This window comes from Coenobita brevimanus, chromosome 35 (assembly GCF_032717465.1).
Source record: "Coenobita brevimanus isolate Jiangsu-jjx chromosome 35, ASM3271746v2, whole genome shotgun sequence".
NCBI lineage: Eukaryota > Metazoa > Arthropoda > Malacostraca > Decapoda > Coenobitidae > Coenobita > Coenobita brevimanus.
The window spans coordinates 10,941,739-11,013,827 of record NC_136988.1 but is presented as its reverse complement, the minus strand read 5'-3'; positions in this window follow the sequence as shown (position 1 = coordinate 11,013,827).

The window sequence follows — 72,089 nt, the reverse complement described above, 5'->3', positions numbered from 1 at the left end:
CCTTTCAGACTCCTGGTCATCCTCCTTCGGGACTTTGGCTAAAGCTTTGCCATTGCACTTGACATCTCCAAGGCTTTCGATCGAGTCTGGCATAAATCTTTAATATCCAAACTGCCCTTTTATGGTTTCTATCTTTCTATCTGTGCCTTTCTGGTCGTTCTATAGCTGCTGTTGTAGACGGCCATCATTCTTCTCATAGATCTATCAGCAGTGATGTTCCTCAGGGCTCTGTTCTATCACCAACCCTCTTTCTTTTATTCATCAATGATCTCCTAGGCTGTACATCTAACCCTATCCACTACACTGATGATTCCACCCTTCACCTTTCCATTTGGTTTCCGCAAAATCCATCTCAGCAGTTATTTCAACAAACAAGGGATGAGGCTATGGCACACCTAATGTCTGACTTGGCTCGTATCTCTGACTGGGGTAAAAATAATCTTGTTGTTTTTCATGCATCAAAGACTCAGTTTTTACACCTATCAACCCGTCAAAATCTTCCACAGGAGTACCCACTAATATTTAATAATATCCAGTTTAATCCTGCATCATCTTTGAACATGCATGAGGTTTCATTCACTTGGAACTTGTCGTGGAAAGATCATACTGCATCTCTTGTAAAATCTGCTCCCAAGAGATGAGGTGTGATAAGCTGACTCCGTGCCTTCTTTACCCATGCACAGTTGTTGACTTTATACACGGGTTTTATTCGCCCCTGTTTAGAGGAAGGATGAGATGTCATATGAAAGGTATAAGGAAAAGAGGAATAGGGTGAGAAGGGGTGTGCGTGATGCTAAAGTGGCAGCAGATGAGAGATGGGGTAGGTGGCTGACAGAGAATTTTCAACAGAATAAGAAAATGTTTTGGAAGGAGGTGAAAAGGGTGCGAAAGGGAGAGTCTGGCAAGGAAGAACGAGTAAAAGCAGATGATGGAAGGATGTTAATTGAGATGGATGCAGTAAGGAAGAGATGGGCAGAGTATTTTGAAAGATGGTTAAATGTAGAGGAGGAAAGGGTGGCTGAGGTTGTGGCGGATGGAAGGGTGCAAGGAATAAATGTGTTGGGAGAGTTGAATGATTCTTTGATCACGAAGGAGGAAGTGGAGAAGGCAGTAAAGGAGATGAAAGCAGGGAAAGCTGCAGGTACGGATGGGTGTGCTGTGGAATGCCTGAAGGGTGGTGGAGTGACTATTGTTGACTGGTTAGTAAGATTGTTGAATGTGTGCTTTGTGAATGGTATGGTGTCAGTTGACTGGGCAAGTGCCTGTGTGGTCCCATTGTATAAAGGCAAGGGTGATAAGTATGAATGTACTAGCTTTAGGGGTATAAGTCTGTTGAGTGTTGTAGGTGAGGTTTATGGCAGTGTTAATTATGAGAGAGAGGGTACAGAGTGAGTGATTGGTGATGAGCAGCGTGGCTTTAGGAGAGGGATGGGATGCGTGGATCAGGTGTTTGCTGTGAGACAAGTGTGTGAAAAGTATTTAGCAAAAGGCAAGGATGTGTTTTGGGCATTTATGGATTTAGAGAAAGTGTATGATAGAATTGATAGGGAGGCTTTGTGGACTGTTTTAAGATTGTATGGACTTGATGGTAGGTTACTAAAAGGGGTGAAAAGTTTTTATGTAAATAGTAGAGCGTGTGTAAGAGTGGGAAATGCTGTGAGTGATTGGTTTCCTGTGAGAGTGGGGCTGCGACAGGGATGTGTGATGTCGCCTTGGTTGTTTAATATTTACATGGATAGCGTTGTAAGGGAGGTGAAAGCAAAAGTTTTAGGTGGAGGTCTGAGTCTGGTGAATGTTGATGGTGGAGAGTGGAATTTGAAGCAGCTGCTGTTTGCAGATGATACTGCACTGGTGGCTGATTCAGAGGAGAGATTGAGACTTTTGGTAGAGGAGTTTGGAAGGGTGTGTGAAAGGAGGAAATTGAAAGTAAATGAGAATAAGAGTAAAGTGATGAAGTGTATGAGGTTGGTAGATGGTAGGGGGATGAATATAGTTTTGAATGGCGGGTTGCTTGAGGAGGTAGAGTGTTTTAAATATCTAGGGTCACATGTTGCTGTGGATGGAAGAATAGATGCAGATGTGAAGTTTAGAATAAATGAAGTAGGAAAGGTGCTGGGAGGAATGAAAAAAGTGTTTAGATGTCGTTCGCTTAGAATGGATGTAAAGAGAAGGCTGTATGAGGGTGTTGTGGTACTGACTGCATTATATGGGGCTGAAACATGGAATATGGGTGTAGCAGAGAGGAAAAGTTTGAATGTAATGGAGATGAGGTGTCTGAGGAGTATGTGTGGAGTGATGCGTATGGATCGAGTGCGAAATGATGAAGTGCGAAGGAGAACTGGAGTTGTTCGGGAGATGCCTGGTAGAGTTGAGCAGAGGGTGTTGCGATGGTTTGTGCATATGGAGAGAATGGATAATGAGCGATTGGTGAAAAAAATAACTAGATCTGATGTGAGAGGTGTAAGGCTGAGAGGAAGACCACAAATAGGATGGATGGACAGTGTGAAGAGAGTGCTGGATGCCAGAGGGGTGTCTGTTGAGCATGGAAGAGTGGCTGTGCGTGACAGAAATAAATGGAGAGAAATTTTGAATGAATAAGTGATGATGCAGCCCTGAGGGGATATTCTCCCGCATTTGGTCTGATCAGCTAGTCAGGTCAGGTGCGGGTAAGGGGATGAGTCTGTTATGATGTGGCAAGGGTAAACCAGCTCTGCTGTCAGGCCCTGCTGCAGATGTCACTGATTGCATTGCGCAGTTGACCCTTGTGCGATATGGTGCGGTGAGGATCTGTCCGTTCTCCCCTTTGGGGCTAAGATGCGAATGAATGTGTTTGAATGGATGAGAAAATGGGGAGTGTGTCGTCCTGTCACTGTTACCTCCCTTTCCTTGGGGGAAGCAGCCTAGGTATATATAATAGAATGGAATAGTTTAGAGTATAACTTTCATGTGTTGGGAGGCTCCCCATATACAGCTCTTCTCAATAGGGTGGAGTCAAAGGTTTTTGTCTCATGAACTCTCTTCCTTTAGTGGCTCCCTTCAACCTCTGTCTCTTCGCCGCACAGTTGCCTCTTTATCTCTTTTCTATCGCTACTCCTCTGAACTGTCTGCTTGCATCCCTCCACCTGTGCAATGAGTGCGTAGCACCCGTCTAGCAACAAACTCTCATCCCTTTTCTGTCCAACTCTCTAATGCAAGAGTTAACCGTTACTCCCAGTCCTTCATTAATGCAACAAGTCAACTCTGGAACTGCCTCCCTCTGCCTGTATTTCCTACTTCCTATGATCTCCAGTCTTTCAAACGCAGTATCTCCAGGCATCTCGAAATGAAGAGATCTCGATTTTGGCTTCTTTTTTTTTTAAGGAACTGTTATTGTGGGCTCAGCCTTTGGTTCCTTGTTCCTCGGATAAAGAAGACCACAGAGGGACTGTGCACTGACAACTACGGATAACATCTTGGGTTAGAGTGGTGTGGGGAGCTTCATTTGGTTGACATGGTGAGACTGCTGCAGTTACATGGCATAAGAGCATCTACAGCTGCATGTACTCATAGGTTGGGATGAAGTCTTGGATAATAACTGACCATCGTGCTAGATATCCGGTAAGATTTCTCATTTTGAATTTAATAACAAAGTGGGTGATCATTGGTCTGGATATGTACTTGATATCCGTAGATCATTATCCCTGAAATGTTTGAGAGACCAAACTGTTAGTAAAACCTCCTAATCAGTAACTCTGTAGTTACGTTCTGCGGTATTAACCTGAGGCATCCCGTCGACGTATGGGTACGTTGCAACATTTTGTCACAGCTAGATCCGTCAACGTACCGGTACGTCGCACAATTGCAAGGTTCATAATTTGCACAATTTTCAATTTTCACGTGTGATTTTTGGTACGTATACACCAGACACCTTCCTCTATTCCTCCACAAGATGCCAGGCAGGGACAATGCCTTACCCCACATGACCTCCCCCCCCCCACAGGCCATTGTCTCGGCAATTCACCTGTTACCAGTGACCTAGCCAATAAAGGCATTCAGGGCCAGAGTGATTCCCACAATTGATGATAATGTGGAGGACAAAGTTTATGTAACATTAGAGGAAGAAACAGTCAGAAATGATGATCAGGTAATGTCGTCAAAAAAGGTCAGGTATGTTGATGTGTTAGTGAGTGAAACAATGCTTATATTGCCTATATTACTGTTTGAAAACCAATATACTTTCGTACCACATATAATTTCGTACCAAATAAATAAATAAATACCGTTTATGAGTGGTGTGGAATAGTTACCCTCCCACAGAATTCGTTTTCTTTGGAGCCAGCCTGATAGAAAACCCAGTAAGGTAAGGAGTACTGCTATCTGTATCGAGTATTTTAAACCTCAAGTGAGCAATTTGTCTATGAATTTTCGATATTTCTCACTAAAAGTAAAAAAAAAAAATTTTCCCAAAATTGGTCAGGACTCGGAGGAGTCAGTGGTGGAAAATCGGTCGGGACGTGATGGGTTAAAGGCAGGACTAGCATACATCATTACACATTTCCTCTTGGCTTGACCAGTTTGCATCAGTACCGCTCCAGTTCCCACTCCAGATGCATCTGTACAAATGAATGCCTGGACTGGGGTATTAAATGTTGTCTTCAGTGTTTCAAAAACATAAGACTGATCATTTAGTCCAAACAAAAGGTTCATCTAACTTAAGTATTATAGGCAGAGGAGTGGCGATTTGTGCATAACCATTAACCTCTAAAAGACGGGTGTCTGCATATGCTGTCCAAGGATACTAGGGCCAAAAAAACGGGTGTCTGCATATGCTGTCCCACCCCCACCCCCCCTACCACCACACCCATAGACCACCCCCATGCTCCCCACCCCCACCCTTGCCACCCCTAGCCCCCCATCCCGACCCTCACGCCACCCCCACCATCCCCTACCATCCCTAACGCCCACCCTCCTACCACCCTCAACCTCCCCACCTCAAGCCCCCACCACCCACCCCTACATCCCCACAAACCCCCCATCGCCCCAAGCATCCCCCACTCCCCCACAATCGCCCCCATCACCCCCACCGCCTTTCCCCCACCTCCTGCCCCTCACCACCCTAACCCCCTACCCACTAGCCCCCTTCCACCCACCCCCACCCCCAAGCCACCCCCAATACCACCCCACCTCTCCAACCTCCACTACCACCCCCACCCATCACCCTCCACCTCCACCCTACCACCCATACCCACCCACCATCTCCCCTAACCACCCAGCCCACCCCACAAACCACCCACCACTCCCTCCATCTCTCACCACCACCCACCACAAACCTCCCACTATATCACACCCACCGATTATGCCCGTCCTGAACGTATGTCAAAACATTCCGACGCCTGTCTTTTAGAGGTTTAGAAATTACCGAAAGTAGTCACTCATTCCAAGGAAACACCTCACATCATCAGTACTGGTGGGTTCTGGGACGTTAGAAACAACCTTAACATTCTTATCTGTCGTATGAATTCCTTCAGCATCAACCACTTGTCGAAGAAATTTAATTCTCTTACGTAGAAAGTTGCATTTACTGAGCTTAACTTTTAGACCTGCCATTTGGAGACGATAAAAAAAAACTTGCTGTACCTTGGCAAAATGTTTAAGGATTGACTTACTACAATGATGTCATCTATATAAGAAAAGAGAAAGACTGATCATACAGTACCACTGAATACAGAATGGATAAGCCTCATGAATACTGATGGAGCATTTCTAAAACCAAAGGGGAGCCTTTAAAAAAATGATAGTGGTCAGAATGGGTACTGAATGCAGTAATGGGGTGAGACGACTCTTCCATTTCTACTTGCCAATGGCCACGGAACAAGTAAAGCGAGGTGAAAACAACGTTATTTTCTCCAAGAGGTTTCAGTAAATCTGTTAAGACTGGTAATGGAAATAGATTGGGTATAATGACAGAGTATACATTACGACTGTCAACTACGGGTCTAAATTTAGGTGAACCATTCCACGCTCTGACAGCGTGTTCAGTGATGGCCTGATTAATATATCCTGCACTGTCTCGTCCATTTCTCTTCATAAGTTAGAATATGCTGACAGTCACGATCGAAGATAGATGTAGTTAGAGCCCTATTTTTGTCTTATTCTACCAGTGAGCTAAGTGAAAAAAAAAAACTATAAAAGGCAGGCTATGTTAATGAGGCATTTAATTTACACTCTCCAGAACCCCATATACAGCAGAGAGGAACGTAATAACATATATATATATATATATATATATATATATATATATATATATATATATATATATATATATATATATATATATATATATATATATATATATATATATATATATATTGTTACGTACCTGTCCCCACACTGCCACAGGCTCCAACAGCAGTAGTACAGTACAGGAAGGACGTTGCCCAGTGAGTTGTTCTTCTTATGGTCAGCCTTTAGGTGTGCAGTACACAAGATCAGCTGAGGCGAAAATAAACACTGGTTCATTAAAGTTCACTGTCTTTATTTTCCAAATAATTCCACTTAATTCTTTCCAACTTCAATGTTCTCACAAGCACTGGAGCTATAAACACTTTACTAACTGTTATTACACTTAATGCTCAACACTTCACTGTTTTCTCAACTTCCAGTGATATACAAACTTCAATAACCCGTCACTGTTTGCCACTGTTTTCACAAGTACCAAAAATATACAATCTTCACAGACAGTAATTACACTTAATGCTTGCTAACACTTCACTCATTACACAAGTACTGAATATAATCTTCACTGACACCACACTGACACTGCACTACACCCACACTGAACTGAAACCCAACTAAAGACTCAAAACAGTCTCTTCCCTATCCTTATATAAGCTTGCATTACTCTCGAAATTTCTACATTTTACGAGAACAACGGTTGCCAACTTGGATATCAAAACATGTTAACAGTTGTCTCACATTACATAACACTCTAAATCATTTGCCATATGAACTTAAACCGCATGATTTAACAAGCAATCACTTAAATAAAACATTATAAAGAAAAGGAGTACAAACACTGATGCATAACTTACGAAATTACTAAGCTCACAAACAGCAGGCTAACTGGCAACTCCGACTCGTGCAGGAACTTACGGTACCAGAAACGTCTCGAAGGTACGAGACTTCCTAACTAGCAAATCCCCCTTCATAACACTACCCCTCCCTAGTTCTTTGTCGTCTCGACAAAACTGCACAATACATACAAACATAAACCTTAATCCTAATGAAGCATCGAACTGTACACAGAATAATCTTTCAACTTGTCAGGTCTTCTTCTATGCTGCTTCCGACGATGTCCTTGCTCCTCCACACAGTCCACTCCTCTTGAAAGGTCTTGGTCCTCTTCTTGACACAGCACACATCACAGTTTCGACACCACTCTTCAACATCCTGACGCATGCCAATCCAGTAGAACTTGTGTTGCAGCTGGCTTAGAATTGTCTTCACTCCCAGGTGCCCACTAGCAATCTGGTTATGGGACTTATCCAAGATCTCAGACCTCATCTTCTTCGGAACCACCAGTTGCCAACACTCACTGAGGCCATTGGGCGTCTCCCACTGACGCTCCAGTAGTCCGTTGCAAAGGTCCCACTGAATCCAGCAGCTCCCGGTCGCAGGGCCCAACCTGCAAACTCCTCCCCATGATGGTCGCACTGCACTCCACTGCAGCCACTCCACCACCGGTTGCAAATCTGCACCCTCCATCTGCATCCTCCCCAGGTCTTCTCCGTCTGACACCGGCCCCATTATTACAGTATAGCTGCATTTCTTCCTATGATTCCCATTCCTACTACACTCCTTGCTGTCTGTTTCTCTGTCTTCTCGCACGCTATTCATCAAGGTTCTCCTGCATTTCTTCGGTGGTGGGGCTACTTGGGAAGAGCTGGCTGGTGTTTGCCTCTTCACACAAGCCTCCACTAGTTTCCCGCTTGTTTCTGGTCTTCTGCAACCTTCTTCATATCATCCTTTTTTTTCTTCGGACACTCGGAACTGAAGTGTCCCACTTCACTACATGTCCAACATGCATTTGTTACAGCTGAAGATTTCCTTACACTGCTCTCTTCTTGTTCCTTCTTCCATTTGCGACAACCTTCCTTCTTGTGTCCTGACTTCCCGCAGAACCAGCAGCCTCCCTCGGTCTTCTCCCATTCCCTTTTCCACTTGTAGCAGTCCTCTTTTCTGTGTCCTGGTTTTTCACAGTACCAGCAACTTCCCTTAAATTTTTCCTTTTCACATACCTCCCCCTTTCTTGCTTTGAATCCTGCACTATGACCTACCTGAAAGGTGAATGTACTGGACCTGACATAGGACTCAAATGCTAGAGCCCTGGGTAGTGCTTCTTGCATGCTTCTTGGTTGTGCCTGCTTCACTTGCACTTTCAACTCTGCATTGTCGAGAGCATCAATGAACTGGTCCCTCAGTAGAATAGCCAACAGGTTACGTGCTGCTCCAGGGTATGCCTTGTATGCCATACTCTCTAGGTCATAAGCAAGCTGCTGTAGGGATTCTCCTTGAGCCCATACACTGCCCTGGAATCTTGCTCTGTACACCTCAGTCTGGTACATGGTCCCATATCTGCGCTCCAGCACATCTGTTAGGGACTGGTAGCTGTTCCTCTCCATCACTGACATCTGACCCAGAATTTCCATTGCGGCACCCTTAAGGCTAGTAGCAAGCTGCACTGCCCTCTGCCTATCATCCCAACAATTCTGATCCGCAAGTAACTCAAACTGTGCACGTTAAGCTTCCCAAGATACTCTTCCATCAAATTCCTGAGGTTTCTTTTTAACTGGACCCCCATTATAGCCATGCACTTCACTGGTTTGGGGCCTAAAAACTGGGGCATCATAACTAAGGCCAGGACTTAAATGTCCTACATTCTGATTATTCAACCCTGCAATGCTACCTTTAGATGCTTGGGATCCGTCAAAATTCACCATACACTGTCCATTCCTTTCATACGCTCCCTGTACACTAACCTGAGGCTCAGCAGTGCAATATTTCTCTACAGCCTCCATATTCTCACTATTTAACTTCTCATGATCAACAACATGCTTCAACTGGCTATCTACATGCTGTCTGACCTCTATCATAATTCCCTCACTAATCTTTAACTGGTTGTCTACATGCTGTTTGCACTCCGTCACTATTTTCTCACTAATTGTCTTCAACTGTTCGTCTACATGCTGTTTACACTCCACCACATTATTGCTTACCTCATACCTTGGCATCTACTTCTTCCTTAACCTGTTGCTGTTTTTCTTTCATTTCCCCCATGAATGCATCTAGCTCTCCTTGCACCCTCGGTTGTAATTCCCTCTGTTGCTCCTCTGATGCCTCATCAAGTTGCTTATATCGTTCTTTTTGTTCTCCACGTTGTGCCTCTAGTTGTTCCCTATTTGCCTGAAATAGTTCTTTGATTTCGTTCCTGATAAAAGTAAAAAAAATACTATCATTAGAATCTTTTAATAATTCTAATGATAGTATAGTTTGACTGAGTGCAAACCTTTGTGCAAAATGTATTGGCACAGAAAATAATATATCTCCCAAAACATGATTTCATTTTTCAGTGCACGGTACATATGAATTATCCATTCCAAAAATGCTGCAATAATTTAACCCGGAAAAACAAATTTGCTGCATTCAGGTGTGAACATTAAAATTATTTTTCAGTCATGGAACATCGTATGTTATGTTGAGATAAATATATGTATAAATTGGTTGACAGCTAGCTAGCTAGATAAATAGCAGCAGAGAGGCAGGTCGACAGATAGACAGATTGGCATACTGATGGGTAAACAGATAGGCAGAGAGAGGGAGTGTTATGCATGTGCTGATGAAGTAAGAAATGAGTGTAAGCCTGGGACAAGTAGTGTGTTATGTAAATGCATGACGTGTGTGTGTGTGTGTGTGTGTGTGTGATGTGCTTCAGAGAGAGAGAGAGAGAGAGAGAAGATGAAGAAGAAGAAGTACGGATGCACAGATGAATCAAGAAGAATGACTTTCAATCACAAAAGTGAAGAGTAAATGAGCCAGAAAAAGCATGCGAATGAGGAAAATGTACAAAAGGAGGAAGAAAAGATGAAGAAGAAAGTGAACACAGTAAGTCAGACATTCCTCCATAACGATGTCATTGCCTCCTTGGAGGGAGATGAAGGTAGCAGAGAGGAAAGGAGAAAGACTGAAAAGGGAGAGAGGGATGGTGGGAGATAGAAAAGGACAGGGAAGGGGGAAGGGAGGGAATGGAGGGAAGGAGGGAAGGGAGAGAATAATAGAAGAGAGACGGCAGGAGGGGAGGGGAGGGGTGGTAGGAAGGAATGCAAGGAGAATATTGAATAAGAAAGAAGGGAGGATGAGACATTGGTGAGGGATTGTGAACAGACGAACAGGAGGAGGAAAGAGATGGAGGAGGGATGGGAGGGAGGGAGGGAAGTGCGAAAGGGAAGGGAGGAGAGAGGCGGGGGGAAGGCATGGATGTAGGAAGATAAAAGAAAGAAATGAGGAATAGATGAGGGGAGTGATATGGATGATGAAAGGAAGGGAAGGTGACAAAGAAGGGGACGGAAGTAGAAGATGGACGAGAGGGAAGAAGGACAGGAACACAGGATAGAGTGGAGCGAAGGGAGAGAAATGCAGGATGAAAATGAGGAGGGGTTATGTAGGAGGGAAGGGAGGGAGAAAGAGAGTGGGAGAAAGCTAGGAAGAGACGATGTAGAGTGTTAAAAAGATGGCAAGGGAAAGTTAGTAAATGCATAGAAAGGGGAAGATGAGGGAGGGATTGAAGGGAGGGACATTGTCAAGGGAGAGGAAGAAAGATAAAAGGAACAGGAAATAGTGAAGGAGGAAGGGCGGGAGGGAAATAGAGGAGGGATGGGGGAGACAGAGAATGTCTAACAGTAAAGGGAAGAAGGAAGATGGAGGAAAGAGGGAGAAATGCTTACAAATGAGGCTATTCAGGATGCAAGATAGGGAGGAAAGGGAGGAAGAAATTTAAATCAGGGGAGGGAGGGAGGGAGGAAGGAGGGAAAACTGGGAGGAAGAAGGAAAAGAAGAAAGGTAGAATGGAAGAGAGGGAGGACGGATACAAGGAGCGAGGGGGAGAAGTGAAGGGATGGAGGGAGAAGAAAGGGGAGAGGGGGGGGGTGTTATTGGAAGGGAGATACCAGGATACAAAGTAGCTACACAGTTTTACAAGGCTCAAGGTACCCGAACATTAACTGGTGCTGCATTTACAAACTGTTCAATTCTTAATTTATACTTAAAATCTCTTATATAAGTTTGCTGCTCAACGCATAACAACCAAACTAGAGCTTATATTAAACGTGTTGCAAAAATATGACATTTTTCGTTTATTTACTACTGCACAAGTAGCACCAAAAGTAGGAGTGGGGGGCAGGGAGACCTACGAAAAGAAGAAGCTATTGTAGTGGAAGAGACAGGGAAGAAGGGGTGAATTATTACATTTTTATTTTTGCCCTCTGGGTGGCAAACTTAATCTGATGCTGAAATGTATCTGAAAGAGGAGTCATTCTCCTGACGTCATGGAGGAGGTAATGTATTTAATAATCACTGTAATTATTCGGTTTCTATTTCATCTTGGTCTTCGTTGCTGCTCATGAAATGATACCAGACTTGGTGTAAAAAAGAAAAAATGCTGTCTCCAATAATATTTTCCAAATTTGTGGAACAAATAACAATTCAGGTTGCAGGTGAGGGAGAGGAATAATCGAAACTCAAGTAAGTACATATAAGAAAAGAATTACCATTAATCTTCTTAGCTGCTGATTGACAGAACACCATTCACTGATGAAATTGGTAATAATGAAAGGATTACGTCAGAAACTAATAATCCACTGACTGCATCCCTACTGCTGCTAATTATAAGGCATGGGATCCGTGGATTAAGGTAGTGCAGATGTTCGTGAGCAAAGAGAACAATGCCAGAAACTGTTGTAAATCAAAGTAAATATACTGGTATGAGAAAGTATGTGTTTCATACAATGGACTGGTCAACAGAGAAAGGACTGAACTGGTGGAACAGATTTAGTCCTTGTGTGCAGTGATGGATACCATACGTAAATGTCTAATGGTGGTGGAGAGTATAGTAGTCTAAGGAAAATAAACTTGAACAACAAAGCTGTTTCATACCAGACCCCCTGAGAATGGGCTAATTTCTGAAAGGTGTTTTTGTAGCAGCAGATGAACAGTGGAAGGAAAACAAATCTTAACAAACCCATACACGGAATAACAGGTGTCTCCTGTTCATAGAAAAAAAAAAAAGTTGTAACAGTTGGACTTAAATTGCTGTAGGTTGAAGTCTGGGGAGGGGACTAATCTGGGGATGCGAGTTCCAAAGAGAATCAGTTTTGGAAGTAGATGAATTCTGATAGGCAGAAGTTCTGTAATATGGTAGTGTGACAGTCCAGTCATGAGCGCTACCAGATGCCCATGTAGCACGGGGGAAGATGAGGAGAGATGGCACAATGGATGCAACTTCATCATAGCATTTGCCATAAAAGTATCTGTAAAATAATGCAAGGGAGGCAACATTCCATCTCACTTGTAGGGGAGGTAGTAAATTTGTAACTGAAGAGTTATTAGTAATTCTTATAGCTTTGTTCTGAACTAATCCAGTTGCTTTAGTGCAACCTCTTCACACCCACTCCAAAGAGGTGAGCAATATTGGAACTGAGAGGACAAAAAGGACTTGTAAATTATAGCTAACTTCTTGTCAGTGACGAAATTACGGATTCTGTATAAAAAAACAAGTTTCTTTGTGGTGGTTTTAGCAAGTGATCTAACATGAGTGATTTAACTGGGAAATTTTTATGAGAAAAACCGAGAGTTCCAGTACTTTTAGTGATGGAAGTAGTGGTTGCACTGAAGGTAATATGGTAATCAGGTAATAGCTGTCTATAGATAAACCTAGCTTTCTAGCATTAAATTAGATAATGTTATTTTGTCCAAATTCATTGATCATGGATATGTCTTGATTTAGAGACTGTTGTCCTGAGTTGGGAGTAAGAGATACCAAAATTTGTGAATGGAGGTTTTTATAATGAAAGAACTGTGAAGTGTTGAGTCATCTGCGTACGAGTGAATGGGGTTTGGGTACCAGAGAAGAGATCGTTAATATGAGTGGTGAAAAAGGTTGGAACAAGGACTGATCCTCGTGGCATTCCGACATTACTGGGGTGGAAACTGGAAAATACATAATATTCCTTTACCCTAATCTTTCAGTTGCTTGAATGTGAGGAAAACAGTGGAACAAACGATGATAGGCCGTAGCAAGGGAGCTTGGATACCAGGGAATGATGCCACATTTTGTCAAAATCTTTAGCTATATCACGGACTACAGCATGGGTTTCTCCATGTTGATCAGTTGACTGATGGATGGTATGAGAAAAGAGTTTGTACGTCTAACACACGGGAAGGGCCGGTAAAAGACGAGGGGTCAGCAAAAGTTTGCTCAGCTTAACTTCAAACTCACACCAGAAAAAAAAAAAAAAAGATACACTCCCGATGCGTGGAATCTACCACGTCATAGTTGACTGACCTGCTGCTGGCCATACATCATTGTATCTATACGTCTATCCATCCATCCACCCAACTGTCCAATCAATTTATCTATCTCTGCAACCATCCACATATCTATTATACTAATATCCACGGATCAATTTATCGATCTGCATACCTCTCTGTCCATTCACCTAACATTATCTCCTTCATTAATCCATCCAGTCTTACATTCTGTTTTTCCATTTATCTGTGTGTCTATATGTCAGATGTTAACAAATGTCCCAGGACATAACTGTTTGCTCTAAGATTAACTTACAAACTCATGACAGGCCGATCCCACTAAAACAGAACTAAAAATTATAGACTTACTCAAGTTAACATAAACAGCAAAAATAAACAGAAGTTTTATAAACCTGTAATATCTTGATAGCTGTGCTTCCTAGAGAAAATTGAGGGGCGAAGACCCTCTTCTAAAAGTAACCCGCCTGACTTCCACCTTATTTTCACGTTTTCAAATGTTAAGAACCAGTTTCTCAAAGTTGTTGAATTTTCATAACCTACAGACTTATAAGAGAGAACAAACCCTGCAGTACAATGTGGCTTTTGCTATGAAGGTTTTGATATGAAATAAGAGGCAGAGTACAAAAACTACCCAAAACAAGTACACGACGGTATGTTAGTTTCTACCGTAACTAATGAGTAACAAACGATAAATCATGAATATAGAAAATTAGAAGTGAGACCAGTGGAGACAAAGATACTAAGGAAAATATATGACTTGCAGAAGCTGTACAGGACAAGAAGAAGAGATCTTTGAAGGCATGGAGCAAATAACTCTTGGTATGTATACAGAAAAAGTTTGTGCTTAGATGCGCTGGAGACGTCGAGAGAATGGACATGAATAATAATACAAACAACGCCTTTGATAAACGGTCCCACCCCTACAGTACTGTAAAGAGGAGGAGGAGCTCTAGCAAATCCAGGGGGAATTATCTTTTATTACTCCAGTCCGGGTGAAAGTCTAAGGTCTACTTTCTCATCTCTGTCTCCATGCGGCTGTTAAGAGTCACTCTTTCGTCATTTTCTTTTTCGCACGAAGTCTTGCCATCGACCTCAATTTTCATATATGTGCTCCTCTTCAGCTTGTTCTAAGGTTGTTCCTATCTCTTTCATTGCTGCGTCGATGTTCTTTCTCCACGTCATTTTCGGTCGTCCCACTCATCGTCTTCCTTGTGGTCTCCACTCGTAATATTCCCTCGGAAATTTTTCTCTGTTTAGTCTCATCACATTACCGAACCATTGAAATTAATCTTTCTCAGTGCTCTTCTTGGATTTTTTTATTTTTAATTCCATTTATTCTGGTCACACCTTTAATCAGTCATATAATTTTCAATTTAAATCCTTGAACTTTGCCTCTGGTTTGGGTTGTTAATGATCATACTTCATATCCATTTGTAAGGGTCGGTCGTAATATTCTTGTATATATTGGAACGGTATTTGATTATCTTGAGAATTGGTATAATATATCAAACTCCGTGTTAAATTTTGAAATCCTATTATTAACTTCCAGCAACATGTCATGTTCCATTCTAAATTTAACTCCTAAATGTTTAAATCTAACATTATGTTTGTTGATATAAATGGTAGATTACTAGTGGAGAATCGTGACAAAGTGAGCAGCATGGTGAATCTTGACGGATGCCGAGCATCTAAAGGTAGCATTTCAGGGTTGAATAATCAGAATGCAGAAGTTTTAAGTTCTCAATTATGATGCCCCAGTTTTTAGGCCTCAAACCAGTGAAGTGCATGGCTATAATAGGAGCCCAATTAAGAAGAAACCTCAGGCATTTGATGGTACAGTATCTTGGGAAGCTTACCGAGCACAGTTTGAGTTACTCGCCGATCAGAGTGGTTGGGATGACAGGCAGAGGGCAGTGCAGCTTGCTACAAGCCTGAAGGATGCGGCAGTGGAAATTCTGGGCCAGATGTCATTACAGGAGAGGAACAGTTATCAGTCCTTAATAGAAGTACAGGAGCACAGATATGGAACCATGTACCAGGCTGAGGTTTACAAAGCACGATTCTGGAACCGTGTAGGAGAATCCCAACAGCAGCTTGCTCATGACCTGGAGAGTATGGCACACAAGACATACCCTGGAGCAGCACTTAACCTGTTGGCTATTATTCTGAGGAACTAGTTCATCGTTGCTCTTAACTGTGCAGAGTTGAAAGTGCAAGTGAAGCAGGCACAACCCAGAAGCACGCAAGAAGCACTAGCCGGGACTCTAGAATTTGAGTCCTACGTCAGGTCCAGTAAATCCACTTTTCAGGCCGGTTGTACTGCAGGATTCAAGGCAAGAAAGGGGCAGGTATATGAAATGGAAAAATTAGTTGGAAGTTGCTGGTACTGTGAAAAGCCAGGACACAGAAAAGAGGACTGCTACAAATGGAAGAGGGAACAGGAGAAGACCGGAGGAGGTTGCTGGTTCTGCAGTTAGGCAGTACACAGGGAGGATTGTTACAAATGGAAGAAGGAGTGAGAACAGAGCAGTGCAAGGAAATCTTCATTTGTAACAAAAGCATGTTGGACATGTAGTGAGGTGGGACACTTCAGTTCTGACTGTTCGAAGAAGAAAAAGAGTGATATGAAAGCTGCAGAAGACCAGAAAGAAAACTAGTGGAAGCTGGTGTTAAGAGACAACCACCAGCCAGTTTTTCCCAAGTAGCCACCACTGGTGACAGGCTGCCACCACTGAAACCACCTCGACCCTCGAGACTGAGCTGCATTATCACCACCTATCTTCCACCCCCAACTGCAAACACTGACCTCTTTCCACCCAGTCTCACCGTACACTCTCACCACACTTCAGCCCGCCTGCATCTCACCACCCATCCAAGGTATTTCCATATCACCATCCCCAGCTAAATCTAGAAAGTCACTGTCCCCTTCAGACTTCATTCCCCCTGAATATTAGCAAGCATCATCATCAGCAGCAGCACCACCACCACAACCATCTCCTCCACAACCGTCTTCACCACAAACATCACCACCACAACCATTACCACCACAACCATCTTCATCACAACCATCACCACAACCATCTCCATCACCATAATCATCTGAACCTTCATCCACCCAGCTATCATCAACACAATCTTCACCATCTCCCTCCCCACCACAAAGAGAGGCCAGTGTGGGCCTAGCTGAGGTAATGGTGGGCGGTTGAGAGGTAGTCGTCTGTCTCGGGGTTGTGTGCACCACACACGAACACAGCCAAGCATTTCCCCAGGTGGTGACTGTCAGGAGGAAGCTTGGAGTTCTGGGTCATTCAAACCCAATGCTGGCCCCTTCACTGAACCCTAGGTTTGAGAGTGGCAGCACCAGCAACACCACTCCAATACTTTCACCTTTTTTTTTTTACCATGGAGTTGCTCACCTAGCTGATGGTCAAAACAAACAAATATGTCACGTTTCTGGGGGCTGCACTAGATGTTTGGTACCTCTGCAACGAAGAGGAAATGTCTGAGTTCCTTGGATTATACTTCCTTATGGGGATTTGTGAACTGCCAACCATAACACACTATTGGCATTCATCAAAGGTTCACAAATACCCCATATTTCGGCGAGGTATGAGTGGAAAGCGCTTCAGGGCCATCCTTAAGCACTTTCATGCTTTCAGTAGTCTCGCCATACCTGAGGGCAATCAGGACCTGCTGATAAGGACTTGCACAGTGATGGAATATCGCCTTCAGAGGTTCAGGGAGGTTTATATCCCGGGCAAACATCTAAGCCTGGTTGAGGGATCTCTTGCTTGGAAAGGGCGACTCTCCTTCTGTGTATACAACCCTATGAAGCCCCAAAAGTATGCCATAAAACTATACATCTTGGCTGAGGCAAGGAGTGGTTACATTTGGAATTTGGAAGTATACACGGGGGAGAAGTCTCTAGAGAACACAGTGTGGGGCCTCGTTGAACCTTTGAAGGGCAAAGGATACAAGTTGTATATGGACAATTATTACAACTCTGTATCACTGTGTGAATGCCTTTTCGCAGAGGGCGTGTATGTGTGTGGCACAGTATGACTAGCAAGGGATGCATCGAGGGAGCTGCAAGACATCAGCAGTGCTAAATGCCCTCTTGATGATGGAGTGGAAGCTAGACACAAGGGCAATGTAATGGTGTTGTGGAAGAACAAAAATATCGTAAGTATGGTGTACACCTTCCACAGTGACACCACCGTCCCTAAGCAGGGCATGGGAAGGTATAGGGTCCAGACGGGAGATTCTACCATGTTCTGAAAACCGTGAACAAGCCCGTCCTGGTGGAGGACTCTAATAGGCACATGAGGGGGAGGGCTGGATCATTTCGATCAGATGATCCAGTACTACCCCGCCCAAAGGAGGACGGTCAAGTGGACCAAGAAAATTACCTATTTTTTCATCCACATGGCCCTATTCAATGCCTACACCCTCTACAACAAGAGCACCAATAGGCCTATGACTCTCCTGGAATTCCAGGAGCACATATGCCACAAACTCCTGACATTCTGGGAGGAGGAGTAGCCGGCATTGGGTCATGCCCTTCACCATGCCCCTGACCTTCCCTCACAACGACGACCACCTGTACCTGCAGCAACCACTCCATCAACTGCAGCCTCTGCTCTGCCTGCAACAATTGCTCCACCTCCTGCAGTAGCTGGTCCATCAGGAATATCTCCGCCAGTTACTGCCAAGACTGCTCCACCTTCTGCAGTAGCTGGCCCATCAGGAGTAACCTCGCCAGTTACTGCCATGACTGCTCCACCTCCTGCAGTAGGTGGCCCTTCAGGAGTTACTTGGCCAGCTCCTGCCACTACACCTCCAGCAGGAGTACAGAGGTGAGAAGATGGAGGAGTACAGCTGCCAAGCGCCAGCGATATGTCGACGATAGGACAAGCTTGGACTCAGCTCTGCACCACACCCTGAAGAGAATCCCCGACAGGAGAAGGCTGCGGTGTGTGTTGTGCTGCTTCAATAAGAGGAGGAAGGACACCTATATATGTCCTGTTTGTGATGTGCCGCTCTGCACAGGACTGTGCTTTCATCAGTATCATACTGATGAAAGCATACAGCAGTAAATCACATTACAAACACACACACACACACACACACACACACACACACACACACACACACACACACCGCTCGCTGACTCAGTGGTAGCGTTCTCGCTTGCCATCTGGTAGACGGGGGTTCGCACATCGCTCAGGTTGTGGAATGTTTCACTGACGAAGTGGGTGGTTACTGTCCCCCTTGAGCAAGGGGACGGGTGTGTGCGTGTGTAAAGGTCACAGCCTTTCCCTTAGATTGGACTATATGAGCTCTCAGCTCCCTTCCGGGAGGGTACAAGCTGACGATCACGACCATCAAGTGATCCTGACCGACCCGGTGAATTACACACATGCACACACAGACAGACAGACAGACAGTCACACACACACACACACACACACACACACACACACACACACACTCACACATCACAAATACTCACACACACACGCAGGCTGTGATCGTACCTGTCCTCCTCTCTGCAACTCCAACTCCTCTCAAGAAACACCACAGCACTGCTAGAGGACGTGAGTAACCAATTTATTATTTTAGTTTTTATATTATTGTGTTGTAAGGTATGAATTGTGTGTTTACTTTATATTTCTCATAGGGAAAATGTGGTGGATTTCATTCCTATTCTCTCAGTCATTATAATCGTAAAGTATAGGTTGCATAAAAAATCTGAAGAAAGCTTGATCAAGGTGATGATTTCTTATGCATACTTCTGTAAAGCCAAGTAACCTATGTGTGAAAATAACTGGGGAAAAGTTACGTAAGACGAACATAATACTCAGCCTATGGGCCTGAACGTACTTGCTGTCACCGCATGCAAACCTGCGTGCAATACATTGTAACCTTTAAAAATTCATTTTCTCAATAACAATAAGGCTTATAACACTGTGAATTATATCATGGGCTTCTTTAACCTTTGGGCTACAAAACTGGATAGAATTTACATATTTGTTTGTTACAGTGTCACTAACAACATACGAAATTATAGACAAATCAGACTTTTTAGGCGATTTTCATAGTTTTTCAATTTACTCGAAAACTATTGGACATATCAACTTGAAACTTTCACAGATGAAATATCGTGAAATTCTGCATATAGACATATCCTTTGCAGCTGCGTGTCGTGGGAAAAAATTTTCGCGGTGATGTTGGGAAGTTATGAGAAGCTAGTTTTCAGGTAAATAAGGTTTATTCAGGCTTCATTTCTGTAAATTTATTCATTTGTTTTATGTTTTTTATTCTTATAGTATAAACATCAACGAAGATGATGGGAAGTGATTTATAACAATATAAGCACTTTCCAGGGTGTTAATTGGGCAATGGAAATTTTTCCCTTGCTGCACACACAGAGCCAGCCTGAGCGATGTTTTCGTTCTGTGCATAGAACCGAAATTTATTGGAAACTTATGGTGTGCATGGGGGTTAAGGAGCCCATGGTCTCGGTGAAAATGTATATTGCAAAAGTGGAGCAGGTAATCAGCTGACCCTTTACAACGATTACTGGGTACACAGGAATCACAGTGAACACTGATGTCCTTATGCATAGTAGACCAATAAATGAAAGACGTGCTTGTCTCAAATACTTGAATGGGATGCATGAGGTGTGATATGGATGATGTAGAGTACTGCAGGTATTAAATCAGTGGGAACAGCAAGTTGATATACTCTATATTCAGTATGTCCCTTGCATTGAGAGTTGCAGTAAGAGATGTCTTCCCGTACAAAATATCATTGTCTAACATGAGATCATTTACTGACACTGGCAAAGTAGGTAATGCCGAAGAGTCTCCCAGTTCCAGGAGATAAATAACCGTAGACCATCCGCCCCTTTCCTGGTGATGACTTAATATGCCTGGAACCACTGTCTGACTCCTTCATTTCTGCAGCATTCGTGGCCCTTCCTCTAACTTTCTCTCTGTTGAACACCACCTCTCCTCTACCCCTCACCTTCCCTTCTTAACAGAGACTAAGCTCTCTGAGGCAACTGACAACAAACCCTTTTCTGTATCCTCCTACTTTCTCTATATTCATTTCAAAGCCAGGGGTGCTTGTTTTGTATATGTATGCAACGACCTATCTTGCTCTTGTGTTCCTGAACTTGATTCTTTTGAATACTCTACTCTCTGGCTTCGGCTCTCATGTCATTCTCTGACTAAATATATCTGTGCTGTTTACTTATCCCCTAATACTACTGACAATCAAAAATTCTTCGAATATTTTACTTCTACAGTGGAACACATTTTATCCATTTCTTCTTTCTCTGAAATCTCCATTGTAGGAGATTTCAATGTTCACCACCACCATTGGCTCTCCTCTTCTTTCACTGATCCACCTCGTGAACAAGCCTCCATCTTTTCTATCCTTAATGACCTAGAGCAGCTTGTACAACTCTCTATCCTTATCCCTGACTGCCTTGGAAAAAGTTCCAACAAACTTGACCTCTTCCTTACAACTAATCCTTCTGCTTACACTATTAATCTTTTCTCTCCGTTGGGCTTCTCCTATCATAACCTTATAATCTTAACCAGTCCTATTGCTCCGGTACGGCCTGTGGACCCTCCAAGGAAACATAGTCTGTGGCACTTTGGAGCTGTGGATTGGGAGGCCCTCAGGCAGTACTTCTTTGATTTTCCCAGGAATAATTATTCCTTCCATGGCTGGGAGCCATCTGAATGTGCCTTGCGCATTACGGAGGTTATTCTCTCAGGCATGGAAGTATACATTCCTTTCTCATATCCTTTGACAAATGTAAGAAAGCCTTGGTTTAATCACACTTGTTCTAATGCTGTCCACAACAAGGAGAGGGCCTATAAAAGGTACCAGAGCCAACCCACCCCTGAATCACATCTTTTTTATGTTTCTGCCCGAAATCATGCTAACTCTGTTCTCTCTGCTAAAAATAATTTCATCCATACTAAATGCTCCCAGCTCTCCCACTGGAATTCTTCCCGCTCCTTCTGGCACCTTGCCAAAAACCTTTCTAACAACTTTACCTCATCATCCTTCCCTCCTCTTTTCTATTCTGACGGCTCTGTAGCTATTTCTTCTACTGATAAAGCAGATCTCTTCGCTCAGACTTTCTCCTCCAATTCCACCTTAGATGATTCCAGTGCCGTTCCTCCATCACTTCCCCCCTCTGACTTCCTCATGGCTGACATTAAAATTTCTTCAGCTGATTTATTTTCTGCCATCATTGGCCTTAATACTAACAAGGCATATGGGCCTGATGGAGTTCTTCCTGTTGTCCTCAAGAACTGTACTGTTGTGGTTTCACCCTGCCTAGGTAAAGTCTTTCCCCTTTGTCTTTCAACTTGTACCTTTCCTTCTGGCTGGAAGTTTGCTCTCATTCAGCCAGTCCCAAAGATGGGTGACCATTCCCAACCCTCTAACTATCATCCAATTGCTTTAACATCATGTATCTGAAAAGTTTTTGAGTCTATTCTTAACAGAAAAATTTTAAAGCATCTTTCCTATCACAACCTTCTTTCTGATCATCAGTATGGGTTCCATCAAGAACACTCCACTGGTGATCTTCTCACCTACCTTTCAGACTCCTGGTCATCCTCCTTCGGGACTTTGGCTAAAGCTTTGCCATTGCACTTGACATCTCCAAGGCTTTCGATCGAGTCTGGCATAAATCTTTAATATCCAAACTGCCCTTTTATGGTTTCTATCTTTCTATCTGTGCCTTTCTGGTCGTTCTATAGCTGCTGTTGTAGACGGCCATCATTCTTCTCATAGATCTATCAGCAGTGATGTTCCTCAGGGCTCTGTTCTATCACCAACCCTCTTTCTTTTATTCATCAATGATCTCCTAGGCTGTACATCTAACCCTATCCACTACACTGATGATTCCACCCTTCACCTTTCCATTTGGTTTCCGCAAAATCCATCTCAGCAGTTATTTCAACAAACAAGGGATGAGGCTATGGCACACCTAATGTCTGACTTGGCTCGTATCTCTGACTGGGGTAAAAATAATCTTGTTGTTTTTCATGCATCAAAGACTCAGTTTTTGCACCTATCAACCCGTCAAAATCTTCCACAGGAGTACCCACTAATATTTAATAATATCCAGTTTAATCCTGCATCATCTTTGAACATGCATGAGGTTTCATTCACTTGGAACTTGTCGTGGAATGATCATACTGCATCTCTTGTAAAATCTGCTCCCAAGAGATTAGGTGTGATAAGCCGACTCCGTGCCTTCTTTACCCATGCACAGTTGTTGACTTTATACACGGGTTTTATTCGCCCCTGTTTAGAGGAAGGATGAGATGTCATATGAAAGGTATAAGGAAAAGAGGAATAGGGTGAGAAGGGGTGTGCGTGATGCTAAAGTGGCAGCAGATGAGAGATGGGGTAGGTGGCTGACAGAGAATTTTCAACAGAATAAGAAAATGTTTTGGAAGGAGGTGAAAAGGGTGCGAAAGGGAGAGTCTGGCAAGGAAGAACGAGTAAAAGCAGATGATGGAAGGATGTTAATTGAGATGGATGCAGTAAGGAAGAGATGGGCAGAGTATTTTGAAAGATGGTTAAATGTAGAGGAGGAAAGGGTGGCTGAGGTTGTGGCGGATGGAAGGGTGCAAGGAATAAATGTGTTGGGAGAGTTGAATGATTCTTTGATCACGAAGGAGGAAGTGGAGAAGGCAGTAAAGGAGATGAAAGCAGGGAAAGCTGCAGGTACGAATGGGTGTGCTGTGGAATGCCTGAAGGGTGGTGGAGTGGCTATTGTTGACTGGTTAGTAAGATTGTTGAATGTGTGCTTTGTGAATGGTATGGTGTCAGTTGACTGGGCAAGTGCTTGTGTGGTCCCATTGTATAAAGGCAAGGGTGATAAGTATGAATGTACTAGCTTTAGGGGTATAAGTCTGTTGAGTGTTGTAGGTGAGGTTTATGGCAGTGTTAATTATGAGAGAGAGGGTACAGAGTGAGTGATTGGTGATGAGCAGCGTGGCTTTAGGAGAGGGATGGGATGCGTGGATCAGGTGTTTGCTGTGAGACAAGTGTGTGAAAAGTATTTAGCAAAAGGCAAGGATGTGTTTTGGGCATTTATGGATTTAGAGAAAGTGTATGATAGAATTGATAGGGAGGCTATGTGGACTGTTTTAAGATTGTATGGACTTGATGGTAGGTTACTAAAAGGGGTGAAAAGTTTTTATGTAAATAGTAGAGCGTGTGTAAGAGTGGGAAATGCTGTGAGTGATTGGTTTCCTGTGAGAGTGGGGCTGCGACAGGGATGTGTGATGTCGCCTTGGTTGTTAATATTTACATGGATAGTGTTGTAAGGGAGGTGAAAGCAAAAGTTTTAGGTGGAGGTCTGAGTCTGGTGAATGTTGATGGTGGAGAGTGGAATTTGAAGCAGCTGCTGTTTGCAGATGATACTGCACTGGTGGCTGATTCAGAGGAGAGATTGAGACTTTTGGTAGAGGAGTTTGGAAGGGTGTGTGAAAGGAGGAAATTGAAAGTAAATGAGAATAAGAGTAAAGTGATGAAGTGTATGAGGTTGGTAGATGGTAGGGGGATGAATATAGTTTTGAATGGCGGGTTGCTTGAGGAGGTAGAGTGTTTTAAATATCTAGGGTCACATGTTGCTGTGGATGGAAGAATAGATGCAGATGTGAAGTTTAGAATAAATGAAGTAGGAAAGGTGCTGGGAGGAATGAAAAAAGTGTTTAGATGTCGTTCGCTTAGAATGGATGTAAAGAGAAGGCTGTATGAGGGTGTTGTGGTACTGACTGCATTATATGGGGCTGAAACATGGAATATGGGTGTAGCAGAGAGGAAAAGTTTGAATGTAATGGAGATGAGGTGTCTGAGGAGTATGTGTGGAGTGATGCGTATGGATCGAGTGCGAAATGATGAAGTGCGAAGGAGAACTGGAGTTGTTCGGGAGATGCCTGGTAGAGTTGAGCAGAGGGTGTTGCGATGGTTTGTGCATATGGAGAGAATGGATAATGAGCGATTGGTGAAAAAAATAACTAGATCTGATGTGAGAGGTGTAAGGCTGAGAGGAAGACGACAAATAGGATGGATGGACAGTGTGAAGAGAGTGCTGGATGCCAGAGGGGTGTCTGTTGAGCATGGAAGAGTGGCTGTGCGTGACAGAAATAAATGGAGAGAAATTTTGAATGAATAAGTGATGATGCAGCCCTGAGGGGATATTCTCCCTCATTTGGTCTGATCAGCTAGTCAGGTCAGGTGCGGGTAAGGGGATGAGTCTGTTATGATGTGGCAAGGGTAAACCAGCTCTGCTGTCAGGCCCTGCTGCAGATGTCACTGATTGCATTGCGCAGTTGACCCTTGTGCGATATGGTGCGGTGAGGATCTGTCCGTTCTCCCCTTTGGGGCTAAGATGCGAATGAATGTGTTTGAATGGATGAGAAAATGGGGAGTGTGTCGTCCTGTCACTGTTACCTCACTTTCCTTGGGGGAAGCAGCCTAGGTATATATAATAGAATGGAATAGTTTAGAGTATAACTTTCATGTGTTGGGAGGCTCCCCATATACAGCTCTTCTCAATAGGGTGGAGTCAAAGGTTTTTGTCTCATGAACTCTCTTCCTTTAGTGGCTCCCTTCAACCTCTGTCTCTTCGCCGCACAGTTGCCTCTTTATCTCTTTTCTATCGCTACTCCTCTGAACTGTCTGCGTGTATCCCTCCACCTGTGCAATGAGTGCGTAGCACCCGTCTAGCAACAAACTCTCATCCCTTTTCTGTCCAACTCTCTAATGCAAGAGTTAACCATTACTCCCAGTCCTTCATTAATGCAACAAGTCAACTCTGGAACTGCCTCCCTCTGCCTGTATTTCCTACTTCCTATGATCTCCAGTCTTTCAAACGCAGTATCTCCAGGCATCTCGAAATGAAGAGATCTCGATTTTGGCTTCTTTTTTTTTTAAGGAACTGTTATTGTGGGCTCAGCCTTTGGTTTCTTGTTCCTTGGATAAAGAAGACCACAGAGGGACTGTGCACTGACAACTACAGATAACATCTTGGGTTAGAGTGGTGTGGGGAGCTTCATTTGGTTGACATGGTGAGACTGCTGCAGTTACATGGCATAAGAGCATCTACAGCTGCACGTACTCATAGGTTGGGATGAAGTCTTGGATAATAACTGACCATCGTGCTAGATATCCGGTAAGATTTCTCATTTTGAATTTAATAACAAAGTGGGCGATCATTGGTCTGGATATGTACTTGATATCCGTAGATCATTATCCCTGAAATGTTTGAGAGACCAAACTGTTAGTAAAACCTCCTAATCAGTAACACTGTAGTTACGTTCTGCGGTATTAACCTGAGGCATCCCGTCGACGTATGGGTACGTTGCAACATTTTGTCACAGCTAGATCCGTCAACGTACCGGTACGTCGCACAATTGCAAGGTTCATAATTTGCACAATTTTCAATTTTCACGTGTGATTTTTGGTACGTATACACCAGACACCTTCCTCTATTCCTCCACAAGATGCCAGGCAGGGACAATGCCTTACCCCACATGACCTCCCCCCCCCACAGGCCATTGTCTTGGCAATTCACCTGTTACCAGTGACCTAGCCAATAAAGGCATTCAGGGCCAGAGTGATTCCCACAATTGATGATAATGTGGAGGACAAAGTTTATGTAACATTAGAGGAAGAAACAGTCAGAAATGATGATCAGGTAATGTCGTCAAAAAAGGTCAGGTATGTTGATGTGTTAGTGAGTGAAACAATGCTTATATTGCCTATATTACTGTTTGAAAACCAATATACTTTCGTACCACATATAATTTCGTACCAAATAAATAAATAAATACCGTTTATGAGTGGTGTGGAATAGTTACCCTCCCACAGAATTCGTTTTCTTTGGAGCCAGCCTGATAGAAAACCCAGTAAGGTAAGGAGTACTGCTATCTGTATCGAGTATTTTAAACCTCAAGTGAGCAATTTGTCTATGAATTTTCGATATTTCTCACTAAAAGTAAAAAAAAAAAATTTTCCCAAAATTGGTCAGGACTCGGAGGAGTCAGTGGTGGAAAATCGGTCGGGACGTGATGGGTTAAAGGCAGGACTAGCATACATCATTACACATTTCCTCTTGGCTTGACCAGTTTGCATCAGTACCGCTCCAGTTCCCACTCCAGATGCATCTGTACAAATGAATGCCTGGACTGGGGTATTAAATGTTGTCTTCAGTGTTTCAAAAGCATAAGACTGATCATTTAGTCCAAACAAAAGGTTCATCTAACTTAAGTATTATAGGCAGAGGAGTGGCGATTTGTGCATAACCATTAACCTCTAAAAGACGGGTGTCTGCATATGCTGTCCAAGGATACTAGGGCCAAAAAAACGGGTGTCTGCATATGCTGTCCCACCCCCACCCCCCCTACCACCACACCCATAGACCACCCCCATGCTCCCCACCCCCACCCTTGCCACCCCTAGCCCCCCATCCCGACCCTCACGCCACCCCCACCATCCCCTACCATCCCTAACGCCCACCCTCCTACCACCCTCAACCTCCCCACCTCAAGCCCCCATCACCCACCCCTACATCCCCACAAACCCCCCATCGCCCCAAGCATCCCCCACTCCCCCACAATCGCCCCCATCACCCCCACCGCCTTTCCCCCACCTCCTGCCCCTCACCACCCTAACCCCCTACCCACTAGCCCCCCTTCCACCCACCCCCACCCCCCAAGCCACCCCCAATACCACCCCACCTCTCCAACCTCCACTACCACCCCCACCCATCACCCTCCACCTCCACCCTACCACCCATACCCACCCACCATCTCCCCTAACCACCCAGCCCACCCCACAAACCACCCACCACTCCCTCCATCTCTCACCACCACCCACCACAAACCTCCCACTATATCACACCCACCGATTATGCCCGTCCTGAACGTATGTCAAAACATTCCGACGCCTGTCTTTTAGAGGTTTAGAAATTACCGAAAGTAGTCACTCATTCCAAGGAAACACCTCACATCATCAGTACTGGTGGGTTCTGGGACGTTAGAAACAACCTTAACATTCTTATCTGTCGTATGAATTCCTTCAGCATCAACCACTTGTCGAAGAAATTTAATTCTCTTACGTAGAAAGTTGCATTTACTGAGCTTAACTTTTAGACCTGCCATTTGGAGACGATAAAAAAAAACTTGCTGTACCTTGGCAAAATGTTTAAGGATTGACTTACTACAATGATGTCATCTATATAAGAAAAGAGAGACTGATCATACAGTACCACTGAATACAGAATGGATAAGCCTCATGAATACTGATGGAGCATTTCTAAAACCAAAGGGGAGCCTTTAAAAAAATGATAGTGGTCAGAATGGGTACTGAATGCAGTAATGGGGTGAGACGACTCTTCCATTTCTACTTGCCAATGGCCACGGAACAAGTAAAGCGAGGTGAAAACAACGTTATTTTCTCCAAGAGGTTTCAGTAAATCTGTTAAGACTGGTAATGGAAATAGATTGGGTATAATGACAGAGTATACATTACGACTGTCAACTACGGGTCTAAATTTAGGTGAACCATTCCACGCTCTGACAGCGTGTTCAGTGATGGCCTGATTAATATATCCTGCACTGTCTCGTCCATTTCTCTTCATAAGTTAGAATATGCTGACAGTCACGATCGAAGATAGATGTAGTTAGAGCCCTATTTTTGTCTTATTCTACCAGTGAGCTAAGTGAAAAAAAAAAACTATAAAAGGCAGGCTATGTTAATGAGGCATTTAATTTACACTCTCCAGAACCCCATATACAGCAGAGAGGAACGTAATAACATATATATATATATATATATATATATATATATATATATATATATATATATATATATATATATATATATATATATATATATATTTACGTCCCTGTCCCCACACTGCCACAGACTCCAACAGCAGTAGTACAGTACAGGAAGGACGTTGCCCAGTGAGTTGTTCTTCTTATGGTCAGCCTTTAGGTGTGCAGTACACAAGATCAGCTGAGGCGAAAATAAACACTGGTTCATTAAAGTTCACTGTCTTTATTTTCCAAATAATTCCACTTAATTCTTTCCAACTTCAATGTTCTCACAAGCACTGGAGCTATAAACACTTTACTAACTGTTATTACACTTAATGCTCAACACTTCACTGTTTTCTCAACTTCCAGTGATATACAAACTTCAATAACCCGTCACTGTTTGCCACTGTTTTCACAAGTACCAAAAATATACAATCTTCACAGACAGTAATTACACTTAATGCTTGCTAACACTTCACTCATTACACAAGTACTGAATATAATCTTCACTGACACCACACTGACACTGCACTACACCCACACTGAACTGAAACCCAACTAAAGACTCAAAACAGTCTCTTCCCTATCCTTATATAAGCTTGCATTACTCTCGAAATTTCTACATTTTACGAGAACAACGGTTGCCAACTTGGATATCAAAACATGTTAACAGTTGTCTCACATTACATAACACTCTAAATCATTTGCCATATGAACTTAAACCGCATGATTTAACAAGCAATCACTTAAATAAAACATTATAAAGAAAAGGAGTACAAACACTGATGCATAACTTACGAAATTACTAAGCTCACAAACAGCAGGCTAACTGGCAACTCCGACTCGTGCAGGAACTTACGGTACCAGAAACGTCTCGAAGGTACGAGACTTCCTAACTAGCAAATCCCCCCTTCATAACACTACCCCCTCCCTAGTTCTTTGTCGTCTCGACAAAACTGCACAATACATACAAACATAAACCTTAATCCTAATGAAGCATCGAACTGTACACAGAATAATCTTTCAACTTGTCAGGTCTTCTTCTATGCTGCTTCCGACGATGTCCTTGCTCCTCCACACAGTCCACTCCTCTTGAAAGGTCTTGGTCCTCTTCTTGACACAGCACACATCACAGTTTCGACACCACTCTTCAACATCCTGACGCATGCCAATCCAGTAGAACTTGTGTTGCAGCTGGCTTAGAATTGTCTTCACTCCCAGGTGCCCACTAGTAATCTGGTTATGGGACTTATCCAAGATCTCAGACCTCATCTTCTTCGGAACCACCAGTTGCCAACACTCACTGAGGCCATTGGGCGTCTCCCACTGACGCTCCAGTAGTCCGTTGCAAAGGTCCCACTGAATCCAGCAGCTCCCGGTCGCAGGGCCCAACCTGCAAACTCCTCCCCATGATGGTCGCACTGCACTCCACTGCAGCCACTCCACCACCGGTTGCAAATCTGCACCCTCCATCTGCATCCTCCCCAGGTCTTCTCCGTCTGACGCCGGCCCCATTATTACAGTATAGCTGCATTTCTTCCTATGATTCCCATTCCTACTACACTCCTTGCTGTCTGTTTCTCTGTCTTCTCGCACACTATTCATCAAGGTTCTCCTGCATTTCTTCGGTGGTGGGGCTACTTGGGAAGAGCTGGCTGGTGTTTGCCTCTTCACACAAGCCTCCACTAGTTTCCCGCTTGTTTCTGGTCTTCTGCAACCTTCTTCATATCATCCTTTTTTTTCTTCGGACACTCGGAACTGAAGTGTCCCACTTCACTACATGTCCAACATGCATTTGTTACAGCTGAAGATTTCCTTACACTGCTCTCTTCTTGTTCCTTCTTCCATTTGCGACAACCTTCCTTCTTGTGTCCTGACTTCCCGCAGAACCAGCAGCCTCCCTCGGTCTTCTCCCATTCCCTTTTCCACTTGTAGCAGTCCTCTTTTCTGTGTCCTGGTTTTTCACAGTACCAGCAACTTCCCTTAAATTTTTCCTTTTCACATACCTCCCCTTTCTTGCTTTGAATCCTGCACTATGACCTACCTGAAAGGTGAATGTACTGGACCTGACATAGGACTCAAATGCTAGAGCCCTGGGTAGTGCTTCTTGCATGCTTCTTGGTTGTGCCTGCTTCACTTGCACTTTCAACTCTGCATTGTCGAGAGCATCAATGAACTGGTCCCTCAGTAGAATAGCCAACAGGTTACGTGCTGCTCCAGGGTATGCCTTGTATGCCATACTCTCTAGGTCATAAGCAAGCTGCTGTAGGGATTCTCCTTGAGCCCATACACGGCCCTGGAATCTTGCTCTGTACACCTCAGTCTGGTACATGGTCCCATATCTGCGCTCCAGCACATCTGTTAGGGACTGGTAGCTGTTCCTCTCCATCACTGACATCTGACCCAGAATTTCCATTGCGGCACCTTTAAGGCTAGTAGCAAGCTGCACTGCCCTCTGCCTATCATCCCAACAATTCTGATCCGCAAGTAACTCAAACTGTGCACGTTAAGCTTCCCAAGATACTCTTCCATCAAATTCCTGAGGTTTCTTTTTAACTGGACCCCCATTATAGCCATGCACTTCACTGGTTTGGGGCCTAAAAACTGGGGCATCATAACTAAGGCCAGGACTTAAATGTCCTACATTCTGATTATTCAACCCTGCAATGCTACCTTTAGATGCTTGGGATCCGTCAAAATTCACCATACACTGTCCATTCCTTTCATACGCTCCCTGTACACTAACCTGAGGCTCAGCAGTGCAATATTTCTCTACAGCCTCCATATTCTCACTATTTAACTTCTCATGATCAACAACATGCTTCAACTGGCTATCTACATGCTGTCTGACCTCTATCATAATTCCCTCACTAATCTTTAACTGGTTGTCTACATGCTGTTTGCACTCCGTCACTATTTTCTCACTAATTGTCTTCAACTGTTCGTCTACATGCTGTTTACACTCCACCACATTATTGCTTACCTCATACCTTGGCATCTACTTCTTCCTTAACCTGTTGCTGTTTTTCTTTCATTTCCCCCATGAATGCATCTAGCTCTCCTTGCACCCTCGGTTGTAATTCCCTCTGTTGCTCCTCTGATGCTTCATGAAGTTGCTTATATCGTTCTTTTTGTTCTCCACGTTGTGCCTCTAGTTGTTCCCTATTTGCCTGAAATAGTTCTTTGATTTCGTTCCTGAACTCTTTCTGTTCTTCACTTCGGGCCTGTAATTGGGCACTTTGTGCTTGTAATTGTGCTTCTTTTTGTTCTCCACGTTGTGCCTCTAGTTGTGCCCTATTTGCCTGAAATAGTTCTTTGATTTCATTCCTGAACTCTTTCTGTTCTTCACTTCGGGCCTGTAGTTGGGCACTTTGTGCTTGTAATTGTGCTTGAAGTTTTTTCTGTCCTTCGTTCTCTGTCTGTGGAAGTGCTTGTAATAGTTTCATAATTCCACCCAGCGATGCCTCTTCCTGCCTAGCTTGGCCTCTTTTCTGGACACCTTCTTGCTCCATGTCGAAGATTAGCCTCACTGAAGCCCTGAAATAATAATCCCACTCCTGACACCAATGTTATGTCCCAGTCCCCACACTGCCACAGGCTCCAACAGCAGTAGTACAGTACAGGAAGGACGTTGCCCAGTGCATTGTTCTTCTTATGGTCAGCCTTTAGGTGTGCAGTACACAATATCAGCTGAGGCGAAAATAAACACTGGCTCCTTAAAATTCACTGTCTTTATTTTCCAAATAATTCCACTTAATTCTTTCCAACTTCACTGTTCTCACAAGCACTGGAGCTATAAACACTTTACTAACTGTTATTACACTTAATGCTCAACACTTCACTGTTTTCTCAACTTCCAGTGATATACAAACTTCAATAACCCGTCACTGTTTGCCACTGTTTTCACAAGTACCAAAAATATACAATCTTCACAGACAGTAATTACACTTTATGCTTGCTAACACTTCATTTAATACACAAGCACTGAATATAATCTTCACTGACACCACACTGACACTGCACTACACCCACACTGAACTGAAACCCGACTAAAAACTCAAAACAATCTCTACACTATCTTTATATAAGCTTACATTACTCTCGAAACTTCTACATTTTACGAGAACAATAGTTGCCAACTCGGATATCAAAACATGTAACAGTTGTCTCACATTACATAACACTCTAAATCATTTACCATATGAACTTAAACTTCATGATTTAACAAGAAATCACTTAAATAAAATATTATAAAGAAAAAGAGTACAAACACTGATGCATAACTTGCGAAATTACTAAGCTCATAAACAGGAGGCTAACTGGCAACTCCGACTTGTACAGGAACTTACGGTACCAGAAACGTTTCGAAGGTACGAGACTTGCTAACTGGCAAATCCCCCCTTCATAACAATATATATATATATATATATATATATATATATATATATATATATATATATATATATATATATATATATATATATATATATATATATATATATATATATATATATATATATTGTTACGGAACAGAGAAAGATAACGTACACTTTAAGTGAGAATACTAAGAGTCACTACTGTCCCGTAAAGTTCCAGGTTCAAAATAAAAGAGTTAGGTAAAATTACAAGTTAAAGTTTAATGCTCAAACTAACAACAAAACATTCAGGACTCATAAGGATAATGTAATGGCAAATAAACAGGTTAAATATATGGTTAACTGCAATAGCCTCTATTAACACGAAATTAGCAAGAGTAAATTTATCTAAGTCAGCCCTGATAAAATGAGATACCAGATAATACTCAGTGAATGCCAGATAAATTATTACAGATACAAACTATTATCAAAAATGACTGACATAAAACCCAACACTAATCAAAAACCTCACTAGGCCTAAGAATTAACTTTATGCTACACAGTACAAGAAAAAATACAATAACACTTATACTCAAATTACACACAGCTGCTAGATGTTTGGAGATTTCTTGAGCACTCACAATAATAATATCTGCACAGGGGAGGACAGAGATGTGAACAAAATGAGGAGCAGATCTAAGTGGCAATGATGCAGAGACTGAGCTCATTATATAGGGGCCAGCAGAGCTTGATACAACTTGTAAGAAGGACGCGCAAATGAAGCCATGGGGACAAAGAGTTGACAATCCCGCTCTAAATAACAAAGAGAACGATTTACTCCACCACAACGGCAGAAGGGGGGAACTGAAGCAGAACACGCTCGTGATCAAACATGCAGCACACTGTGCGTCAATATTACACAAAGGATGATGAAATCATAGGCTATGTAACACCTCCCCACAAAGAAAAAAGAAATTTACAAAGGAAATTTCTTATTACTCTAAAACAATCTGTATATGGCATTACAGAACATGCAAAAGTCTTTCCTAGTGTTACAAAACATGAGATCTCCCTAGCACGTTGAGTCATAGGTACTTGCCAGTATCCCTTTAACAAATCAAACTTACTTATGTACCTAGCCTCTCCGATCTTGTCCATGCAATCTTCCACACGAGGGAGAGGGCAAGTGTCTGTTTTAGTTATCTGATTAACACGTCTGTAGTCGATGCAAAGCCGCTGTGACCCACCTGGCTTAGGGACCAGAGTGACAGGAGAACTCCACTCGCTCTGACAGGGCTCAATCATCTTGTGGTCCAACAGGTAGCCAAGCTCCTTCTGGATGAGAGGAACTTTCACTGGGTTCACACGGTAAGGAGGCAATTTAATTGCCTTTGCGTCTCCAACATCGACATCATGCATCAACACAGTGGTTCTTCCTGGAGTGGCACGGAACACTTGCGGGTACTCCTGCAGTAATGCCGAAAACTCCTGCCTTTCCTTGGGAGGTAGATGAGAAAGCTTAGTCTGGAGATCATTCATGATATCAGGATTCTTCCCCAAACTATCACTCAGGCTCCTACTGCATGGGAAAGCTTCACTTGCAGACTCGGGTGGAACAGCTACAGTGCAGACTGGATTATTTTTGTCCCGCCTGTGATATAACTTTAGCATGTTGATGTGACATAGTTGCTTGCTCTTTCTACGATCTGGTGTGGCGATGACATAGTTGACATCACTGAGTTTCTTCTCCACGAAATAAGGGCCACTAAATTTGGCTTGAAGAGGTTGCCCATGAACTGGTAGCAGAATCAAAACCTGATCTCCTTGCTGAAAGTGGCGTAACCTGGACTTCTTATCATACCAAGTCTTCATCTTCTCCTGAGCAGCTCCTAAATTCTCTCTCGCCAGCTGTAAAGCAGTGGACAGCCGTTCTTTGAACTTCATCACATACTCCAGCAGGTTGACGTCGTCTTCCTCCGACAGCCAGCATTCCTTGAGTAACTTAAGGGGTCCTCTTACTTCATGGCCAAACAGTAGTTCAAAGGGTGAGAAGCCCAGTGATTCATTTGGAGATTCTCTTGCAGCAAATACAACGAATGGAAGACCTTTATCCCAGTCTTTCTGATGTTCCAAACAGTATTTCTTGAGCATCGATTTGAGTGTTTGATGATATCTCTCCAACGCTCCTTGGGTCTGGGGATGGTAAGCTGAAGACGTGATCTGGGTGATGCCCAACTCTTTCAGAGACTGCTTGAAAACGTTTGACATGAAATTACTTCCCCGGTCTGACTGTACCTCCTTGGGCAGACCAAACTTTGTGAAGAACCCTAGCATTTCCTTAACCACGTTCTTTGCTGAGATGTTTCTAAGTGGAATGGCTTCAGGATAACGAGTAGCCATATCAATCATGGTCAACACATAAGAAAATCCTGAAGAAGTCTTAGGAAGAGGGCCCACAATATCCACCAACACACGGGTGAAAGGCGCCTCAAAAGGAGGAATGGGAACTAGAGGTGCAACCGTTTCGGTCTGATTACACTTCCCCACAACTTGACAGGTGTGACAAGACTTACAATACCAGGAAACATCCCTGAAGATACCTGGCCAGTAGAAGTGTTTCAAAATGCGTGCCACAGTCTTCCTCACTCCAAGGTGTCCTGCCAAACTGGAATCATGAGCCACTCGAATGATATCCTGCCTACAAACACGAGGGATGACAACTTGATGTACAACCTCCCATTCACAGTCGGCTGATGCTGTTGGGGATCTCCACTTCCTCATAAGTACTCCTGACTTTACATAATAACAAGTAGAAGCACCGGCTGACTCTTCTTCACTGTAAGCAGAGTTAGCTAGACCTTTCAACTCAGGGTCAGCAACCTGCAACTCAACCAACTCTTGACGAGACAAATTATCAACACTACGGGGTACTGCCTCATCTGGTGAGTGGTCCAAATTAGCAAGAAAAGTGTCAGCTAGGATAACATCATCATCATCATTATCCTCTAAATCACCAGTAACTTTAGACTTAGCCCTAGTGACAGCACATGCAGGGAACACATCAGGGACATCACAATCCTGAGACACAGCCACTGGCTCACTAGACAACTGAGGAGCTGGACACACTTGACTTCCACCAATATCATTTCCAAGTAAGAAAGTTACACCTGACATTGGGAGTGTCTCAACCAACCCAACCATAACGGAACCATTAACAAAACCAGACTCTAAATTCACTCTGCACAGAGGGACAGAGAAGTAATTATTCCCTACACCTTGTAAGATTACAGTTTCATCAGAGGAATTAACATTAGAGCCTAGAACACTGGTCAGCATAAGGGATTGGCAAGCACCTGTATCACGATATATTTTAACTGATTTCCTGTCATTACTGTCCAGAGGACTGACAAAACCATCAGACAGGAAATTAGCACATGAACTCTTGAGAGTTTCACCCACGTTACTGCTCAAAAGAGGAGCTCCATCATGAGAATTTAAGTTACCCCTCAAAGCAGGTTCAGTTAACTCAGTTAAAGAATTCTGGGAACTCTCAAGAGTGGACACTAGACCAATTGACTGAATATTTAAAGACTCCTTTTTGTTCACATCACGCTGTCTCCTGAAACATCTCTCCGTAGTATGACCAAGCTTACTACAATAAGTACATTTACTTTTCTGAAGTCTAGAGGTGAAGCTGGTATTTACTTCCTGAGAAACATCATCTTTATTCTCTTTCCTGTTACCTGTACTCTGAGTAGAGGCAACGTACTTACTCTCAGCTTTCCCTTTTTCTTTAGAATATCTCTTGTGAGTGAGAACATATTCATCAGCTAAAACTGCAGCATCAGACAAATTATCTATTCTTTTCTCATCAAGATATAGGCTTACATCTTTATAAATACACCTTTTGAAGTCTTCCAGCAAAATCATCTGCTTAAATTTACCAAAATCAGAATCCACATTCTTAGAATTTAACCACTGCTCTAACAGATCTTCTTTGATTTTTGCATACTCAACATGGGATTGCTTATCTTGCTTGTAAGTTGTCCTAAATTTTACTCTATAGGCTTCAGGAACAAGCTCATAGGCCTTAAGAATCAAGCTCTTAACTACATCATAATTATCAGATTGATCCTGAGGCAAAGATGCATAAGTTACTTGAGCTTTACCGGTGAGAACAGTTTGAAGGAGTACTGGCCAATACTCCTTGGGCCAACTAAAACCTGTAGCTACCCTCTCAAACAACTGAAAATACTTTGTTAAATCAGATTCATTAAAAGGAGGGACAAGTTTAACATTGTTAGCCACATCAAAATCATCAGAGCTAGATGATCCAGTTCCACCTTGTTTCATGCGATACTCATGGTTTGCCTGAATCCTAGCAATTTCAAGTTGTGCCTCAGCCTCCTTAGAACGGGCCTGAAATTCAGCCTCCTTAACACGAGACTCCGCCTCCTTAGCCTGAGCCTCCTGCAGGGCTAGCTGTAACTTAGCTAATTCAATCTGCGTTTGCTCATTTGGAGGAGTTACATTAAACAAGCTTTCATTAATCATATCAACAATTTGATCTTTAGAATGATGAGAGCGAACAGCAATTCCCAATTGTTGAGCGACAAGCTTAAGTTCATTCTTTGTTCTGTTTTCTACATCACACACTGTTTGCACATTTGACAAAAAATCTTTGGCTTCATCAAGTGTGGTAATAGTAGACATAATTAACAAGTAACAGTCACAAAATATCAAGCAATATCCTTATGATAATATCCTGAATATCCCGATATGAGGTCGCCAAATTTATGTTACGGAACAGAGAAAGATAACGTACACTTTAAGTGAGAATACTAAGAGTCACTACTGTCCCGTAAAGTTCCAGGTTCAAAACAAAAGAGTTAGGTAAAATTACAAGTTAAAGTTTAATGCTCAAACTAACAACAAAACATTCAGGACTCATAAGGATAATGTAATGGCAAATAAACAGGTTAAATATATGGTTAACTGCAATAGCCTCTATTAACACGAAATTAGCAAGAGTAAATTTATCTAAGTCAGCCCTGATAAAATGAGATACCAGATAATACTCAGTGAATGCCAGATATATTATTGCAGATACAAACTATTATCAAAAATGACTGACATAAAACCCAACACTAATAAAAAACCTCACTAGGCCTAAGAATTAACCTTATGCTACACAGTACAAGAAAAAATGCAATAACACTTATACTCAAATTACACACAGCTGCTAGATGTTTTTAGATTTCTTGAGCACTCACAATAATAATATCTGTACAGGGGAGGACAGAGATGTGAACAAAATGAGGAGCAGATCTAAGTGGCAATGATGCAGAGACTGAGCTCATTATATAGGGGCCAGCAGAGCTTGATACAACTTGTAAGAAGAACGCGCAAATGAAGCCATGGGGACAAAGAGTTGACAATCCCGCTCTGAATAACAGAGAGAACGACTTACTCCACCACAACGGCAGAAGGGGGGAACTGAGGCAGAACACGCTCGTGATCAAACATGCAGCACACTGTGCGTCAATATTACACAAAGGATGATGAAATCATAGGCTATGTAACAATATATATATATATATATTAATAATTAGGTGTACAAAATTATTAAACTTTTCATTGATAGTGAAGGATCCCAGATGGCGCAGTGGGCAGCATGCTGGCGTGTAATTTGCGAGGACTCTGGTTTGAAACCCGCCTCTAAACGTAGTTAAAATTCCCTCATTTCAGACATTCATCGCTTGACAACAGTACAGGAAGTAAGGAGTGCTTGGCTTGACATCATACGGTCTTGACAAATTAATGAAATCTGGGTGTGCTCCATGAAAAATGAAGGCATGAATTTAAATCTTATATATATCGGATATTGGAACTATAATAGAAGACAATAAATGGCCCATAATCAGCTTGATACATTGCCGTTAATGGGCCGGGCTACAAACGGAAATGGATTTACATTGGCCCATTACTGACAGTAGAATCTGGAAGTATCGGGCCAATACTTGATGTACAGGAAAACCAATATTAGTTCATTATTGTGCCAATTGTTCAATGTTTGTTGGGATTTTACAGCTATATGTAAAGCAAAATCAAAGTTAAAGACAAAATACAGTCCATTAGGGACGAGGGGATCATCTATACCAGCGTTTCTCAACCTTTTTACCCTTATGGAACCCTTGAAATAAATTTCATGTCCCAGGGAACCCGTACATAAAAAGTACTATATATCATTATTAATATCTTTCATTCTCTTGTATAAACATAGAGTTCATAAGGACACAATATATTTTTTCTGATAAATGGTTTCGGCAAAAAATAAATAACGTTTATCTAAAGTTTATTGACAATGCAAAAAAATAATAAATAAATAAAAATAAATAAATAACTGAAATCAAACTGCTTGTTCAAGAGACCTCATAATTATGGAGGTTTTCATTCACCCAAAAAAATAAACATAAATAACCAGTATTAAATGTAACATAAATATAAAGGAGCGTTGTGGTGTTGATGTGGATGTGATAGGAAGCGTTATGAGGAACACACTGAGGTGGTTTGGCCATGTGGAGAGGATGGAGGGTGAAAGACTGACGAAGAGAGTGTATGTGAGTGAGGTGGAGGGGGAGAGAGGGAGGGGGAGGCCGAGGATGAGATGGAGAGATGGGGTGGAGAGGTATATGAGAGAGGGGGGTGTGAGTTGGGAGCAGGGGAGTGAAATGGCGGGGGACAGGGCGACTTGGAGGCGATTTGTTTGTGGCCACCCCAAACGGGATTGAGGCGTCTGGCAATAGATAGATAGATAGAAATGTAACATATAAACAAAACAAAACCAGATAATAACGACTAGTTCTACTACAAAAATTTGATAAAACTTAAACAAATAAAACTGAAGAAAATTAAGGCAAACAGAAGAACTAACCTTGGAAGGGAGAGAGAGAGAGAGAGAGAGAGAGAGAACACACACAAACTTCCCATAAACTAACAAAATCAGAAACACACTTAAACTGTTAATATTCATATAAAATCCCTAAATGATGGGTAACATTTACTAAATAACATGGATGAATGAGAGACTTTACCAGCACGCCAGGAAGTACATTCAGGACTGATGGAGACCGTGCTTGTGTCCTGTACTCGAGTGATTCACCTGATGATACACTTGTATAGTAAAATTACAAATATGATATTAAACATAAAAATGACTCATAAATGCATTTACACATGATTAGCCTATTTATCACTATTTCTCTGGGAACCTCTAGCGACCTCTCGGGGAACCCTATGGTTCCGGGGAACCCCCGTTGAGAAACGCTGATCTATACACAAGAGAGAGCTATTTGTAAAGCACTAAATAAGATATTCCTTTCAGTTTTTACAGAAGAAAATAATTTTGAGATTTATGGTATGGAACATGCATGCCCACACATATTACCAGATATACAAATATCAGAAAAAGAAGTGCGGAAGGAGTAAAGTAAATTAGACAAAGGAAAAGCAAATGGTCATGACGAAATTTTAGGTTGGGTGTTGCATGAATGTGCAGAAGAGTTCAGCAGACCATTATACTTAATATTCAAGGAATCCTTAGATCAAGGTAAACTACATGATATTTGGAAGAAAGCAAACATTATTCCTCTATTCAAGAAAGGGGATAGAGAAAATCCATTCAACTACAGACCAGTATCTCTGACCGGTGTTGTAAGATACTACAAAAGCTCAAAAGAGTAGTTTGGGTAAACCATCTAAAAGAACACAGTATGATAACAGAAAGGCAGTTCGGTTTTAAAAAGGGAAAATCATGTGTTACTAATCTGTTAAGGTACTACGATAGAGTTACAGAAACATTAGAGGAAAGAGAAGGATGAGTGGACAGTAGCTATTTAGTTTTCAAGAAACCATTTGACAGAGTACTGCACCAAAGACTTTTATGGAAACTGTACCATCAAAGATGAATCCAAGGCAACCTGTACCGTTGGATGCAGGATTTTCTCAGAAAAATTGAAATGAGAACAGCTCTAAGGGGAAATTACTCACCATGGAGGGAAGTGACCAGTGGCGTTCCACAGGGCTCTATGCTGGCACTATTTATGTTTTTAGCATATAAAAATAACATAGGCAGTAACACTGGAAATAGAAGCTATCTAAATATGTTTTCTGGTGATGCAAAAATAGAAAGGAGAATTCCTAACACAGACTCTTGCAGAGCTACAAGAATATTAAAAAAATAATAATAATAAAAAAATTCATGAATGGAGCAATAAATGGCAAATGGAATTTAATGTGAGCAAGTGTCGTGTAATTAAGTTAGGTAAAAGTGAAAAAAGACAAGACTGGGATTATAAGTTAGGAAGTTCAACCCTACACATATCAGAAAAGAAGGACCAAGGAGTGACTATCAATAACAGACTATTTCCGGCTGAACACAATCAGTGAGAAGGTACGTATTCACTACTTGCTAATATGAGAATAGCATCCATATATATTTTTAAAAAGACATGCTGAAAAACATAACATCATTCACCAGACCATCCCTGAAGAATGTATTAGTAGTCTGGAATCCTCATCCCAAAAAACACATAGGTAAGATTTAAAAAGTACAAAGAGCAGCTACGAGATGGGTGCCAAGCTTAAGGGATCTAAGCTACGATGAATGACTAGAAAAAGTGAATCTACCAACACAATAGGAAAGATGGAAAAAAGGAGACAAGATTGTAATATATAAATGCATCTCAAGGAATGAGAAAATAGATATAAATGAGCATATAACATAGGAGAAGCATCAGCATGAGGAGACTGAAAAAAAAAAAAAAAAAAAAAAAAGAGAGGCGCTATAGAGATAAGGAAATTCAGTTTCTCAAATAGGGCAATTGATCAGTGGAATACCCGACCGAATGAAACAGTGTACCAAAACTACTCATAAATTTGAGGATATGTGTGAAATAAATGGTTTAATACACGGGACGGTACGAGCCTGACTCATTCCTGTAAAGTTACAATTAAGTAAGAACAATTAGGTAAGAACACACACACACACACACACACACACACACACACACACACACACACACACACACACACACACACACACACACACACACACACACACACACACACACACACACACACACACACACACTCCAATTCTTGTTTTTTTCTTGACTTCATTGTCATGGATTGGGTCGGCCTGAACTGCCTGCCAATAGTACATGTAGGTGTATTTCTCTACACATTCCAGTTCTTCATCCGTTTTTACCGGATAGATACATACATATATGTTAAACTTAATGGCTGTCATTTTTATAATCATTTTCAAGCCGACCTTCAGGTTCTCTCTGCACACGTCACTTATCATTTTTCGTAATTCCTCCCCTGATTCACTGAAGAGTATGTAGTCTGCAACTCTATGATTGTTCAATCGCTCCCCATTTGTTAATAACTCTCCCATCCCAATCTGTATTTCTGAAAACGTCTATTAAACACTCCAGGGAACATTTTGAGTGAAATTACGTTTCCTTGTCGACCACCTTGGTTTACTGGTATTTCTGTGTGTTCTTATGCATTTTTTGTTGGCCGTGCTATCTCCAGAAATATCCTTTAGTAGTTAAACACAAGTTTCATCTGCACTTTGTTCTAGAAATGCTCTCGTCGCTGCAGCTGTTTCATTTGAATCAAATGCATTCTCATAATCAACAAATGCCATCCAAAAAGGTTTCTTATAATCTAAAGTTTTCTCGATCACCTGAGTAATAACATGAGTGTGGACTGGTTTTTAGTAACCACTTCGAAATCCTGCTTCTCCTCTTGGCTGATTTGCATATAATTTAGGATTAATTCGATTTGTTAGGATTTTTGTGAAAAATATGTACACAGCAGGAGAATGACCAATTGGACGGTACTTATTAGGTGTTTGATATCACATTTTTTGAAGCATAGTAGATGCATTCTTCCAAGATTTATTTACAGCTCAGACATCCAAACCTTTCCCGAATAACTCTGCAGTTAATTTAACACAAAATCATCTTCATACTTATTCAGATCAAAATTGATACCATCATCGGCTGCTGTTTTACACATTTTCATTGCTATCAAAGCATTCTTTACTTCATCTGATATAAAACTAGGGATAATGCTGTATAATGTTTCTCTAGCCTGCACTCACTTTTCAGCCACGGTATTGCTACTGTAAAGTTTATATATATATATATATATATATATATATATATATATATATATATATATATATATATATATATATATATATATATATATATATATATATATTCTCCATTTCTGACCACTTCATTTCTGTTGTTCGTAACTTCTACATGAGAGTCTCTAAAAGAAAAACAATGATTTCTTCCTATATATATCTTTTCCATGTGACGTCACGGGTCATGTGACTTGTTTACGACGCCAGGTTGGACGGCAAATTCTCGGAGGTCCAGAGAGACAGACTTGCAGATTCCACAATGGTATTCCACTGCTGTGCCTTCGGCTGTAAGACAAGGCAGAAAACTGCAAATGGGATATACTTTACCAGTTTCCAGTCGATGAGGAAAGGCGATATAGTGGGTATGTGCCGTGAGTAGGAAGAACTGGCATCGAACGGCCTACCCCTGGCTCAGTAGCTAGCATTTCATATCAGGTGAGCCGATGATTTGTGAGTAGGTACGGGCATATTTATCATTCTTTGCAGCTGCAGATGTCATGGGATATCCTAATTATGTTAATGTCACAGAGTACAAGACCAATATGGCCATGTGTGGGGGGGGGGAAAGGGGGGGGAGGGTCCATGTCACAGACCTTGTTTTGGTATTATTCCAGAGTTTCACCCAAAAGAAAATCTGACATAATCTATTTTCTACATAACATTGATGATCAAGAATGTTAGATGCGTAAGTAAAACTGATTATATTACAGGTTTGGTCTTATTGAAGGTTAGGTTAAGTTAGGTAAGGTTAGGTAAGATTTGGTTAGGTTTGGTTAGGTTAAAACTTAATTTTTTTTTTTCAATGTTTTTCAGTGTGATTCATTTGAAATTGATAATTGTGTCAAGGTTGTTCACTTTAATAGCAGTGCAGTATACAACATTATTGAACACTTCAGTGTAAAACTAATATACCACAGTGATTCTGTATGCTAAACTGTGTTTTAGTTACAACTACAGTAAAGCATAATTACTAGTACTACTACCTGTATGTATAATTTTCAGTTTCATTGCACCACTGAAAGCCAAACTGTCAATACATGCTACAGTTAATTATACATTCTTTTCACTGGGTACAAAAATACTTTAATCACAAATGAGAGGATAAATACTGTACTTATATCAACAGCCTTTTATATTTATCTTTTACCAGGTATGTACCATGACTTTCCTGTTAACGTAAAATTTAAAATCATTAAAATTATGTTGTTGAAATCTTTAACTTTTATGTTGTGGTATTCATCAGCATGAAATAAATGAGACTCTATGCTAAACTATGTTTCAGTTACAACTAAACCATATTTACTAGTACTGCTATGTATAATTTTCAGTTTCATTGCTCCACTGAAATCCAAACTGCCAATACATGCTTCAGTTAAATACATGTTTTTTTCACTGAGTATAAAAATACTTTCATCACAAATGAGAGGATAAATACTGTACTTATATCACAGCCCTTTATATTTATCTTTTACCAGGAATTTTTCTTTCTAGGAAAAAGGAACTAAAGGCCATAAGCCCGCAAACTGTTCTTTCCAAGACAAAAACAAAATAAAAGAGAGAGCCAAATTCAAGATCCGAGCATTTCGAGATGCCTGGACACACTGCATTTGAAAGACTAGAGATCATAGCTAGAAGGAAATACACGCAGAGGGAGACAGTTCCAGAGCTGACCTGTTTCATAAATGAAGAACTGGGAGAGTTGGACAGAAAAGGGATCAGAGTTTGCTGCTAGACGGGTGCTACGCGTTCATCATAGAGGTGGAGGGATGCAAGCAGCCAGTTCAGAGGAGCAATGACCATTGAAGTAGCGATAGAAATGAGATAAAGATGTAACAGTGCGGCGAAGAGACAGAGGATGAAGGGAGCCAGTAAGAAAGGAGAATTAATGAGACGAAAAGCCATTGACTCCACCCTACTGAGAAGAGCTGTATGTGGGAAGCCTCCCCACACATGAGAGTTGTACTCTACAGAGGGGCGGATAAAACCCGTGTATAAAGTCAATAACGGTTCAGGGGTAAGGAAGGAACTGAGTTCGCTAAGCACACCTAATCTCTTGGAAGCAGATTTTACAAGAGATGTAATATGATGTTTCCATGATAAGTCCCGAGTGATGATGCAGGAATAAGCTGAATATTATTAAGCATTAGTGGAAGATTTTGTCGGGATGATAGGTGTAAGAACTGAGTCTTTGATGCATTAAAAACAAGATTATTTTTACCTGAGTTAGAGATACGATTCAAGTCAGACATTAGGTGTGCCATAGCCACATCCCTTGTTTGTTGAAGAAACTGCTGAATTGGACGTTGTGGGAACCGAATGGAAAGATGAAAGGTGGAGTCATCAGCGTATGAGTAGATAGGGTTAGATGTACAGCTTAGAAGGTCATTGATGAATAAAAGGAAGAGAGTTGGTGATAGGACAGAGCCCTGAGGAACACCATTGTTGATAGATCTAGGAGAAGAACAACGGCAGTCTACAACAGCGCTATAGAACAACCAGAAAGGAAGCAATAGATGAAACACAGATTGAAGGATAGAAACCTTAAGAGGGCAGTTTGGAAACAAAAGATTTATCCCAGACTCGATCGAAAGCATTTGAGATGTCAAATGCAATGGCAAAGCTTTCACCAAAGTCCCGAAAGGAGGATGACCAGGAGTTTGAAAGGTAGATAAGAAGATCGCCAGTGGAGCGTCCCTGACGGAACCCATACTGACGATCAGAAAGAAGGTTGTGATAGGAAAGATGCTTTATAATTTTTCTGTTAAAAATAGACTCAAAAACTTTTCAGACACAGGATGTTAAAGCAATTGGACGATAGTTAGAGGGTTGGAAATGGTCAAACTTCTTTGGGACTGGCTGAATTAGAGCAAACTTCCAGCAAGAAGGAAAGGTACAAGTTGATAGACAAAGGTGAAAGAGTTTACATAGGCAGGGTGTATGCACAGAAGCACAGTTCTTGAGGACAACAGGAAGGACTCCATCAGGCCCATATGCCTTGTTAGTATTGAGGCCTGTGATGGCAGAAAATACATCAGCTGAAGAAATATTAACGTCAGCCATGAGGAAGTCGGAAGGGGGAAGTGATGGAGGAACAGCACCAGAATCGTATAAGGTGGAATTGGAGGAGAAAGCCCAAGCGATGAGATCTGCTTTATCAGTAGAAGAAATAGATACAGAATCATCAAAGTAGAAAAAAGGAGGGAAGGATGATGAGGTAAAGTTGTTAGAAAGGTTTTTGGCAAGGTGCCAGAAGGAGTGGGAAGAATTCAAGTTGGAGAATTGAGAGCATTTAGTAAGGATGAAATTATTTTAGCAGAACAAAGAACAGACTTAGCACAATGCCGGGCAGAAACATAAAAAAGATGTGATTCAGGGGTAGGTTGGCTCCGGTACCTTTTATAGGCCCTCTCCTTGTTGTGGACAGCATTAAAACTAACGCGATTAAACCAAAGCTTTCTTGCATTAGTCCAAGGATATGAGAAGGGAATGTATGCTTCCATGCCCAAAAGAATAACCTCTGTAATGTGCAAGGCACACTGAGATGGCTGGCGGACATGGAAAGAATACATATTCCTGGGAAAATCAAATACTGCCTGAGGGCCTCCCAATCCACACCTTCAAAGTGCCACAGTCAACGTTTCTATTCAGGGTCCTCAGGCCGTACCGAAGCGATAGGACAGGGTAAAGTAATAATGTTGTGATCAGAGGAGCCAACGGAGAGGAAAGATTAACAATGTAAGCAGAAGGATTAGTTGTAAGGAAGAGGTCAAGTATGTTGGAGCTCTCTCCAAGGCGGTCAGGGATTTGGGTAGGGTGTTGTACAAGCTGCTCTAGGTTATTTAGGATAGAAAAGATGTAGGCTTGTTCACCAGGTGGATCAGTGAAAGAAGAGAGCTGGAGGTGGTGGTGAACATTGAAATCTCCTAGAATGGAGATTTCAGATGAAGGAGAGAGGGATAGCATGTGTTCCATTGTAGAAGTAACAGAGTCGAAAAATTTTTCATAGTCAGTAGAATTACAGGATAAGCAAACAGCGCAGATATATTAAGTCAGAGAATGACAGGAAAGCCGAAGCCAGAGCGAAGAGATTTCAGAAGAATGAAGTTCAGGAACACAAGAACAAGATAAGTCGTCGTGTATAAATACACAACAGCCACCTTTGGCTTTAAAATGCGAATGGAGAAAGTAGGAAGATACAGAAAAGGGTTTGCTGTCAGTTAGCTTGGACAGCTGAGTCTCAGGAAAAGAAGGTGAAGTTCAGAGTAGGAGAGGTGGTGCCCAACAAAGAGAAAGTTAGAGGAAGGGCTGCGAATGTTGCAGAAATGAAGAAGTGAGTCAGAAAGTGGTTCCAGGCAGCTTGAGTTATCACCGAGAGAGGGGCAGATGGTTGGGGCATTTATGCCCCCCCCCCCCGGGGGATTCCAAGGCTATGTATTGAGATGCCATGATTTGTTTTGTGTTTTGGAAAACGAAATGTAGTGTGTACTGTGCATGTAGTTTGATGTTGATAGAGAAACTTGTATTGGAGAACATGCTGGCCTACTCTCTGTGTTACTGAGACACTGAAAAGGTTCAGCAAAGGGGGATGGTCAGGAACTAGTCCTGAGGGCTGATGAAACGGGAGCTCCAACTCTCCCTGTCATCAGCCTTCCATCCACCTTAGGAGTACTGCTCTGCTCGACTGGTGCTACCATGACTTTCTTGTTAATGTAAAATGTAAAATCTTTAAAATGATGTTATCGAAGTCTTCAAGTTTTATGTTGTGGTGTTCATCAGCATGAAATAAATGACTTTAATTTTAATTTGTGTCAATGGTATGTTTCCATTGCAATGTAAATGTTAATTTGAAGTTTTGACATATACTGTCAACTAAGCATTTCATATGAAACTATTTTAAACATATATATAGGATGTGTGTATGTATCTAGGCCTATAATTGCTGAAATTTCCAAAAATAAGTAATTTTTTGGCAAATTTCAAGAATTACACCTAACTCGCAGTGAAACTTAAAATTTTCATTTTTCAGTGTTTTATGGTGTGATTAATTTTAATCTAATATTCTTTTCCATATGAAATTACTTTTTTTTTTTTTTTACACCAAATCAAGTTAATCCAACCAGTCTAACCTAACCTAACCTAACGTAACCTAGAACCTAACTTGAAGATTAAGACAAGCGAATAACTGCAGTAGGCCAAAAAGCCCATACTAGACAGCTCCCACAAAAGTGTGACTTATCTACCCTGCCTAAAATAGCCCATGCAAGCCCATGCCAGGCAGCTGTCACAGGAGTGTAACCACAAGAATGACAAATTTTATATGCAACCTATACCTGCCATATGCTTATCTAACCTATGCTTGAAGCTTTCTAGAGAGGGGGCAGCAACTAAGTCACTGGGTAACCTATTCCATAGATCAACTACTCGATTCGCAGTCAGTTTATACAATCCCTACCCCCTTGGCCCCATGTCAAAAATTTACTGATTACCAAGATAAATTACATGTACTGTATGTCAATTGCAGCTAGCTACAGTATATTACACATATACAATACGACATGTCTGTTTACCTTGAGGGATGCCTCGGTGAACTTTGAGTGTTCACCAAATAGTGATAGAGGTCACCATATCTGACATCTGGTTTTGGTCCCCAGTCCTTGAAACTGGTGAATTTCTCACTAGCTATGGTGTAACGATCCAGTCCCAAACACTTTATCTTGTTCTTGTACATATCTTGGTGGTGCTGATCCAGATTTCTGCATATATCTGACATTTCCATCTCTGATAGCCCTGTCTGGATAGCCACTACTTATATGAGTTTACCATCCAATATGGCTTTGTAAACAAAACCAAGTGATATCTGTGACGTTACTGGAAAAGGTCTATACCATGGATTCGCTTAGTTGCCTTCAGGCTTCCCCCATTCCTTAACTCGCCCCGTCCTGACCAATTTTCCACCACTGACCGCCCCCAATCCCGACTGATTTTCCACCACTGATTGCCCCCAATCCTGACAAATTTTGGATTTTTTTTGTTTTTTCAAACCTCTGCTTTTGGTGAGAAACATCGAAAATTCATAAAGAAATCGCTCATCTGAGGTTTAAAGTACCGGATACGGGTAACAGTACCCCTTACCTTAATGTGTTTTCTATGAGGCAGGCTCCAGAGAAAACGAGTTCTATGGGAGGGATAACTATTCCACACCACTCATAAATGGTATTTATTAATTTATTTGGTACGAATTTATATGTAATACAAGAGTATATTGATTTTCACACAGTAATATAGGCGATATATAAACATTGTTTCACTCACCAAACACATCAACATACCTCACCCTTTTTGGCGACATTATCTGATCATCATTTCTGACTGTTTCTTCCTCTAATGCTATGTAAACTTTGTCCTCCACATTGTCATCGATTGGGGAATCATTCTGGCCTTGAATTTCATATTGTGGCGCTACATGTCATTACTGGCCAGGTCACTTGTAACAGGTGAATTGCCGAGACAATGGTGTGCGGGGGGGAGGAGGTCATGCAGGGTAAGACATTGTCCCTGCCTGGCTTCTGGTAGAGGAAGGTATCCTGTGTATACGTACCAAAAATCACACACACAATTTTTAAAATGTGCAAATGATGGACCTTGCAATTGCGGCGAGTTTAAATACGTCAACAGGAGTCGCAGTGAAAAAACGTTTGAACGTATATACACGTCAACGGGAGTCAGCGAGTTAAAGCTTCTTAAATTCTCCTGATATTCTTGTTCTTCTTTGACAATTATCTTTTGGTTCAGCTGCTCCATTGTGATCTAATATAGCCCTTCCAATCATGTTCCCTCTCGACTTTAGGTATCCTTTTTCACTCTCAAAGAGCTTAATGTTGCTGTTGTTGTCTCCTGGTTTCCTGCCTCCTTTTCTAGAACTGCTTTGGTTACTATTCTCGTGAAGTTTCCATTCATTTGTTCTGGGTTGATATTTACATCATCCACCAATTTCGAGTATTTATTCTGAATTAGCAAACTAAATTCTGCTCCTTTCTCCCTCACTACTACAAGGTTTGGATGCTTCCTTCAGATTAACCTCTCTCTTTCTCCTCTGGGATCCATTACTACTTAGCTTCTTACTATTTAGTGATCACTTCCTACATTTACTCTTTTCAGTGTAGTTACGTTTTTCACTGCAGCATCATTTGATTTGTCAATGAGTATGAAATCTATTTCAATTCTGTTGAACAATTTAGTCCATTTCAAATCACTTCCAATATCTTTTCTTTTGAAAGAACGTGTTCATCAATCTCGCAATCCAGATACAATATCCAGATTGCCCTACTGCAGTCTCACCTAAGAGTTTCTTGCCAGCCATTGCCATAGTTTTCCATCACAAATGTTTACTGGGTTTTGAGGTCAGATGGCAAACCCAGCCTCACCCCAGCACCAACCACCACAGTACCCAGTTACTTGATGGTGGTTCTGTCCCACGAGTTGGCCTGGCAACCAGTAACACACCCGACTTCACTCCAGCACATACCTGCCCTTACTCCATCTTGAACCACCTCACTAACCAGTTGCCTGATGGTGCTTCTGTCACATGCGTTGGCCTGGCAGCCAGTAACACACCCGACTTCACTCCAGCACCAACCACCACATTAATAATATTATGGAGGAAAACTTAGTGGCTTTTACAACAACTTGCATCACCACCTCCTCAATAGGTAATCTTGAGGACCTCTCAAAGAGAGATTTGGAGATTCACTGTAGGACTCTTGGTCTACACAATGTATGGAACAGCAGTGTAGAATTGACAGAAATGAAAATCGATCATTAAAAAATGATCAAGTTAGTGACATTGTAAGTATCAGAAGTACTGAGCAAAACTCATCAGGTGACTGTGAAATGAATCTTAAAGAAATGTTTATGGAATCCATGGACAATCAGAACAAAAGTTTATGGCAATATGGGAAAGAATATTAAGTAATGAAATGTTAATTCAGGCACTGAGATCAAATTTTCCACAACAGAATCGTCACTCAGGGAGCCGGATAAATTATTAATCAGTTCACAGCATCAGCATGAAAATACAGAGAACAGTGAGAAAACTCTTGTTCTTGGTAACTTTAATGCTGGGAAAGCCTTAACATGTGATTTGTACAAAAAAGATCTTCAATCAGAACACTTTTCAAAGGAATGTTAGATCTCGTGACATGCTGGGTCAAAGAAAAACTGAATTGGTCACCAGCAAACTGTTCCATCTATGGAGGTACTGAGGACACAACCCCCCACCCCACCCTCACCAAGTTCAGCAGTTGAGAATCTAGGTGCTTTAGTGACGAAAAAAAAAAAGAGTGATGTGATATTACTTATGTTTGTCAACTCGTTCCTAGCCCGAAATCAGCGGAGCTGCAAACAAAAATAGCAGACAATAATGACATGCTGAATTTGTGGGGTAAACCTAATGGTGTGTGAGTAGACCAACTCACCCCTGACTCTTATCTCTTTCATGACTGCCTGGAACCATACTAATCTTATTCTTATCTCTGCTAAAAAATATTTCATTCATAGTAAATACTCATTGAACTCTCCTACTCAGATTCTTCCCGCTCTTTCTGGCACTTTGCCAAAAACGTCTAAAACAACTTTACTTCATCATGTTCCCTCCTGTTTTTGGCTCTGATGGCTCTGTAGCTCTTTCTTCTGCTGAAAAAGCAGAACTCTTTGCTCAGACTTTTTCCTCCAATTCCACCTTGGAAGATTCCAATGCTGTTTCTTCAACACTTCTCCTGTCTGGCGTTCTCAGAACTGACATTTCAGTTTCCTCAATTGATGAACATTCTGCCCTTTCCATAATAACAAGGCATATGGGCCAGATAGAGTACCTCCTGTTGTCCTCACTGTGCTGTGCTTACACCCTGCCTGGGTAAACTCTCTCGCCTTTGTCTGTCGACTTATACCTTTCCTTCTTGCTAGAACTTTTCTCTCATTTAGCCAGTCCCAAAGTAGGGTGACTATTCCCAGCCCTCTATCACCCAACTGCTTTCATATCTTGTATTTCTAAAGTTTTTTTTATTAATATATTCTTATTCCCCAAAAATAATCAAGCAACTTCTATGTCATGACCTTTCCGGTAGCCCGGATGTGTTCCGCCAGGGACTCTCTATTGGCCATCTTCTCAATCTTACTTTCGGACTCCTGGTAATCCTTCTTTCGGGACTTTGGCGAAAGATTTGCCATTGCATATGATGTAACAAAGGTTTTCGATGGAATCTGAGATAAATCTTTAATTTACAAACTGCTCTCTTATGGGTTCTATCCTTCTATTTGTGTCTTCTAGCTTCCTTTCTGGTCATTTTGTAGCTGCTGTTGTAGATGACCACCGTTCTTCTCCTAGAGGTATCAGTGATGATGTTCCTCAGGGATCTGCATTATCGCCAACTCTCTTCCTTCCATTCATCTCATTTAAGAAGGAATAAAATTATACTCTAGTAAAACAACAGAGACTACACAACGCTAGAGCCTCAGAATCTGCAGTATCAACCGATGTCACAAAATCGTTGGCAATGAGAACGGTATGAATGGGTAAAATATCCGCCACCTTAATGACCACTGCAGCAATAACAACAATCATGGTAGAGTAGGAATGTGTCACAGTTGTAGCTCTTTTTATCACCACTAACCAAGTTGTCACTTTGACAACAAAATGAAATGTTACTCATGTCATAGTCTTGGGCATAACAGACGGCTGTGTTATGCTCTAAACAGAATATTGGCCATGAAGTTCCAAACAGCACAGAATGGCAAACTTTGACACTGAGCATTTCAATGCAAGATAAATCATGCCAAAATTTTAAGACATTAAACACTTAAGAGAAAGGAATATAGATATACTGTGTATAACAGAAAACTGGCTCTCTGATGAGATAGCAAGTAACATAGTTCTCCCAGATAAACCTATTTTGTTGTGATGATGTACGAGGTGCAGGTTCATGTGTTTATGTCAGTGATGTCCTTCAGGTCACACAGACAAAAGAACTCAATTCGGTTGATGGTACTGAGAGAATCTGGTTAACCCTTGAATTTGTTAAACTTCTGGCTCTTATGTTTGATGCCTGTATTGACACTTATTGTCTGCCAAGTTCATTGGATCAACTCCTTGATGGTTTTACCAAAATGTGTTTAAAAAATTGGTGGTAGGCGGTGGTGACCATCATCCACTCACTTGATGTAGTGCTGCCTACTTCTTCCTTAGCCTTTATCATTCTTTTTCTGTGCCTGCCCTCCTCTCTTCCCATTTCTCCCATCTTTCCCGTCACTTCTTATTGCTTTTCTTTCCAATACAGGTGGCTTTACATTGAGTGACAATCCAGATGGTTTCCTGTAAGCCAAGAAACCACTTGCAATGCTGGGTGGTAACCATATAACCGAGCCATACGTGCTCCCTACGTTTCAACAAGTGGGTTGGTGGAGGGTTAGTGCCCCTCCCTGTAAAACAAATAACTCAGAGTCAAACGGTCACCCCTTACAGGATTATGGCGTCTGGCAATAGATAGATAGATAGATAGTTTAAAAAATTAATAGCTTTTTATTGTAGGTGATCGTAATGACAATTTGTTCAATGCCGTTACCAAATTATTAAATCTACAAACTTAAGTCAAATTATAAATCAACCATCCCGGGTAACTCTTCATTCTAAAATTCTGATTGATGTTTTCATCACAAACAACGCAGCTAAAATAAAAAGTATAGAAATGCTACCTTGCAGTTCTTGGATCATGAACTTGTATCTTAGGTCCTTGACATAAACAAAAAGATATCCAGAAAATAAAACTTTTCGTACTTTGAGCAACTATATTCCAGAACAGTTCTTCTCAGGGCAAAATAAAGCACAACACAAATTACAAGCCATCCTTTTCATTGGTAAACAAGGGGTTGATGCAAACCATAGCTAACCTTTTTGATGACTGCATTACTCATTTCAATAAGTTTTACTCTTAAGTTGCGCGCGTTCAGCCATTTGCAGAGTGGGATGACGGCTGTCCTTTGACTAATAATTGCCCATTTGCTTTTATCTTTTGGGGTTTTACTCATAAAAGCTATAAAGTCAAGTCGCCTATGGAGCGGACTTCTATGCCACGGTTTTCTATGACACAGCAAGGTGCCAGACCCCCCCAAAACGAACCAAGCACATAAACTACCTATGGCACGGGCGCAGCAAGATTTGAAACGCATGGGCAGATTCCCCTGGCAGGGTGGACCCCTGTTTCTAAACAAAGAAGATGGCAATCACTTCAGCTTCATACTAGAAGTCCTCCAATTGTGGACTTTTTTCTCTCTTATGAGGAGGTTAAACTTAACCAAATTCATTGTGCTAAGAAATGAAACATGAAAGATTCTTTGGGTATTGTGACTAGTTTATAGGTTTGTTCGTACAATCGCTATGAACGAGTTAGTGATGAATCACCTATATCTGAACTAAAATGACGTATAATGCCTCCCATCATCATCTTCACGTATATAAGAATGATTATTAATCTGTTAAATGTGAGTTTTGTTGACACGTGAGCATACAAAGTTTATCAAATAAACTTCTTCAATCAGTGCTTGACCAGGCAGCCTGCGCCATTTTAGATGTTTTGGTCGGTCAGCTGATCTGTGTTTACTTGGCCAAGTTTTATTTCTTTCAATCTGAAGTGCATGGTATTGCCCAAGTAGAAACAAGGCTGATTGTTTTGTGTAATACATGCACTGACTGATTGCTTGAGTGTGTGCGTGCGTAATGTGGGGAAAATTGGGGAAAAGTAGGGTTCAAAGGGGGACTTTGGGCGAACGTCCAGAACCAATATCCATTTTTCCAATAGGTTCAGTTATTTGTATGGCACGGTTTTCTATGGCACAGACACGGTCCAGAACCAATTAGCTGTGCATTAGACAATTTGACTGTATTTTGAGGCATCTTTCCTCTCTGACCTGAAGGGTCTCGCCATTAGCAATCTTCCTATATTCTTGTATTCTTGCTCACTCTCTTTTGGTCATTTCAATAAAACCTTTGTTATTGCACTCGCCATCGCAAAGGCCTCCGTCAAAGCCTTATGCAGTTTCTCAATATCTGTGTTTTCTTCTGTTCCTATATTTCAAGTTTCCATCTACTCTTTCTATATCTGAGCTCATTGACTCACATTTTTCTTCTCCAGAGGTTATTCGTAGAGGTATTCCTTAGAGTTCTGCTTCTTCAGCTCTATTTGCCGTACTCATCAACACCTTCTTGACAGTCATATAACACATATAACACTCACACTTCCTACTTATATACTCTTCAAATTTCTATCCACCGCTACCAGGAGTCGTCACAACAATCACTACAGCAATCACGGGACAAGTATCTGCCACACATATGTTCTTCTTTGTCTCTTATTTCTGATTGAGGTACAAGGAACTTTGTCGCTTGTAGTTCATCAAAAACTCGATTTCTCCATCTCTCAGTTTGACACAATCTTGCATATTACTATTCCCTTAACTACACACACACACACACACACACACACACACACACACACACACACACACACACACACACACACACAAACTCAGCCCTTCATAATTTTTTTATATAATTGATGTCTCCGCTTATCTTGATCTGTCTTGAAAGATCTGTTGTAGAAACAGCTTGGCAGAAGGAAGATTTGCTGAGCGACTCTGTGTGTTCTTCAGTCCCACTAAATTGCTGACTTTCTGTATGTGCCTTTTTAGCAGCTCTGTGGAGAATACACCTTTCAACTGCTATTGTGTGGGTAGGAGGGGAAGGAGGAGAGGCTTACGTAATAGAGCTCTTACAAACCAAACAAGATGGAGTTAAAAGTTTGTCTCATTTACTCTTTCCTCTCACTGACCGCATGCAACTGTCTATCCTTACAAATTGCATACAAATTGCATCTCTCTCTCTCTCTCTCTCTCTCTCTCTCTCTCTCTCTCTCGTTATTTGGTCACTGCTCTGTTGTAGTTTTCTGCCTGCATTTCATCCACTATGTGACAGACATACTGTACAGCACTCGCCCCGCTTCACATTTTCATCGCTTTTCAGTCCAGCTGTCTAATACTTGAGTTAACTGGCACTCTCAGCGTTCTTATATGCATCTGGACAAATTCAGAACTGCCATCATCAACCTGTCTTCCTCACAGCAAATGACTAACAATCTTTTAACAGAAAGGAGTCTCGAAATGAATTGACGTTGAAGATGAATTCCCCTTCGTTTAGTTGCCTTTACAAAAGAAATATTTTATATCGTTTACATGCTTTCAGCTTTGAGGTCTGTGTGTGTGTGTGTGTGTGTGTGTGTGTGTGTGTGTGTGTGTGTGTGTGTGTTTTAATCACTGAATACAACTGAGTGACAACAGTAGTGATTAATTAAGTGTGTGAGAGAGAGTGCAAGTAATAAAACCGGTAATAACCACCATGACCCGGAGTAACGAGGCTGGCTGACAACCTACCTAATTAAACTGGACGAAACTGTTTATGTGCTGTTGGCCGAAATTACTCGGTTGATGGCCAGTTCTGACCCAGATACACAAACACGCTTATCAACAAACTCATGAAACTATTATTAGCAGGAGGAGCGAGGGGAGTGTATCAATATCCCATGTATCTTGTTCGAACTGTGAAGAAAAATCTTTGTTAAGGGAAGAAAACTGTCTTTTATTTTTTTTTCTGATGGGCACAGAAAGGGTAGTGCAGAAATTTCCCGAGTCTATCATTCTTTCTTGTAGCGATCATTTTCGCATCAAGGTAGAACAGGTCATAATTTAGCATGTGAATTTGGCCATTACCTTGCACCGTACACAGCTTGGCCAGGCTTATTGAAGCTCGTCCACCTTTACTTGGCCGAAAGATTCGTCGCCCTGCAGCAAATTTCCCATAGGTTGGTGTACTGGTTCCTAGCCTTCGGGCCATGGCATATTTGCCAGGGAACACATGAAGCAGTCTTGTGCATCAGAAGTGACTGGTGATAGATTTTCATAATAATTTTCTTGAGGCAAGAATGGTGAGGAATCCATTTTATGAACACCATCATGTCTGTCTATCAATCTTTAGCCAGACACCATAGTCCCTTAAGGGGTGGCCACAGACAAAAAGCCTCCGTGTCGTCCTGTCCCTTGCCATTTTGCAGCCCCCCTCCCCCCAATTTACACCCATTTCCATCATATACCTCTACTCTATCTCTCCATCTCATCCTCGGTCTGTCCCTCCCTCTCCCCCTCTACACCTCACTCACATACACTCTCCTGATTTGTTTCACTCTCCCCATTTTCACTACATGGTCAAACCTCCTCAGTATGTTTCCCATGACACTTTCTATCCCATCTAAATCCACACAAACAAGCTCTTTCACATTGTTTTTTGTCAGACTGTCTCATCGTGTAACTACACATGTCCCTCTCAGATTCCTCATTTCCACTGCTCTAACTCTTGACTTATGTCCTTCCAACAAGGATCATGCTTCGCTTCCATTCGTTACTGAGGGGATAACAGTACTATCATGCGACGATATTTTTACTTATCTGCTCACTTCCCTAATTCTTATCACTGTTTTCTGTAAGAAAGCAGTCTTTCTCCCCTGCCGTACTCCGTCTAACACTACATCCTCCGAACACCCATCCTTACGCATCACACTACCTAATGCACTCACACTTTCCATTTCCTCATCATCCAATCTCACTGTGCATTCAGTGACCTCATTTCTCCTGAACACCATAACTTTACACTTCCTTACATTTACCTTTTTTTTCCCCGTTTCTTACACACTCTTCCAGACCCATTCACCAGACCTCGTCGTCTTCACTTAACAATACAGTATTATCTGCACACAACAGAACAGGAAGTTTCCAAACACTGCTCTATCACATTAGGGCCGCTTCAACATCCACTGCACTACTTTGTGTCTCTTTTATAATTCCATCCACAAACAAACTGAAGAGCCATGGAGTCATGACACTTCCCTGTTTCAGTCCGACATTTAGACAGAAAAATTCACCCAGTTCACCATCCAAGCACACTGCAGCCCAAGCACCCTCATACATACTTCATGGCATTCAACAGCTTCTCACTCATAAAATATATTTTTAATATTTTCCACATTCCTTGTCTATCAGCTCAGTCATATGCATTCTCCAAATCCATGAAAGCATACAACCTCTTTCTCTTTTCCAGAAACTTTTCCACTAAACACCTTGGGATGAATATCTGATAATTAACAACCTCTTCCCTTCCCGAAACCTCCCTGTTCCTCTTCAACTAATTCCTTTATTTCCCTTTGTCAGTATGTATCCTCTCATAATATACTTTTCATAGTACAGTAAAAAGAAAATATTCCTACAGTTACCCCACACTTTTTTCACTTTTCCATTGTACAGTGGAATAATTATACTGTACATGACTTCCAGTCATGCTGGACTCTACCTTCCTTCCATGCCAGTCTGCGCATCTTCCACATATCACTGCACCATGCTTTAGCATTTCACCACACACTCCATCAGTTCCTGGGATTTCCTCAGTTTGACTTTTTTCATTGCTTCCACTATTTCCATCCTACTAAACTCTTCCTCCCTTCTCGTCTCCCTCCTGCCAGCCATTCCCCAGCCAATTATATGAGCATTGCTTTCATTCTCTGTGTTTAATAATTCCTTGAAATGTTCTCTCCATGTGCTCACATCATCATGTATATATGGCACATAAATGGAGGCAATGAAAGAGTCTTCCTCCAACTTTGAAACAAGGCATTTGACAACGGTGGTGTCGTAAAAGAAAAGCTTTACCGAATTTGGATAAGAACAGAACTCTGCACTTGTACTAGTAAGTTGGTTGTCCGGATGCTTTTATCAATTTCGTCTGTTTTTCTCGTTAATGCTTTATTTTTTAACGATATGTTGAACACCAGACTACAATAGCATAACCCATGTGATGCTTGTGTTTTCTGAGCTCCTTTTGTGACCCAGCCACCGATCCCCCAACTGGTAGCGAAAGTGCTGTTTCAACCACACCACTTAGTTTTTAGTTAAACTACCGAACTGTTCTTGTAATTACGTGAGTGCACCGTGTCTCTAGTATTATATTATCCATATCGCCATAATTTCACATCCAACGAGCAACTTTGTCTCCTTCTTCAAGGAAGCCTATATGGGTCAGGGAATGCTATTTTTTATGTCTGTGGGCCCGCAGAACGGAAACGTTGGGAACAACTGTGTTAGTGGTGAATGTAACAGTACTATCTATCAAAGCTAGTACTCATAGTCAGAAACCTTAATCTCGAAGTGGGTGGCCATAAACATATTGTCTCCATGCTGTCCTGTCTTCCACTGTCAGACTGCTCTTCCTTCATTTCACATCACCCTTTTCATGCACTTCTTCACCTGAGCCCTCTGTCTTATCTTAAATCTTCTACCTCTCTTCCCTTCGGCTTAGTCACATACACTCTCCTACTCATTGTCTCATCCTTTCATTCCCTGCACATGACCTAACCGCTCAGGGTACTTCTAACACTTACCAGCATACCAACTTCAAAACCACAATGGTACTTCATTTCCTTATTTTTCTGTCACTTTCCACGTAACTTCGTATGCTTCTCTTAAAGAATGTTCACTCCTCTCACTCTTGACCTGTGTCCATCCAACTGTATCCAAGCTTCACTTCCGAACGTTAGAGTGGGAATCACTGTGCTGTGATGCAGTGAATTGTTTTCTTCTGTGCTCACTTTCCTGTTTCTTATCACTACCCTAAGCGTACCTCAAACCTTTTCCAGCTGCACAACTTTTAGCACTTCATGCTCTTAACGGAAACAACTCCATGAACAATTACAGTCCCAAAGTAAAGAACAGAAAGAGCTCAGAAATAAAATCAAAGAACAATTGTAGGCACAGAACGAAGAACAGAAACAACAATATGAGCAACTTCAGGAGGCATTACAGGAGCAACAGATGGAAGTACAACTGAGGGTGCAAGAACAGCTAGATGCATTCATGGGGGAAATGAAGGAAGAACAGCAACAGCTTAAATAATAAGTAGATGCCAAGCTAGAGCAGAAGTATGAGGTAAGCAATAATGAGATAAAGTGTAAACAGCATGTAGACGACCAGTTGAAGACGATTAGTGAGGATATAGTGATGGAGTGCAGACAGCATGTAGACAACCAGATAAAAATTAGTGGGTGAATTGTGACAGAGTGCAGACAGCATGTAGATAACCAACTGAAGCATGTAGCTGACCATGTTAAGATAATTAGTGAGAAAATTGAGGCTGTAGAGAAATATTGCACTGCTGATCCTCAGGCTAGTGTACAGGGAGCATATGAGAAGAATGGACAGTGTATGGTGAATATTGATGGATCCCAAGCATCTAAAGGGAGCATTACAGGGTTGAATAATCAGAAATCTGAAGTTTCAAGTCCTGGACTTAATTATGATCCCCCATATTTTAGACCCAAACCAGTGAAGTGCATGGCTATAATGATAGTCCAGTTAAAAAGAAACCTCAGGAATTTGATGGTAGAGTATCTTGGGAAGCTTGCAGTGCACAATTTGAGTTACTTGTGGATCAGAATGGTTGGGATGATATGCAGAGGGCAGTACAGCTTGCTACTAGCCTTAAGGGTGCCGCAATGGAAATTCTGGGCCAGATGTCAGTGATGGAGAGGAACAGTTATCAGTCCCTGGTGAAGGCTGGTGATGAGGCAACAACCAGCCAGTTTTTTTCCAAGAAGCCCACCACTGAGGAAATGCTGGAGTACCTTGATGAATAGTGTCTGAGAAGATGGAAGAACGACGACATGCAGTGTAGTAAGAATAGGAATCACGAAGAGAAATGGTGCCATACTGTAGTGGTAGGGCCAGGGTCAGATGAAGACCTGAAGAGGATGCAGATGGAGCATGCAGATTTGCAACTGGTGCTGGAGTGGCTGCAGCGGAGTGGAGTGTGACCATCTCGGGAGGAGATTTCTGGGTTAGACCCTGTGACCAGGAGCTATGGGAGTCAGTGGGACCTTCTTCGTTTGAACGACGGACTACTGGAGCATCAGTGGGAGACACCTGATGGCCTCAGCAAGTATTGGCAACTCGTGGTTCCGAAGAAGATGAGGTCCGAGATCTTGGATTAGTCCCATAACCATATCACTAGTGGGCACCAGGGAGTGAAGAAAACTCTAAGCCGGCTGTGACAGAGGTTCTACTGGATTGGCATGCATCACGATGCTGAAGAGTGGTGTCGGGCCTGTGATGTGTGCTGTACCAAGAAGGGACCCGAGAAACGTGGTTGCACCCCTCTCCAGCTGTACCAAGTGGGTGCACCGATGGAAAGAGTCGCGGTGGACATTGCTGGACCGTTGCCACTCACTGAGAGAGGAAACCGGTATATATTTGTTGTCATGGACTACTTCACAAAGTGGCCAGAAGCCTATGCTATCCCTGATCAAGAGGCTGTGACTGTTGCTCAGGTGTTGGTTGATCAGTTTTTCTGTTTTTTGGGATGCCACAAGAGCTACACTCAGACCAGGGTAGAAACTTTGAGTCTGCTGTATTCCATGAGTGCTGCAAGTTATTCGGGATCAAGAAGACCAGGACAACCCCATTAGGCCACAGTCAGATAGGATGGTGGAGAAATTCAACTGGACCCTAGGACAAGAACTGGCCAAGTACTGCATAGAGGGACAAACAGAATGGGACCAGAAATTACCTGCATTGTTGATGAGTCTACTGGCTACTAACTGATGTTGGGCCATGAGTTACGCTTACCTGTTGACTTGCTAGTGGCAAGATCACCTGGTGAAGAGTGCCTACAGACACCTCCAGCTATGCAATGCTTCTTCAGGAAAAGCTGACTGAGATAAATCGTCAAGTGCAAGGAACCCTCAGGTTTTCATGAGAAGTGATGAAGTGCAGGTATGATGCCAAGGTAAGTGAGGCGAGCTTCAAGGATGGTGACCAAGTTTGGTTACACAAGTTTTGCAGGGGTGTATCCGGTAGACTCATGTGATGCAGACTAATATGCCATCAGCAACGCAGGTATTTTCTGGTCCCATTCTGTTTGTCCATCTATGCAGTATTTGGCCTGTTCTTGTCCCAGGGTCCACTTGAATTTCTCCACCATCCCAACTGACTGTGGCCTTAGTGGGGTTGTAATGGTCTTCTTGATCCCCAATAACTTCCAGCATTCACGGAACACAACAGACTCGAAGTTTCTAGCCTGGTCTGAATATAGCTCTTGTGGCATCCCCAAACGACAGGAGAACTGGTCAACCAGCAACTGAGCAACAGTAGCAGCCCCTTGATCTGGGATGGCATAGGCTTTTGGCCATTTTGTTAACCCTAGTTCAGTAGCGTCGTCCGGGATTCCGAATTCAGGCCTACTTTGCATTGTGGAGGAGACTCATCAAGGCCTACGGCGCTCAGCTGCTATGACATTTCAGTTTGTACTCTGTCCTGTGTGTGTGAGGTGTGTTCGTGTTGCTCCCGTTTTTTTCCTCATCTGCTGTAGCCAATTGTCCGGTATTCCATACAACGCTATTAAAATAGGACCTTGTGAGTGTGCCTACTTAACATATACTGTAAAATGTCGAAATTTGTCTAGGGAGGCTGGAGCATATCGGGGGACGTCTGGACTTCATGTGTGGCCCAAGTTATCACCATCAGGCAACACTGTAGCTGGCAGTGGTGAAAAGATTACAAGGATGTAGCATTGTTTGTCATTTTTCCACATTTTATGTTTTATTCTTTTTATAATGTTTTAGTTACATACATTTAGTTCATAGTTCCTAGAGTTAAGATTAGCATCTAATTTAAGTGAAAATTTTAAAAAATAAACTGTACCATTCCTATATGTATATTTCTAACCCCAAATTTTGTCCGGGATTCTGGACATCGCTAGTAGGCACGTGATGCTGACAACGCTACTATTCCGGGCTTAAGTAGTGCATGGCGACACACATATACTGGTTTCCTCTTTCAGTGAGTGGCAAAGGTCCAGCAATGTCCACCATGACTCTTTCCATCGGTACTCCCACTTGTACACCTGAAGAGGGGCATAACCATGTATCTTGGGTTCCATCTTGGCACAACATACATCACAGGCCCAGCACCACTCTTCAACATCCTGATGCATGCCAATCCAGTAGAACCTCTGTCACAGCTGGCTTAGAATTTTCTTCACTCCCAGGTGCCCTCTACTGATCTGGGTATGGGATTCATTCAAGATCTCGGACCTTATCTTCTTCAGAACCACGAGTTGCCAATACTTGCTGAGGCCATCAGGTGTCTCCCACTGATGCTCCAGTAGTCCATTGTTCAAACAAGGAAGGTCCAACTGATTCCAGTAGCTCTTGGTTGAAGGGCTTAACATGGAAACTTCTTCCCATGATGGTCGCACTGTACTCCGCTGCAGCCACTCTAGCTCTGGTTGTAAATCTGCATCCTCTTCAGGTCTTCTTCATCTGGTGTTGGCCATGTCACTGCAGTACAGCTGCATTTCGTACTATGATCTTCTTTTTTACTACATTGCCGGCACTCTGGATCACAAGGCTGACGACTCAAGCTGTCAACATTGCCATGTACCTGCCCACGACGGTGCTACACCTCATATTTTTTTTTTTTTTTTTTTATGTTCTCAACTCTGGGCATAGGCTTCTCAGCCTGCTCCCAAGGCCCAGTAGTCCTCATACATATCGTACACCTCTACATGTCACCACTTCGGCACTAACACCCACTGGCTATATTGAATACATGCTAGGGCTGTCTCATACAGGACTGGTGTATTGGTATTAGCGGGGGTATTTTTACGACATGTTGGCGGGTCTTCTGGTAGATCGGTAAAGTCTGCCGTAATGAAATTCAAATCCTTAAACTGTTCCCTTCACCAGCGGAGATTTGAACCTGGGTCCGGTTGTGCTGGGATAGCTTCCCAAGCCAGCATGCTCATTGTCCTTCTGGATTCTTTAGCGTTTTCAGCCACTTGAGTGCTGCATGGTCCGTCCTGATGATGAAGTAGGACCCATACAAGTATTGATAGAAGAAATCAAGGCTCTTCATCATTGTCAAGAGCTCCTTACGAGTCACACAGTAGTTTCGTTCCAGTAGGCTGAGGTTCTTGTTGTAATATGTCACCATTTTTTTCATTCTTCTTCTGTGACAGGACTCCACCAATATCATGGTCACTAGCATCACAGTCCAAGATAAATTGCTGAATGTGATCAGGGTACAGCAATACTGGAGGGCTTGCCAATGCATGCTTGAATTCGTCGAAGGCTTTCTGAGTCTCTGCTGTTCACACAAACTTCTGCCTCTTCCCCAACAGCTTGTGCAGAGGTGCAGCTATCGTCGCAAAGTCCCTGACAATGCACCAGTAGTAGGTGCACAAACCCAGGAAACTCTGTAGCTCCTTCACACAAGTTGCAACTGGCTAGTTTTCCACAGTTGCCATTTCTCTGGGTGAGTACGGACACTGCTCTCACCTACAATGTGTCCCAGGTACTTCACTTCCTTCTGAAACAGCTAGCACTTCTTGGGGTTCAGTTTGAGGTGCACTGAGCAATGCCTGTTCAACTCCTCCGAGAGCCTCTCTGATTCCTCGTCGAAAGTCTGTCAAAAGAAAATTACATCGTCCAGATAGATGAGAGTTGGCATCACCTTAACCCCTTAACCCCGGGTGACAACCATAGGCGATGTAGCAAAACATGCTCTTCACCGCAGGTGACGACCATAGTCGATCTAGCAAATATGGAAATAGCAGGTGTTTTCCTCCGCTTTGCCACCATCCACCCTCGGAGTCAGTAAAATATCTTAGAATATAGTGTGTGTGTGATTATATATATATATATATATATATATATATATATATATATATATATATATAGATAGATAGATAGATAGATAGATGATAGATAGATAGATAGATAGATAGACAGATAGATAGATATAGATATAGATATACTGTATATATGATGCAAGAAAAATATTCATAAAAACATCAAACAGATACTGTATAACATTACGAGTTCATGGAACAAATAGAACAGCAAAAAATAATCATGAGAGAACAAATGGCACCTTCGTGTACTCATTTCGTTACCAAACAATTTGACGTTAATTGTATGTTACATAAATGAAAATTGCTATTGCAGCATTGATAGTGGAATATACTCTCCAATATTTCGCATATTATGGTGTATTTAGGCTCGTAATTTACAAATGCGAAAAAAAAATTCTCAGAGAAGAAAACTCCAAGCAAATTTAGACTTAAACACACGTTGCCACGGAGGCTGCGGAGCGCCAACAACAGAGTCACCAGAAGATAGTTGCTGGCTCGTGGAAGGGTTGTCCCCCTGCTGTATGACAGCTCGATCCTCTCTCTCTATTGCCTGCGGCGGGCCGCCTTTCCTGGTTTGCTGGGATATTTCTGGCACACCTTAATATTCATATATAAATCAATGTAATATAAACGTTAGAACAACGTAATTATATAGCATTACTTAGAAAACGTAGCAGCAACATTTAGACAACGTTTCAGGATAATGCTGCTACTTGGTTGCGAGATAACGTTGCGAGTAAATGTTTATATAACGTTGTTACAACGTTATAACTGATATAGACAACTTTTCCACACCGTAGTACATACGTTGTGTATTAGCTGGGATTAGCTTGTATTATATTACGTATTTTTCATTGTGTTTACTTTGCCCTTGCTTACGTCAGCTACTTTTATTTACTTTCGGATCTTTGTTGCGAGATTGGAGTTTGTATTTTTGTATTGTTTCATCAGTTAATTATTTGATCAGTTCCTTTTTCACTTTGTTTTTCTCAGTTTTTACGCAGTTAGATTTTTAGTTATTGTATTTCCTACTCCCATCTCGTAACTATATATATATACATATATATATATATATATATATATATATATATATATATATATATATATATATATATATATATATATATATATATATGTGTGTGTGTGTGTGTGTGTGTGTGTGTGTGTGTTTGAGAGAGAGAGAGAGAGAGAGAGAGACAGAGGTTGTGCTTTGCTACAAAGTCAGGTTATTAGCTAGCAGAGGTTAAGGCTCATTAATATTCCAGCCACTTCCTACCCAAGCCTGCCTCAGGGCTCTTATCACTGCCCCTCAGTCTTCTCTCCCTCCCTCCCTCCCTCTCTCTCTTCCTCCGCGCCTCTTCTCCTCTTTCCCTTCCACACTGCCCTTCATTCTTTTTTACAATGATCGATCCTGTACTTAGGCTTATATTTTGTGGCATATGTTTATTATCATTAGTACTGTAATTTCACACAATTACTAGTACTACCCCTCTGTCTGCACAGGTAATCGATTGTAGCACCAGTCGGACAGGGCGGCACTCACGAGATGGATGGCAAGCTGGTGACAGGGAGATATGGATGTCCTGTTTCAACATCTCTTAGGACCTGTTCCTGGCCATGTCCCTTTCAAGAATATTTTCAGTCTTTTCATTAACGCAGACAGTAGGCCAGCATATGTTGTATTTTTGTGAGGCTTTCAGAACTCTCAAGACAAGTCGAGATTAAGCCATTAGCTGTTCTGGCGAGACAGTCTCAGACAAATCAGAGCGGTCAGGACTGGTCTTAAGAGGTCCTGTCCCAGAGCCAGGACAGGGTTTAATAAGTCCTGCACACAAAGGATGCGAGGTAGCACTGGGCAAAAAGAACTGCCAAGAGCGTCCTGTGCCTAGGGTAAACAGCTGATATGGCAAAGATGGCCGGCGGAAGTAGAGGTTAAGTATCAGTTTAAAAAAGGAATTTCGTACAAATAACAGCCAACAGTGTCATGGGACATTCATATAAATATAAATGTTACTTGAATACTTGTTTAAAATGGACTGAAGAAGATGATCAGTTATGACTGAATTAGTGAAATAATATTGTCTGGGGAGAAATGCAAATTTCGTGAGTCTCGGGATTATTATAATGCAATGACGGCACTTACAACTATTTAACAGTTATAATTCCTTAACGACGGGTATCGCATCCTTTACTTTCTCTTACTAGAGTTCTATATTAATTGAAAATGTAAGCTTCACATTTAGTGGTCGGCAGGGGCGCCCATCATCCACTGACTCAGTGTCATGATACTCCTTTCCAGTGTAATTCCACACTGAGTGACAAGCCGAATGATTTAATGTAAACCAGGAATCATTTAAAACGCAGGGTGGTAATCTTATAATCAAACAATACGTGTTCCCTACTTGTAAACATATGAGTTGGTGGAGGGTTAGTGCCCCTCCCCGGAAGTAGGTGAGAATGAGAGAGCAAAAGAGGGTGCATGTATTGTGGTGTGCAAGAGATGGAAGGAGAATATAAGAGACTATGGATCAGTTGAATAAAGGATTGTGTGTGTAAGAATGAAAGTAGGATTAAAAAACGTGGGCGATTGTGTGTGTATGTTCGCCAAGGAAAGACTACAAGCAGGGTGAAAGAAGAGTTCTAGTCAAATATGGAAGCGTGCATGGAAAAAATTGAGTGGAATTTGATAGTGTTTTTGACTGGAAATATGAATGGAAAAGTAAGGCATGTGAAGGTGGGTGGAGTGGTTGGTGAGTGGGATGTGCCTGCAGAAATGGATAAGAATGGCAGTGCTCTAGTGGACGTTTGTGTGGGGAGGACATTGGTGATAGCCAAAACCCTTACTAGGCTCAAAATGATCCACATATATACGTGGCGAGTGCTAGGGGGGTGGGTGGTGAATGGAATGAGCAGGAGGCAATGACTGATTATGTATGAGTGGACGAGAGAATGATAAGGTATGTAATTGATGCAAGAGCGTACACAGGTTGGGGGAGAGGAGTTTCTAACCACCGCTTGGTGGTGGTGAATGTCAAGGAGCAATTGCGATGTATGAATAGAAGGAGAGAGGGACAGAAGGAAGAAGTCCATACAAGGAGGGTAGAAAAGTTGCAAGTGGGTAAAAGACAGAATATAAGAGAGAAGTGCAGGAGGCATTGAGTAATTATGATTTGGAACAGATGGGGGAGGTGGAAGGAGTGTGCAGTATCTTCAAGAATCAAATCTTTCTGTGCAGCATGTGAGGTGGTGTGTGGAGTGAAGAGAAGACGAAAGGGAGTGCAGGGAAAAGCATGGTGCAATGAAGAGGTGAGACAAGATGTGGCGCAAAAGAGGTACACATATTGTGAATGGATCGGAAGCAGTGGGCATGGAGGAATTTGAGAGACGGAAGAGAGAGTTATATGTGGAGAGGAAGAGACAAGTGAAAAGATTAGTATGAGAGAGTAAGAAGGGAGTGGATGAGGAATTTGGAAGGAATTTGAGTGTAAAATGGGGGGAATGTAAAAAAATGTTATGGAAGCAGGTAAGGAGAGGTACACAGGGCGATAAAGAAGTTAGTTGGGAAGTTAAAGTTAAAAATGATAGACTGATAGTGGAGAAGAGAGAAAAATGAGCAGATGGATGGAACACTTTAAGGAATTTTAATATAAAGTAAGTAATGAGAGAATAAGTGGCTGGGAAATGGCTGGGAGAAGGACGGAGGTGACAATGGGTGGAAGAAATCAATAAGATGGAAGCAATAATGAAGAATCAATGTGGGGAAAACCCCAGGATATTGATGAAGTGTGTGGTGAAATGCTGAAGCATGGGATAGAGATAGTAGTAGAATGGATGTAAAAGATGTGCGGACTGGCCTGAGAGGAAGGTAGAGTCCTTGAGGATTGGAAGTCAGTATAATTATTTCTCTGTGCAAAGGAAAAGGGGAAACAGTAGTGTATGATAATCGTAGGGGCGTTTGTATTCTTAATGTAAAAGGAAAAGTATATGGTAGGATACTTATTGACAGAGTTAAGGAAAAAACAGATTAAGCTGAAGAAGAACATGGAGGTTTAAGGAGGAGAAGAGGTTGTGTCGATCACACATTCATCCCTAGGTCTTTAGTGGAGAAGTTTCTAGAGATAGGAAAGAAGTTGTATGTGACCTTCATGGCTTTAGAGAAAGCACATGAAAGAGTGGATAGATAAGGAATGTGGAAAATATTAAGAATATATGGAGTACATGGAAAGCTGTTGAATGCCATGGTGAGTATGTATAAGGGTGCTGAGGCTGCAGCGCGTGTGGATGGTGAACTGTGGGAATTTTTCCCTATGAATGTTGGATTGAAGCAGGGTAGTGTCATATCTCCATGGCTCTTCAGTGTGTATATGGATGGAATTAAAGGGAGGGCAGTGGATGTTGTAGCGGCCCTAATGAGAGAGGGCAGCGTATGGAAACTTCCTGTTCTGTAGTTTTCAGATGATACTGTACTGTTAAGTGAAGACGAAGGGGAACTACAAGACTTGGTGAATGCGTTTGGAAGAGTGCGTGAGAATCGGAATCTAAAAGTGAATGTAGGGTAAGAGTAAAATTGTGGTCTTCGAGGGAGATTAAGTCACTGAATGCACAGTGAGGCTGGATAATGGAAAAATGACGAGGGGGAACTTCAAAGCTTGGTGAATGGGTTTGGGAGAGTGCGTAAGAAACAGAATCTAAAGGTGAATGTAGAGATGAGTAAAGTTATGGTCATCAAGGGAAATGAAGTCACTGAAAGCACAGTGGGAGTGGATGATGAGGAAACAGAAAATGTGAGTGCACTTAAAGTCGCCTAAAACCAATCTATTTCCAGGGAGGTGTTTAGGTAGTGAATTAAAGCCTCGCTATCAAGGGAACCACGTGGAGGTTAGTAGAGAGAGCAAATAAATAAGTGTTATTAAACTTTCCTCTGTATGTGACAGCTTTCAGAGTAGGATTAAGAACCACTTCTCTTTGTGGGTGTTATCTGTGGGTGTATATAGCAACTAAGTGACCATCATATATTCTATACAAGTCGTAGTGTTTCAACTGTGGAGGATCAGAGTGATATACCAAGCACATCTTCTGTAAAATGTAATATCTGACCTGGCCTGTGAAGAGATACAAGATTGCCATACTGTGTATTTCATTCCCAATAGTCCAACAGCTCACTGTAACACAGTGAAAGCAACATTTTAAGATATTTGAGGCAGGCCATTGTCCTTATTTTTTTATGCCACCCGCCACCAAGTGAGTGGCTGCCAGGGGACCTATCTCGGTGCTTGGAAATGGAAACCTCCACATTGTCACCAGTAAGGAGGCTCTCATACTTCCCTGAGAAAGAGCTAGTTCTTCTTTCAACCACTGGAGCTGGAGCATTATGAACACGTGGATGGGACTATTTGTTAAGGTGGTCAAACTGGCTGAGAAGTAATAGTAGCCCGAGAGTATGATGTTGCAACAGGGATATCAGAAAGTTGGAACGAACAAGAGGAGCAGATAAGGGGGCAGAGCGAGTGACAAACGTGATAGAGACAGGGTTAGTCTGAGTCTCCACCATGCACATCACAGGACAGGACACAACCGCCAATGCATGGGAAACATTAGGCTTGGGAGTCGCATGCAACTCTCCCACTTCCCTCACAGCATCGTAATAGGATATACACACTGATGCTTTCACTATGTGGACCTCCTGCTCCTCCTTTCTACATGGGGCAATCCCTTGAGAAGGTGGAGTGGGCACCCTTGCAGTGAAAGCAAACTTACAGACTCGGACGTACAGTGTTGAGCACCATGATTCTGAATCGCACATTTGCCACACACTGACTGTGAAGCCTGACAAGCCTTTATCATTATGTCCACAAAGGTGGCATTCCGAGCAGTGAAGGGGGTTGGGGATGTAAGTTCTAACATTAAGAATTTAATATCAAACTTTGACACTCGAAAGAAGTGTGATCCTGTTAAAAGATAAGAGAATGCTAGAACTCTTATTTCTCATGCCTTGCAAAACTCAGGTAATATCTCTGGCATCAACGACATTTGGCTCAGTAAGTCCTCTTCCATAACAATGAGGTCCCTGCAGGTGATAATTCCCTTGCAGAATTTGATGGAATTAGAGATCCTTGCCTCAATATCGTAGTGATGAACCTTATGGAATTTACCATCTTAATAAGATCTCCACAAGCATTTTTTTGTCTTTACCTGTTCGACTTCAACAGCACAGCCATCATTAACCCTCTTGATAAGAAAAGGATTGAGACTAGCCAGGGTAGTAGAACATACAACATGTAGCTGTACAACGTCACATTATGCAGAGCAATGGCTAACAGAGATGGAGCCAGGGGGCTGTCATCCCGCGAGTCAATGCATGCAGTAGCCATTAGGTCATCAGAGACACCCTCCTCCTCATAGAAATGAGGGGCAGGAGGGAGGACAACAAAAGTAACGACCTCTCACACTCAGGAGAAGTGGGAAGAAAGAGAAAGACAAACAAGAGGCAAGATACCCTGAGTAGAATACTAAGCCTGAGATTACCTTCTCAGATAACTCTCAGGAGGCCGTGTCTGTGTCTAGTTACACCCCAGCTCGAACAGTGGAAGGACCATTCCAGAGATAAACAAACAATGGCAATCTCTGCAAATATATACAGAAGCCTACACTATATATATAAACAGGGAAGGGAGGGAGATTATGATTAACTAACCTAACCGTCACCAGACAGGTAATAAAAAACGTTAATGTCGGTGGAGCAGTCTAGATTCTAAAGGAAAAAGCACACAAACTCGGGACACACGCCTATTCTCTCCATGACCATGCATAAATATCTGATAAATGGCAGTTCATCATACTGGTTAGAAGTAACAAGGGAAGTTGCTCGTGGGTAAGCTCTAGGACAAGTTCTTTTCACTTTCTTTTTATGAATGGCCTTGAAAAATGCACTTGTTTCTCAGTTAGCAAAATATGTCAATGGCAAGAAGGTTGAAGACAGAGTACTTACAATTTTCAACCGTGAATCTATACAGAAGGACCTGCATAAGTAAAAAACGGCAAAAGTAAATTAATGCACAGTAGATAAATGTAAGATAAACACTTTAGCATCAAAAAATAAGTAAATAAATAAATAAATTGGATTATCACATGCTCGATACCCCACCTACAGAAGTAATGAATGAGAAAAACTTAGTTCTTGTCCGTGTTTATTTATTTATTTATTTTTTTTGCATGTTCATCTCAGGGCA